The 71,701-nt window shown below is 44.9% G+C and overlaps 2 protein-coding genes, 1 long non-coding RNA gene and 1 other non-coding gene across 5 annotated transcripts in view; 3 read left to right on the forward strand and 1 right to left on the reverse strand.

Annotated features, from left to right (window-relative positions):
- Positions 1 to 1,900: 1,900 nt before the first annotated feature.
- On the reverse strand, positions 1,901 to 25,839 carry LOC118880776. Of its 2 annotated transcripts, XR_005016385.1 has the most exons (5): positions 25,683 to 25,839; positions 19,144 to 19,223; positions 18,091 to 18,986; positions 13,440 to 13,529; positions 1,901 to 2,775 (listed from the first exon to the last, which is right to left on the reverse strand). It is a non-coding gene; the product is annotated as an uncharacterized LOC118880776 (long non-coding RNA). The 2 variants fall into 2 exon arrangements; XR_005016386.1 differs by lacking the exon at positions 19,144 to 19,223.
- Positions 9,032 to 9,138, forward strand: LOC118882134. Its single transcript, XR_005016687.1, has one exon. It is a non-coding gene; the product is annotated as a U6 spliceosomal RNA (small nuclear RNA).
- An 8,699-nt stretch (positions 25,840 to 34,538) lies between the features above and the next one.
- Positions 34,539 to 39,921, forward strand: GJC3 (gap junction protein gamma 3). The gene is made up of 2 exons (XM_036824706.1): positions 34,539 to 34,564; positions 38,560 to 39,921. Exon 2 carries the CDS (start codon positions 38,561 to 38,563, stop codon positions 39,383 to 39,385), a length of 825 nt encoding a protein of 274 aa, XP_036680601.1. The 5' UTR covers positions 34,539 to 34,564; position 38,560; the 3' UTR covers positions 39,386 to 39,921.
- Positions 39,922 to 53,190: 13,269 nt separating this feature from the next.
- The window catches only part of TRIM4 (tripartite motif containing 4), a 19,078-nt gene continuing 567 nt past the window's right edge, over positions 53,191 to 71,701 (forward strand). Inside the window, exons 1-6 of the mRNA XM_036824696.1 lie at positions 53,191 to 53,583; positions 60,046 to 60,141; positions 60,838 to 61,068; positions 62,096 to 62,118; positions 62,384 to 62,481; positions 69,213 to 71,701. The exon at positions 69,213 to 71,701 is cut by the window's right edge and continues 567 nt beyond it. Coding sequence (XP_036680591.1) covers positions 53,191 to 53,583; positions 60,046 to 60,141; positions 60,838 to 61,068; positions 62,096 to 62,118; positions 62,384 to 62,481; positions 69,213 to 69,799 — 1,428 coding nt within the window. The 3' untranslated portion in view covers positions 69,800 to 71,701. The remainder of the gene's footprint in view (positions 53,584 to 60,045; positions 60,142 to 60,837; positions 61,069 to 62,095; positions 62,119 to 62,383; positions 62,482 to 69,212) is intronic.

The following is a 71,701-nucleotide window of genomic DNA, read 5'->3' on the forward strand; positions in this document are numbered from 1 at the left end:
CTTGGCTTTTTTTTTTTTAGATTCCACATATAAGTGAGATTGTATGGTATTTGTCTTTCTCTGTCTGACTTATTTCACTTAGCATGATGCCCTCCAGGTCCACCCATGTTATTGCAAATGGCAAGATTTCATTCTTTTTTATGGTTGAATAATATTCAAGTACACACACACACACACACTTTCTTTTTTTAATAAATTTATTATTTTTGTATTATTATTTTTTAAATCAGCAAGTATTTATAGCCTCTTACCATTTCTTTTTTTTTTAAATCATCACCTTTTTTGACCAGGATTCTTTCTTTCTTAATTTATTTATTTATGGCTGTGTTGGGTCTTCGTTTCTGTGTGAGGGCTTTCTCTAGCTGTGGCAAGTGGGGGCCACTCTTCATCGCGGTGCACGGGCCTCTCATTATCGTGGCCTCTCTTGTTGCGGAGCACAGGCTCCAGACGCGCAGGCTCGGTAATTGTGGCTCACGGGCCTAGCTGCTCCGCGGCATGTGGGATCTTCCCAGACCAGGGCTCGAACCCGTGTCCCCTGCATTGGCAGGCAGACTCTCAACCACTGTGCCACCAGGGAAGCCCAAGCCTCTTACAATTTCTATGTGGGTTAACTGGACCCAACAGTGCAATTCTATACCATGTGGCAGGGCTGCAGTCTTCTGAAGGCTCAACCCGGCTGGAATATCCACGATGGCTCGCTCCTGGGGCAGGCAGTTGGAGCTGCTTGTCGGCTGGGAACTCAGCTGGGGCTGTTGATTGAAGGCCTTGATTGTTCTCCACACAGCTTCTCCATGTGGCTTGGGTTCCAAGAAGGAATACTGTAAGTGTGCTTCTACGTGATAGAAGTCACCTTTCTTCTCTCGCAGTACTAGCAAGCAATTCAAAGTTCAAACCTCAGAGGATAAGGGCTGGAAAAAGTAATTTCCTCTCCTGTCTGCTTGAAGTCGATCTCCTGGTGGTCTCATTTCCTATATGAACCACCACTTGTAATCTTGGTGACTGAAATGGTAACCTACCACTTTCAGGGGACACACTGGCCTCTCAGAGACCTCACCTAGGCAAGCAATTCAGAGTTGAGCTGACAATGCCAATAGTCATTCTAGGGATAGACACTTATATAGATTGCAAAGGGGTGGGGTGGGGTGGTGGTACATTTCATTGCAGCCTCATGACAATCACTATCTTACTATTGTAAGAGAACTCTGCAAATGGGCTACATATTTACACACTACTTAAGAACGAAATAGACATGGGAAAACAAAAAAACACAAATCAACCAATCTAGTATATGTCCATGTCAACTACGTTAAATACTTCATTAATATTTTATGTCTTTTTTATAATTTTATTTTATTTTTTATACAGCAGGTTCTTATTAGTCATCAATTTTATAACATCAGTGTATACATGTCAATCCCAATCTCCCAATTCATCACACCACCACCACCACCCCCTGCCACTTTCCCCCCTTGGTGTCCATACATTTGTTCTCTACATCTGTCTCTCTATTTCTGCCCTGCAAACTGGTTCATCTGTACCATTCTTCTATTTATTTATTTATTTATTTAGGCCACGTTGGGTCTTCGTTGCTGCATGCAGGCTTTCTCTAGTTGCGGCGAGCAGGGGCTACTCTTGGTTGTGGTGCGCGGGCTTCTCATTGCGGTGGCTTCTCTTGTTGCAGAGCATGGGCTCTATGCGTGTGGGCTTCAGTAGTTGTGGCATGTGGGCTCAGTAGTTGTGGCTCACGGGCTTAGTTGCTCCGCGGCATGGGGGATCTTCCTGGACCAGGGCTTGATCCCGTGTCCCCTGCATTGGCAGGCGGATTCCTAACGACTGTGCCACCAGGGAAGTCTGATACCACATTTTCTTTATCCACTTATCCATTGATGGACACTTAGGTTGTTTCTATATCTTGGCTATTGTAAATAATGCTGCAATAGACATGGGGTGCATATATTTTTGAGTTAGTCTTCAGTTTTAAGTGCAGAAATGAGAAGGAACAGTGGCTGGACTGCAGTGAGGTGACCCAGAAGGAGGAGGAAGTCAAGTCCTGCTTGGTTCTGCCCAGCTGGGGCCACTGGTGGTCCTTTCACAGGTGAGCTGCCCCCTTGTGTGCAGGCCCGTTCATATCAGGGAAAGATGTGAGGGGACCCAGCTGACCCTTAGGTCTCAGCAGAAGGTCACTCTGGTTGCTCTTGGGCACCAGTTCTATGACCTGATTTTCTGTTTAGTTCCAAAGACCAGGTCTCCTTAGATCTGAGTTCCCGTGTCTGGAATCCTGAGTTGTCCCTGTGCCTGAAGTCCTGGTTTAGGATTTATCTAGAACTCTGGTCCATTTAGGGCTGGCACAGGGCTTTGCATGCCCCTCTATGAAATTCTAGGACTCAACTTTAGGACATGTTATTAGGACTTCTCTGATCGTCAGAGTTTCGATCACGGGCAAGCTGGGAGTCACCTCTCACAATGCCTCCCCTAAACTGCCTTCGGTATAATGCCAAACCTATAGGTAATAGAACACGGGACGTGTCTGAGTTGGGATAGAACCCAGAGAGCAGCTGAACTAACCCAGAGCTTCCTCTAAACATCTGTGTAGTTTATAAAGGAAAAGGACTTTCATGGCTGCAAGGAGCTGGCAGGGTAGAAGTAACGTGCGGATGTGCAAACACACCAAGGCAGCACGGGGTGGCTGGCCGTGCGGTGAACTGTCATTCATGGCCACCTGATCCTTAAAGCTGCCGGCTCCAGGAGTCACATTTGAACAATCGATGACAGGCTCTGAATGTTGAGAGAGAAGAAAGAGACAGGAGAGGGCTATTTAGAATTTTTGGAGGAAAGGAAGTGAGACCTTCACATTAGGAAGAATGCTTGAAAGTGTATAAGGAGCAATTTATCAGGAAGGTAGTGAAGATCTTAACGTAGGTCGATTAAAAGAATAATGGCAGGCAGAGCTCAGGTGCATTGAAGGCAAAGACAAAGAAAAACAACTCACAAACAACCAGTGTTAGAGGGACTTCCCTTGTGGTCCAGTGGTTAAGACTGCACACTCCCGATGCAGGGGGCCGGGGTTCGATCCCTGGTCAGGGAACTACATCCCACATGCCGCAACTAAGACCCGGCACAGCCAAATAAATAAACAAATAAATACACAAATAAATAAATATTTAAAAGAATAACAACCCAGTATTGGTAGTTTAGGCAGGGGATGAATAGAGATCCAGCAGGGAGGAGAAGCTAACTCCTAAATGTGAGTCGGTATGAATGTTTATCTATATGCACGTAGGCAAATGGACTTTGCAAGCTGTAAAACATGGTAGCACATTAGTTGTCACAGGAAAGTGGTCCCTGAAGGATGGATTGGTGAGAAAAGAGGGGAGATAGGATTTGACAGCGACGGGAAAGACCAGTAAGTGAGGCCGGCCAGGTGCTGAGTCAGGTGCTGGAGCTGGGCTAAGTGTGGGTGGGAGCAGAGCTGAGACGTTCCAGCTGACCTCACAGGTCAAAGCAATTTGGATGGAGCAGGGCAGCTGGACTTAAAGGACAGAGCTGGAGCTCAGGTAACGGCTTCAGGTAGACACGCACAGGTTTGAATGAAGGGGTACAAGCCCAAGAGGAGGCAGGGAGAAATGAACCTGGAGGAAAGCTTCAGTGGTCCTATAGCACGTTCCCCTGCCGCCATGATTCCGCTGGTGGTAGAAGAGTGTGTACGTTCCGTGTCGTTTCACCCGGCTGGTCCACATAAGGCTCTGTCTGGTGCCCGGGGAACGCCCCATTGGTGGCACCCATGGACAGACCCCGTGGTCCGGGCACAGTGCCCTGCAGCTCACACCGCCTTTGCTTTCCGCTAGGTCCCTGAGATGCAAGGCTCTCTCCCAGGAGCCACTGGAAGGACGTAACATGCTGGAACAAGGTCTCCGCATACCTTGCTTTACAGCCAAGTGGGAGGCAGGGGACGGAGTAGAAAAAGCTCATAACCTGCAGTCACTGGGCCTCTGCCTCTTGTTGGGTGTGTGGTTTCGTGGCAGTGACTTGACTCTCTAAGTGTCAGTTCCTCATTGGTAAAACAGGGATGATTTTGGCCGCAGCTACCCACCTCCTCGCTGTCTTGAGGGTCACGTGAAACGGTGGAAATGTCAATGCTTTGTCAACTGTACCTCGTGTGTGAAACATCACCATTCCTTGAGTGCTGAAAATGGCATTTCTCCCCACTTTGAAAGGTCCTAGATGATTTATTTGGCGTGGGTATGAATTAAAGGGGAAAATAATTAGCACTGTTTTGAGAATTTTTCCCAAATCCGCCAGATTCACTCTCAAAGAAGAGACGAGAGCGTCTCCAAAAGACTGTGGTCAGGGGCCTGCCTTCCCCGAGGCCCTGGAACACAGACGGGGCCTGACCTGCGAAGGTCCCCCGCCCGCTTCCCCGCTCAGCCAGAGAACGGCCAGATGGCACTGCCACCTCCCTCCCTGTGCAAACATCTCTCACCCAGCCGAGTAAACAGGCCTCCTGGGTAGCGGCGCCTCCGTGCTGCTTCTGAGTGATGTACCCCAGGAAACGAGGAGTCTTGGCTCTGGACTTGGGTTCTGTTTTCAATCCGGGCCCCCGGGCAACGGGGTCATCTGTCTTGGCTCCTTCTCTCTTTATGTAAACAGGGCTGGGGGCCCCTGTGGCTTGAGTACAGCCAGGCCCCTGCTCTCACTCCTCCCCGTGTAAACACATTACAAAGAATCTTTGTAACTGTCCAGAGGAAGGGAGCTTGAATCAGGAAGCGGGTGGTGGTGGAGATGGGGGTGGCTGCAGGGCGGGGGGAGAGGGGAGGTGGCGAAGAGGTGATGCCCATCAATACTCCCTGTACCGTGTGATGCAGAGAGGTCTGCTTTGCCCAGTGTCTGGCCATGGGAGGAGTGGGTCTGTCCCCTGCAGCAGAAACCAAGCGGGCTGTGAGAAAAGGGGGGGAACAGACCTGATATCCTTCAGCCCTGACACCTTCCCTACTGTAGAATTTCAGGTGTGGTAAGAAAAAGAAGTAAGACCTCCTCTTCCAGCAGTGCAGGGTAGAAGAAAGAATATCAGCTGGAGAGTCGAGAAAACAAACTCTATTCCTGCCTCCACCCTTAATGAGCCGTGTGCCTTTTGGATGGTGCCTTAACCTCTCTGAGTTTCCTTGTCCAGATAAATTAGAACTATACTCTCTGCCATTTGTTGAGCCCCTTTGATGTGATGGGGACTTTAGGGGGTATGTTATTTTATTAATCCACACAACTACCCAATGAGGTAGGGAATGATTATCCCCATTTTAGAGATAAAGAAATTGAGGCTTAGCAGGTAGACCTGACTTGCCCCCAGAATGCACATTAAGAATTGGAAGATTGGGATTGACATAAACACACTGCTATACATAAAATAGATAACTAATAAGGACCTACTGTAGAGCACAGGGAACCCTACTCAATACTCTGTAATGACCTACATGGGAAAAAGAATCTAAAAGAGAGTGGATATATGTGTATGTATAACTGATGCACTTTGCTGCACACCTGAAACTAACACAGCCTTGTAAATCAACTAGACTCCAATAAAAATTAACTAAAAAATAAAAAGAAGTGGCAGAAGCAGCTCTTCTCTCTGCCAAACCCCCATTTTGCCCCCGCAACTGAGGATTTCTTTCCTTGACAAGTTGGAAGCTGAGCTAAGAAGGTCCTGGCCTACGGAAAGCAATCTTTCTTGCCGGAGACAGGGGTTCTGACTCATAAGCTCCAGGCCTGGGAGTCAGGGCTCTGTCTCAGTGGCCCCACCCTCCCCAGACATCTCCTCTCCCTGCACTCCTGTATCACCTTGGGTAAAATCCAGGGAAAGAGAACAGTCAGCGACTTGTTCCACCCAGGGTAGAACTTGGCAGGAACTCTCGGAATCGCTGTCACCACCTTTTCCACTCCAAGGCAGTTCATAAATGTCTACGTTTCCATGGCACGTCTTGGAGGCTGCACGAGGGAGAGAGAACCGGTAACCCTTATACCTACAGATAAAAATCAGCGCTGGGAGCATTGCTAAGGGGAGGAGTAAGAGAGCTTCGGAGGCCTTTGACAATAAACCCTCGACCATGATGTTGTAGGACTGGGATGGGCAAACTTCCACCACTGGGCCAACTGCAGCTTGCTACATGTTTTGTAGAGCTAGCGACCTAAGAATTTTATGTTTTTATTTTTATTTTTTTAAATTTTATTGGAGCATAGTTGATTTGCAATGTTGTATTAGTTTCAGGTGTACAGCAAAGTGATTCAGTTATACATATACATATATTCATTTTTTTTCAGATTCTTTTCCTATATACGTCATTACAGAATATTGAGTAGGGTTCCCTGTGCTGTACAGTAGGTCCTTGTTGGTTATCTATTTTATATACAGAATTTTATGTTTTTAAATGTTTGGGAAAAAAATCAAAAGAATCATTGTTCATGACATGTGAAAATTATATTAAATTCAAATTTCAGCCCATAAATAAAGCGACTTTGGAAGGTAGCCATGCTTCTTCGTTTACACAGTTGCCTTTGCACTAGGATGGCAGAGTTGAAGAGTTGTAACATCGACCACGTGGCCTGCAAAGCCTGAAATACTTGCTGTCTGGTCCTTCACAGAAGAAGTTTGCCATCTCCTGTCCTAGGAAAAACTATATGCCTGGGACAGGGGCTTGGGGGGAGGGTCTCACCATTCAGGAGGTAGATATTTATTTCACCCCTTGTTTTTGGTACAGCACCCACACCTCAGCTGCGCCTGGTGGCCTCGATCCAGCTGGGTCTAGTTGGTAGCCTGAGGGGTGCAGGCTCCCAGACCCACAGTGGATGAGTGGCCTTGTCCTTCAGCCCCTACCCTTCAAGGGTCAGGTCCTTTCCTCCCTGGGCATCCGGAGTACTGGCAGCCAGGCTTGGACTCCTCAGGAGGGAGACTGGAGGGTTTTCCCCTGGAGAAACTGACCAAGAGACGAGATCTAGATGCTGACAGTTGGGAGTTGAGGGAAGCTCGTGGTGGACAAGGGCTGCCCACACCCAGGGCCTTCCAGAGCCCCACGATGACATGTGAGTGGACGGTCGAGACATGTGAGCAAAGCCCCCATCTTTAGGTCTGGTGAGGTGGAGAATTTCAGGGCTGACCAAGGAAGAGACAGGACCACGATGTGTCAGGATCACAGAACAGGCCTACTGGGTCGGGACTGCGTTGAAAAGGACCTTACAGACAGCTGCAGGAGACCTTACAGGGGCAGCTGCGGCACCCAGAGGGGGAACAGGGCAAGGGAACTCCCAGGAGAGAGTGGAATTGCACAAGGGACTTTTGTGTCTCTGTGGCATCACTCAGCAGTGCAGTGGGGAGTTTCCAGGTCAGAGAACCCTGAAGGGCAAGAGCGGATTTGGGGTCTTTAATGGCCCCAGGGTTTGTCTTATCTAAGGTAAGCTGATGCTGTGTGCAGTTTTGCAAAGCGGGCAGGCTCAGGTGGCTAAAAATACCCTTCTTTGGGCTATATTTAAAGCAATCCGATGTGTGAGGATTTGAATTTAGCACTGGTGGGCTTGGAGCCTGCTGTGAAGAAGTAAAAAACACTGAGGTCATCTCCAGCCCATGAAATAACAGCAGCCACAACAAGAGAAAGACCAGGAAGCCATGACAATGCAGGGAGCAGGAGAAAGTCGTGAACAAGAACCTCTGCTGTTAATGTCCTGAGATATGAGAAGAAATTGCAGGGTGCTCTATAAAAGGAACACTCAGAAAACAAAAGGAGTATCTCTGAAATGGAAATTAGTGGAGCAAAAATGGAAAATTCAACAGAAGGTGAAGGAAATAGGACAGCAAATAGAACAAAGAAGACAAAGAAATTTTAAAAAATGAGTGGAAAATGAAAATGAGAGAAGCAAGCCAGGAGGTCCCACATCTGAATTTTAGGAATTTTGGAAGGAGAGAACAGAGAAAATGAAGTGGGGGAAATTATAAGTAAAAGAATTTAAGATAATTTCTCAGAAATAGAGAACATGCACAGCCCACTGAATACTCAACAAAATGAATGGGAAAGAAACAAACCATAGATGTGAAATTTTTGAGCCTAAAGATTTCCAGAAATCAAAAAGAGTTCTCATATAAAGGATGAAGAATCAGAATGTTCCTGGGTGGCTTAATCGCAATGTTAGAAGTTAGGAGACAAAATTCCATGGGAAAATAATTTCTAAACTAGAATTTTATGCCCAAACTAAAAAAAAGAGTTTTTTTTAAAGGAGAGCAAAAAGACATTTTCAGATATGCAAGGTCTCAAAATACGAACTCCAACAGGCACTCTATCTCAGGATGCTTATAGAAGAGTATGCTTTACCAAAAGGAGGAATAATCAGGAGAGAAAGGGGATCCCGAAGCAGGAAATCCAACATATGGGGGGTGGGGATGGTCCCAAGGTGACACCAGCGCGGGACTGAGAAGCAGCCGGGCATTTCTGGGGCAGGAAGCGAGAGCTCCAGAATTTTTCTAAAGAGTAAAATACATGCCTGTATTCAGGTGATAAATTGAACTGTTCTCAAAACCGAAAGAAAACATTTTAGCCCCAGTGGAAAAGGACTCCTTTGCATTTCTTAAAAAAAAGAAAAACTTTTTTTTTGCTGTTGTTGTTTAGCAGTTTTCAAAAAAACAAATCAAGTCCTTCTGTTTTTCCATGTCGTTTGTCATTTGTGCATCTATATGATAATATGAAGAAGACAAAATTTGGGGTAAAGAATATTCCAGCATCTCTGGCTATCTCTGGAACGCAAGATCATACTGCCCTCTTGTCTTAAACACTTCAGTTTTCCTCTTGAATATTGTGCAGCAAAACTCCCCCTAATGCATAGAGCCCATGGGTTTTCCAGATGGCTTGGGGCCTGTTCTAAAATGTGAGCACAGTAAGAGCCTATATCTGGAGGATTTTAGTGAAAAGAGCCTAAGCTTTGAACCTGAACAGACTAGCCTCTGCCACTCTGCAGCTGATGCATTTTGGTAACTGTTCTGACTTTTAAAAATGATCCTGTGCTCGCTTCGGCAGCACATATACTAAAATTGGAACGATACAGAGAAGATTAGCATGGCCCCTGAGCAAGGACGACACGCAAATTCGTGAAGCATTCCATATTTTTTGTGTATCATGGGATAAAGTAAATGAATGATTATATTGATTTCTTTGAGAACTGAGATTTTCAGCATGAGCCAAAGAAGACATATATGTAAGATCGATGCAGTTAAATAAAAACTCTACAGTCTTCAAAAAAAAAAAGATCCTATCGTGGCTGCAAAGCATCTAGTACCATGGGTGGTTCCTAGAGATGCTTAATGCCTTGTGGCTGTGACATGTGTTAATGTTCTGTAGTTTCCACAGTGCTTTCATCTGTCCTTTCTCATCGACTCTTCATTGAGGTGGGAGGGCGAGTTTGATGTCTCCACTTAAAAACAGACAAAACCAAGGCTCAGCACAGTCTAGTCCTCTGGGATGGACCCTTTGGTGGCATAGCATTTCTCGTCACTGGGCAACGCTCTACCACAGATAGAGCCATTGAGAAAGGAACTTCCTTGAAAGAGCATTCATCCCTGCTGTGGTTTTACTTCCCGTCCTACCATCCCAGCAGCAGGACCATGTGGTTGAGAACAGACTGTGATTACAGACCTGCTCCCAGAAAGAGGGTGTTTTGACATTCCAAGTGGGACCAGGAGGGATAAGTGATGACAGGACAGAGTGGAACCAGGAAATAATGTTTTCCTATCCATTGCCCAAAGGAAATTGGAAAACAAGTGTGTATGAATCACTTCACTCCTGTAAATACGTTTACTACATAGATGGGATAAGAAATATCAGGGCAGTCTGCAGAAATAATAAGGACAAAGCCCCAAGCAAAGGATAGAGCTTTTATAGAGCTTAAGCAGGCTTAGAGTTCCTCTTTGAACATAGCTAAGTAAACATTTGTGTTAAACCATGTCTTTAAAATGGTGAATGGGAAGGATTGTGCCAAGAATGCCATTTGAAACAAATTCAGACTTCTCGAGTCATTTAGAAATAACTTAAAAAGCTTCAGAGACTATTATAATAACTGCCATAAGAGCAGGATTCATATTTAATTGTCTGAGCAAATTATCTGTGTATATGAGACTTCTGTTTACTTTTTCTTTTAAAAGAAACGTACAGGACTTCCTGGGTGGTGCAGTGGTTAAGAATCCGCCTGCCAAAGCAGGGGACACGGGTTTGAGCCCTGGTCCGGGAAGATCCCACATGTATTGTATTAGTTTCAGGTGTACAACATGATTGATAGTATATATATATTGTGAAATAACCACCACAATTACTTAACACCATCACCTCACATAGTTAACAATTTTTTTTCTTGTGATGCAGACTTTTAAGATCCACTCTCTTAGCAACTTTCAAATATATAACGCAGTATTAACTATAGTCATCATGCTGTACGTTACATTCCCAGAATGTCTTATAACTTAAAGTTTGTACCTTTGGACCACTTTCACTATTTTTAGCAGAAATCTCTAGAGCAGGGATTTGTGGCCACACATTTTTTAATCTCCACTACCCAGTGCAGAATAAACATTTACCAGAATGGTATTGAAATATTTACCGCTCTCTCTGCTGTGCTCCCCACCCTTTCACCTTTAGGCTTTTGCACCAGCTCTATCCGGAATATCCTTGGCTGGTAGGGCATTGCCACAGATCCAATTCTTACTCTCCTTCGAATACCACCCCCGCCCCAACCCCCCTTTGCAAAATCTTCAGGATTTGATCTCAGCCGCCGCAGCTCTTTATCGGTATCTCTCCATCTCTCGGTTGTATCTCACATTATATCGACAACACACGTCAGTTCCCTTGCTAGAGCGCCCAGCTCGGGAAATGCAAAAATCTAGCCTGATGTTTATTCCCCCTACACCCAGGCCAGTGCTCGGCTGATTAAGTGCATGTGGAAGAATAAAGAACATGCAAAGCCGAGGGATACAGCGTGTGTTCTGCGGTTCAACAACCTGGACTTCCCACAGGGTCGTTTCAAAAGGAGTTTCTGTGGACGTGGGAGGGGGCGGGGGCGGCCTGAACTCCGCTGCCAGGCTGGCTCCAAGGAGGCCAGAACGAGGGGTCAAACCTTGGACCCACCCCCGCTCCCGCCCCAAGTCTCCGTAAGTCCCCCCGGGCTGGCTGGGAGCACAAAAGGAGAGCAACACCAAAAATGCGAGGGTAGGAAGGGAGACGTGGTGCCTGCAACTGGCCGCCGGGCCTTCTTGAGCCCCACAGGCCGAGACCGGCACCGCGTAACCCGGTAACCCACGCCTTCATCCTGGGGGCCTCAGAGCCACGCCTCACCGCGCACCCCCGCAGACGCGAGCGCGGAGAACTGACCCCCCGGGCCGCCGTCGACTGCGGCACACAAAGGCCGGAAGTAAGTCGGCGTCAGCCTGGCGAGGCGTCCTCTCTAGGACCCAGGAGGCCCCACACCTCAGTGGTTCGCCAGACTCGCAGGTGGCGGGAGAGGACCAAGACCAGACCCGGCAAGACCTCGTCTCCCAGGGCGTGTGCCCCACTCCAGGGGCAGCAAAGTGAATCGAAAGAAACAACTTGGAAATCAAATCCAGAACTTTTATGTGCAAGAGAAACTCCCCTTAAATGTATTCAGGCCTGTTTCAGCTAAGGGTTTGGAGCACAGTGGGTTATCCTAGCTCCCCGCAGAGGAGGAGGAAACAACCTGGAGAAAGTTCTCCGTGGCTCAGGGCCTCTCACTGACAGAGTGGGTCAGAACCCGGACCTGTGCCACCACAGTCAGTGCACTTTCTGCTGCCCGGGGCTGCCTCTCATCAAAAAGACTCAGTAGGCACAGAAGAGTGTCTTCAGTAAATGGTGCTGGGAAACTGGATTACCACCTGCAGAAGAATGAAACTGGACCCCTATCTTTTACCAGTCACAAAAACTAACTTGAAATGGATTAAAGACTTAAATATAAGACCTGAAACCATAAAACTAATGAAGAAAACACAAGGAAAAAGCTCCTTGACATTGGTCTTGGCAACAATTTTTTTGAAGATGACAACAAAAGCACAAGCAACAAAAGCGAAGATAAATAAGTAGGATTGCATTAAAATAAAGAACTGCTCAGGGTAAAAAAATCCGAAAAATGAAAAGGCAACCTATGGAATGGGAGAAAATATTTGCAAACCATCTATCTGATAAAGAGTTACTATCCAAAATGTATAAGAAACTTATACAACTTAACAGCAAAAACCTAATAATCTGTTTATTGTATAATGGACAGAGGACCTGAATAGACGTTTTTCCAAGGAAGACATACCAATTGCCAACAGGTACTTGAAGAGATGCTCAGTATCACCAATCATTCAGAAAGTGCAAATCAAAACGACAATGAGGAGCTTCCCTGGTGGTGCAGTGGTTAAGAATCCGCCTGCCAATGCAGGGCACATGGGTTCAAGCCCTGGTCCGGGAAGATCCCACATGCTGCAGAGAAACTAAGCCTGTGTGCCACAACTACTGAGCCTGTGCCCTAGAGCTCGTGAGCCACAACTACTGAGCCCGCGTGCCACAGCTACTGAAGCCTGTGCGCCTAGAGCCCGTGCTCCGCAACAAGAGAAGCCACTGCAATGAGAAGCCCGCACACCACAACTAAGAGCAGCCCCTACTCGCCGCAATTAGAGAAAGCCCGCGCGCAGCAATGAAGACCCAATGCAGCCAAAAAAAAAAAAAAAGACAATGAGATATCACCTCACATTTGTTATAATGGCTGTTATCAAAAAGACAAGAGATAACAAAAGCTGGTGAGGATGTAGAGAAAAAACCTGGTGCATTATTGATGGGAATATAAATTGGTACAATGACTATGGAGAGCAGTATGGAGGTTTTTCAAAAAATTAAAAATAGAACTATGATATGACCCAGCAATCCCACTTCTGGGTAGATATCCAGAGGAAATGAAATCAAGATCTTAAAGAGATATCTGCATTCCTGTTCATTGCAGCATTATTTGCCATAGTAAAAATACTGAAACAACCTAAGTGTCCATCTAGGGATAAATGGATAAAGACAATGCGATATCTATCTTCTTCTGGTATAGGGGATTATTCAGCCATGAGAAAGAAGGACATCCTGCCAATTTTGACAACATAGAGGGATCTTGAGGGCATTATGTTAAGTGAAGTAAGTCAGACAAGAAGTCTCTGGGTCCAACAGCCAGTTCTGGATTAAGCCAAGCTCTCTGTTCCTTAGTAGAATGTCCTCAGGTTCATCCATGTTGCAGCATGAGTAAGGATTTCCTTCCTTTCTAAAGCTGAATAATGTTCCATTGTTTGGATAGATCACATTTTGTTTATCTGTTCACCCTTTGATGGACACTTGGGTTGTTTCCACCTCATCTTGACATTTAAGAGAGAAATGACGTGATCTTACCTGTGTTGTCAGAGCATCGAGCATGTTAGGAAAGGAGACAGACTTGTGAGGACTGAATAATTGACGGAGGTGCAGCAAGACAGGCGCAGTCTGCGGGAGAAAAGGGCCCGAGTCAGAGCATAATTCGGTGACATCTAGGCTGCCGGGGATGAAAGGGAGGGGACAGGAACCTTAGCTTGGGAGGTTGGGAGGAGAAACCCAGAGGAGAAGGAGCAGGAGGCGGAAGAAGAGGAGGATGGTGAAGGGGGAAAGTAGTTTTGGTTTTCTTTGGGGGTGGGGTGGAGTGGGGAAGATCATGCTGGAATTGGGACTCGTGATTCTGAGACGTCTTCAGGACATCCAGGTGGCAATGCTGGGGAACAGGTGTGAAAACGGAGTGAGATGATCCCATAATTATAAAAGGGATCAACAAATACAGTGGAAGAGAGATGCCCTCCTCTCTCCTCTCACCCAGGGCTCCTGGCCAAGCCCTGCAGGTTCTTAGATCTGCTGGGAGAACCTCTCCGAGCCCGTTAGCTGGACACACAGTGCCCTCTCCTGGCGATAACTTGCAGCTGCAACTGAGCCTGCACCCTAGGGCGGGAATGCCTTTGCCGCTGATCATCCTGAAAGCCGCAGCTGCGGTCCATTAGCCTAAGAAAGAACTGTGACTGACCCGCACGATGGGTTTTAAGATCCTGCACGTGAGGATTGCGTGCTCGAGGGTCCAGAGAAGCTAACCGCCCCCTCAGCAGGTGCCGTGAGCCTCGGAGGCACCTGCGGGACAGCAAAGTGGAAATGGGGACCAATGCGGAAGGTTCACGCCTAACTTAAAGGAGTCCGATGCTTTTGCTGTGAACCCCGTTGTTTATTTGAAAGCATTCACACACCGGGAACCTCACAAACAGAAGAAAGACCCAGGGCGGTGAGAGCTCCTTCATCCCTGTGGTCCCTTGAGGGCCGCAAGGGCAATGTTGTAATTCCATCATTTTTCTCTGCCCGGCCTCCGCCGCAGCCCCGGCTCTTTCTGAGAAGTAGACCCCGTCTCCTAATCCCACCTTCTTCCGAGGCCTGGGACTTCACACAGAGGGGCCTGGCCTCTTCTGTGTGTCGGGAATCTGAGCAGCTCCCAGGAGCTCCAAATCCCATCCTCTCCCCCATCAGGAAAAGTGCTGCGTCCACCCAGCCCCGGCCGGATCCCCGGCATCTGAGTTTTGAGGTGCCCAGAGCTGGCTTCATGCCTTGGGGGTTTGGAGGAGAGGAAGGAAGGGGGAGAAGGCAGCACAACAGAACCCAGGAAACAGTCTAGACTGAGCTTTTCTCGTCAATTCTGAGAACTCTCCCCTGTCCTGTTATCCACAACATACCACGATTTTTTCCTGATTGGGAGGCCTCCCGCGGCTTAGACTAAACACTCCCCTGGTTCTCAGAGCTCCGGGTCTCCCAGTGAATTCTCTGCACAGATGCAGCCCAAGCATTCGTTCCTCCTTCCCCTCTTCCCGGGAAAGCATCCTGCCCCGGTGCTCCCGGCCTCGAGGGCACACACCCACACTGTGAACCCAGCCTCCTCCCTCCCAGCCACGGACCCAGGGCTCTCCGTCACGTGTGAGCCTGAGACCACATAATCCACGGCCCACTGGGGACACGGAGTGTGCACAGGCCGGAAGGGTGACATCTTGCCAAGGAGCTGGACTTGTTGATAAAGCAAGATTTAGAGGCTCTGGCTTTGTTTACAGAGCAGAGAGAGGGACCCCCCCGCCCCTTAGCGTGGGGAAAGGCAAAATCAAGGTCAGCGATGGGGTGGCGTTGGGGGTACTCACAGCGGTGGCTCTGGGGATAGATTTTTAAAATACGTAAATGTTGAAAAACTGTCACATGGCTTCACTAAGGGCCTTTCACAAGCCTGGTGACCATGGGGAGAGAGGGTGAGAGATGTGAGAAGGAATGCCAGTGAGGGGTGGCTGCGTGGTGAACTGCCCCGTTCTGGGCATCCTCCCCTGGTTGCTCTCTGCCCGTGTCACTCACCTGGAGGCCCGAGCAAGGGCTTGTGCACAGGCAGAAGCGCACAGAGAAAAGAGCCTTCTGGCCGGAGCCCACCTGAACCCCAGCTCTCCCCCAGGCCCTGCTTCCAGCCACAGCTGTGTCTGCCTCTTCGCTTTCCATTCCCCCTCGGAGGAAAGAAGACCAGCAGCTGGAGGCAGTCCTCCTCCTGCCTGCGTTTGAGAAGCAGCAGAAACATGGTTTCCTGAGCAAGGGGTGGGGCCGGAGAATCACTCCGAAGCCAGTGTGGAGGCAAGGAGGTAATGCCTGGGAGGAGTGCCCTGGGTGAGACTCTGATCATGGCAATGGCAGGTCTTAGAGCCCAGGGCATGGAGGGGCCCCGGGCGGCAGGAAGGAATGCAGCCCCTGGTTACCTTCCTAACTTTCTTCTGTGTCACCTCTTTGTCCCTGCTGTCTACCACTGTTCAATTCTTAGACCTTCCAGAAAAAAGCCCTGTGAGCACTGACTATCTCCAGTTCTTGCCCCACCATCACTGCTCAAGCCACTGCAACCTGGCAGCGTTTGGTTCTCTTAACCAGCGGGGTGGAGAGGAAGATGGGAGATGCCTGACAGCTGGAGTCAGGAGAGCTGGGAGAGCCCTGACCCTGGTTCCTAAAGAGAAGTGGCACCGAAGAATGTTCCTGAATACAGCTCTGCAAGATTGCAGGTGCTGCAAAGGCAGGGGCTGTGCCTGTCACACTGACCATCGTGTCCTAAGCTGGGTGTCTCACATGCGGTACATTTGAAGTAACAAGAAAACACAGTAACTAGGAAACAGAAGATGAGATGAAAGCAATCAATTTCACTGTGTCAGAAATCACAACATATTTAAATAGGTTAATTTCCTATATTAAAATGCAGATGTTTAGGACTTAATTCTCCATTTCTTGGAATCCTTGTTTTTTGCTTTTTTTTTAATTTTTACTAATTTTTGGCCATGGTATTCTATTTATTTATTTATTTATTTATTTATTTATTTATGGCTGTGTTGGGTCTTCGTTTCTGTGGGAGGGCTTTCTCTAGTTGCGGCAAGTGGGGTCCACTCTTCATCGCGGTGCGCGGGCCTCTCATTATCGTGGCCTCTCTTGTTGCAGAGCACAGGCTCCAGTCGCGCAGGCTCAGTAGTTGTGGCTCACAGGCCCAGTTGCCCCGCGGCATGTGGGATCCTCCCAGACCAGGGCCCGAACCCGTGTCCCCTGCATTGGCAGGCAGACTCCCAACCACCGTGCCACCAGAGAAGCCCCATTTCTTGGAATCCTTAAGAAGACATACTGTTACCCAAAAGGCCTTTATAGTTTTGCAGTGTGTAAAATAAGCATCAGCCCAGAGAAGAGAAGCAGGAGTTTGCAATCCAAGGGCAATATGATGAGCTGAATTGTGTTCCCCCAAATTCATGTGCTGAAGCCCTAACTCCCAGGACCTCAGAATATGACTGTATTTAGAGATAGGGCCTTTAAAGAGGTAATTGAGTTAAAATGAGGCTATTAGGGTGGGCTCTAATCCAATTTGTCTGGTGCCCTTATAAGAAGAGGAAAGTTGGACACACAGGAGACACCAGGGTGTGCGTGCACAGGGGGACAACTGCGTGACAACACAGGGAGAAGGTGGCCGTCTGCAAGCCAAGGAGAGAGGCCTCAGGAGAAACCAACCCTGCCAACACCTGATCTCAGCTTTCTCGCCTCCAGAACTGGGAGAAATAAATTTCTGTTTTTTAAGCCACCCATTGTGTGGTGTTGTGTTACGGCGGCCCTAGGAAACTAATACAGTCATGTACAAGAACATCGGGTGCTGACAGGTTATGGGCAAGTTACCAAAGGCATTTGCTACAGGGGCCAACTCATTTCATCAGATTCTCAAGGGGGCGATGATCTCCCAATGTTAGAGTCACAGCGTAGAGATTTCATAACTCAGTGTGGAGATAAAGGTAGAAAGTGCCCCTCACCCCAGCTTCCGAGGCTGCTCACCCTGACTCATTTGCCCGGCAGGAAGAGAACCCACTAGAAGGTGGTGTGTGGGGCAGAGGTTCATCTCCTATAAACAGCCAAGGGGCTGCAATGTGAGGATGTGAGAAAATTTGCGAAGTAACTGCATAAAGGAAAACCCTAGGGGCCTTGAGTCATCGGGCTGATCCTGTGCTGTGTATTTCAGTTATGATGAACTTTAACCTCCATACGGGGAAGAGGAAAATAAAATAAAATGAGGCTACCTGGGAGGGGGGGGGTTGTCTTCTCTCCTTCTTCCCCTTCTGGGGCAGCCAGGGGCATGAGGAGACATCTGCCAAGGGGGCTTCAGGGAAAAGTTCAGTTGGGTCTCTTCAGTTTGGGCCACTTAGTTTAAGAATGATCGATAGCAGTTATTAACCTCCCCGGTAGAAAGTATTTCCACTTCCTGGAGCTCTCCTGCTGTAGGGGATATTAATCCAGCCACCTGAAGGCTGAAGATACAAATTTGCGAGCTTTCAGCAGATTGATGGTTTCAAATCCATGCAAATGGAGTGAAAATCCTAGGAGAGGGTGGGCACAGAAAATAGAGGAAGGTCCATGCATTAATCGTGAAAGGCAAACTGAGTTATCCAAAAAAAAACCCTTCTGCGTCTCAAAGGCTTAAAATAAAGGTGTGTTTCTCACTTACTTCACAGTTAGTGACCGAGACGTATGGCCCCGCCTAGATGTCAGGGGCCTGGGGACTGAGGCCATCCTGTGTATCCAGGAGGATGATGGATTGGCTTAGTGGACACACAGCATCGTCTCTGCCACAGTCCAGGCCTGGGCTTCCATCAAAGGAAGCTGAGGCAGGAAGCCCGTGTGCAATGTGACAGCCTGCAGAGGTGGGGCTGCAGGAAGTGGCTCAGAGCAAAAACCTGGGATGCAGACTTGAGTGGTCCCTTCCCCCCAACAGCTCATATCCAGCCCATCAGCAAACCCAGTGCTCGCAGATCCAGCAGCAAGTCCTGTAGGCTTGATCTCCAGGATACATCCTAATCTGGCTGCTTACTACCTTCTCCACTGCTGCCACTCTGGTCCAAGCCCTTCACTGGGGCCTGGATCTGGTCTCCTGATCTCCGTCCTTGCATCACTGTGGTCAGTTCACACAGCAGCCGAAGGGATGTTTTAAAAACTTAAATCATATTGCCACCTTGGCTAAAACCCACCAGCAGTTCCAATTGCAATAGAAACTCCTTTCCAAGGCCTACAAAGTCCTATGTGATCTGGTTTCAACATCTTCTCTTGGGGCTTTCCTCTTGTTCACAATGCTCCAGCCCCACTGGTCTTTATGCTGTCTTTCAAACACCTAGATGGTTCCTTCCCCAGGACTTGGCATTTGCTGTGCCCTCTGCCCCAAATGCTCTTCCCTCAGATAGTCCCAGCTTTGATTTCTTCACTTTTCTTTCTCTTTCTTTTCATTTGGGAAGGAAAAAAAAAAGAGACTTGGTGATGGGTGGTCTGGGATCTCTTGTGACATCCTCAGATGGTGTAGAGATTGGCTTCACTCAAACTTCTTCTTGAAATCTCCCCTGATATTTCTATCTGAAAGAAATCTCAGCATGAAAAGAGTGCATGTTGGAATTGGTTATCATGGAAATGGTCGTGGGAGGAGGTGAGATTGGAGCTGGACCTTAACAGTGAGGGTTGTTTCAATAAGCAGAATTGGGGTAACCTCCATGCAGGAAGGGGTTGTACCTACCTTGTTCTACTGGGTCTCCAGTCGTTATTAGAGTACCAAGCAGAAAATACTCAATATAGAATTCTTGAATGAATTCACCACTAAATGAACAAAGGAAAGAGAGTGAAAACACTAAATATGTGTGATGACGACGAACAGTAAGGTCTATTTGGCTGGAACAGCCAGTTCTAGCGAGAAACGAGGTTGAAAAAGCAGAATTCAGCTGAATTGAAGAGAGCATTAGCAGAGAATGTATTTAAGTCCTATACGCGGTTGGTGTCTCCTGCCTAATTCGGAGCATGCCATCCCTCCAATCCAGCTGGTGAACTATTCCCAGAGAAATCCTCCATAGAGAGCCGAGGTAGTACTTAGGGACTGAGGAACTGTTGAGAAGGAGATAATTTGTGGCAACGAGCCTCTCCTGGGGTGGGACATCCTCAGATTGCACCGGAAGTTGGACCTGCCCGCAGGGAATCTGTTGGTGGGTCTTTGCTGTGTGGGCAGGAGGTGACCACGGCAGGACCCACATTTGGCTCTCTGGACTCCTTCTTCCTCCCTGCTGTGCCCAGTTGATGCCCATGGCCCCGCCCCACCCTCAGGTTGCTTCCTTTCTCAGGACTTTGCCACCTTCACATCTCAGCTGTCTCACACCCGACTGGTCAGGAACAATCTTTTTAGCCTCTTCTTGGCAAGCTGTCTTAGGCTTCCCCTGAAATCTGAACCCCTCCAGGAAGTTTCTCTGGGTGTCCGAGTGGCTCTGTGCCCTCTCTTTGTCCCCACACCTGGCCAGGACTCAGGTCTTCTGAGGTTTTCTCCCCCTTGCCCATCTCTCCTGTTGTAAGTGGGGCAGATCTCACATTGCCTCAGCCCTGGCCTGTTCACATGGACTCTGCGTCTCCTTGGTGATCTGAAACTTTTCTCCTGTCACGTGTTATTCTTTATTTGTTCAAAGGTCAGAAGTTGCTTTGAAATATCACTGGCTGTGTTACTTCCTTCTGAGTTATTTGGTTCTTCTTCCATGACTAATTATTAAAGACAGCATTTCCGCATATTGTCCACCAAATACAGGGTAAGAAAAAAATACTACTATGAGTGAGAATTATAGAACCATGGGGCTTATCCAGGCCAGTGTCTCCCTGGGGAGCTCAGGACAAGGACAGAATCCAGACTTAGGCCCTTTTCTTGAGTCTCAGGAGTGGGCTGACAATGTCCTTCCCTGTCCGCAACCTTGTCCTGAACCTACAGCTTTTGAGAGTACTTTTAGTGGGTTAAGCAGGATTCTGAGGAACACTGTTCCACACCTCTAAGCCTTCCTCTTTCTCTTCCACTGAGTCGTGCACCCTCTTATGTCCGCTTTCCTCAAGGTTTCTTGGCCCTTCTTTTGCTCAATGCTGATGAGTAGAACATAAGAAGAAGTGAACACTTAGTCCAGGTAGTAGGTGATCCCTCTGAGCATCTCAGGGCACTCCTCCTCCAGGCAGCCCTCAGCCACTTCACTGAGCTGCTCTCCGATTCCCACTTCTGATGGGTGTCTGGGGCTGCAGGGTCCAAAGGGACTCAGGCTGGGATTTCTTTGTTGAACGTGATGAATCTGTCCATTGTAGGCATACCTCCAGAGTGCTACCCTGCTTTGTTTTTATATTTGTGTTTTTACTCCAGAGCTTTCAACCCAACATTCCCTGGAAGGTGTGAGACCCTGAACGTATGGCCTCCTGGACCCCGTACACAGTCAGGTGGTCTGGCTTCATTTCCTGCTTCGTTCACAACATCACTTCCATCTCTGTTTTTAAAAAAATTTAATGTTTCATTTTTATTATTTTATCCTATAAAGCTATAAAAGCAGTTGAGGCTTGAGCCACATTTTTTTAAAATTAATTTTTATTGGAGTATAGTTGTTTTACAATGTTCTGTTAGTTTCTGCTGTACAGCAAAGTGTGAGCCACATTTTTTGTTTTAAATAAATTTCCACACAGTTACTTCCAATTACATGACCTTTTCGCAATTCTTTCCTTTTTCTGTTAATTATGTTCCAGTAAAAATTCTTTGCTTAAGACCATAAGTATTTTTTTACAATGCTTGGTTTATGCAAAAAGTAATATGGTTTCCAAAATATTTTTTCTTTATATTCCACGTGATGATTTTTCATATCTTTTAGCTGGTTATTTTGTAGATACTTACCTCCATGTCTCTAAATAAAATGCTTTCTTGATTTTTCATTATAAAGTCAATATCCTGGAAGATGATGATTTACCTTCATCCTTTCCCAGCCTCCACCACACACGTCCATTTCCCGTCATCCATCCTCCCAACATAAATACCTTATATGAGAATTTAGGTTAGATCGTCATTATTTTCATTATTATGACTCTGTAATATATTCACAGCTCTGCTGTGTAGTAAACTATAATCATTTTACTTTCCCACACAACTTTTTATTTCCAATGGAGCTAATAGTTATTACTTTTCGATGTTCTTATTCAACTGCAAGCTTCTCACCAGTCATATTAATCTCATCACAAGACATTCAGAAATCTCGGGTTTAGACAGGTTGCTCTCCACACTTGGGACCTCCCTTCATCATCCTCATCTTGCGAATTCCATCTCTTACCTGTGTGGCACCTTCTATATCCTCTATACCATATATATATTCTTCTCTTAGTTTACTTTTTCATTTCGATGGAGCACATTATCAAGAAGCTTCTGGAGGTAAATTTTTAGAGTGCTTGTACATCTGAAAATGTCTGTATTATACCCTCACACTTGAGTGACAGTTTAGCTAGGTATAGAAGTTTAGGTTAGAAATTATTTTCTTCAGAAGTTGAGGCATCTCTCTGTTATCTTCTGGCTTTCATTGGTACACTTGAAATGTCTGGAGACATTCTGATTTCTGATTCTTTAGTATGTGACCTGGTTTTTTTTTTGTGCCCTCCGGAAGCTTGTAAAAAAATTAATTTTTTTCTCTAGCATTTTGGAATGCTAGATATGTGTCTATTCCTCCTCAATTCTTTCTTTAGGGAACTCCTATTGTGTAGCTGTTGAACCTGCCAGCCAGATTAATTTTTTAAATCTCTTTTCTCCTACTTTCTATTTCTTTTTCTTTTTACTATAGTTTCTGGGAAATTTCTTCAACCCCCCACCCCCATGAGGGGCTACAGAAACAGAATGACCCATTGCTCTGTTCCTGTGCCTTATGGACCACCTGGAGCTTTCCAGGGCCAGTGAGAGGGGCTGGAGGGGGATGTCCAATGACGGGAGGACCCTCCCTCCCCTTGGTGGAGGGGGATCCCCAAGAGACAGGGGACCCTGAGCCACACTTCACCAACCATATGGCTGAGGAGGAGGAGGGGGAGGGCCAAGGGGGCAGCAAGAAGAGCAGTCAATCCTCATGGCTATGCCTGGCCAGGAGAGCACTGAGTCACCACACTGATCACCGCAAGTGAGGATGTTCCTCTGCCTAATTCATCTGGAAAGCCCAGCTACAAAGATAGGTGCTCTCCCCACTTCCCAGCCTGATCTGAGAAACAGAGGGGGGCGTCCAGGTTGCTGGACACCAGCTGCCACCCTCACTGCCCTGGGGTGCTGCGGATTGGAGGGGGCACCTCACAGGTTCTCCCCGCGACCTCCAAACTCACACAGAAGGGTAGGGCTGTGGGCTGCTATAGCCCAGAATCCTGAACCCATCCTGCGTCCCATGCCCATGAGAGCAACCAAAGATCAGTGTGTTAGCATCATTCTGATGCAGTCCTGCCTCACCAGCAGGAGCAATCAGCTCGTGTGGACAGTGGGCCAATCTGGTGTAGGGGTGGGGGTTGGGGGCAAAGGAGCTGGGGAGGGTGCTGTTGGGAGGGGCAATCTGCCATGGGTTTTGAATTCCCTGCATGTTCTGGGCGTCTCAACAATGAAAGTCCTGTGTCACCTTTACCCAGGCTGTTTCTCAGGGTACTGCGTGGAGCCATCTCCAGGGATGAGGTATTGATCCCCTCTGGAAAAAGATCAGGCTTGTGCCAGCTCGCTGTCATTCCCCAAGTTCCGTGTTCCCTCCAAGCCTACCACCTGGGTCCTGTGGAGTCATTGTCTGGGATTTAGGGGCCATGCTGCTTGCTGTGCCATAATCATCAGTTCTTTGTCTCTGTTCCAGAGCTGTCCTGTCTCTGTCACATCCATGAACCATAACAGGCTAATTTATTGGCTTGCAAGTAGGGTTCAATTCCAGAGTCTGACAAGAACCTGCCCCAGGGGATGGTCTCACGCCCCTCCCCTGCCTGCATCTGATTCTCTGCTGGCAGTGTGTGTTGGGGGTACTTTGTGTGCTAAGCTGATCAACCCACCTGTGTGTACCCCAGCCATGGATATGTCAGTGCACTTTTAGGAAACCAGGTCCACCGCTGCAGGGAAAACAGTCAGGATGATCCAGCCCTCGCTGCCGGCCTCCTGGAACTCTTGTGGGGGACACCACACACCTTCACTTTAGAAAGGTCCGAACCTGACATTGACACTTGGGCTGGTGTTTCTTAGACTCTTAGAGGTAATGTCCTGTTTAGCCACAAGAGGAGCCTGTCAGTGGGCTGGGAGAGGAAAATCAGCTCGGTGGGCACTCCTGAGTTGGCTGAATAGAATCTCTTTCTTTCTTTCTTTTTTCATTGAAATATAGTTAATGTACAATATTATGTTAGTTTCAGCTGTACTATATCATGATTGTACATTTGCATACATTGTGCAGTGATCAGCATAAGGCTAGTAACCTTCAGTCCCCATACAAAGTTACTACTATATTACTCACCGTATTATTCTTTATGCTGTGCATTATTATACATCCCTGTGACTTATTTATTATGTAACTGGAGGTTTGTACCTCTTAATCCCCTGCACCTATTTTGCCTACACTTACTCACTCCCTTCTGGCAACATTCATTTATTCTCTGTATCTGTGAGTCTGTTTTTGTTTCGACTGTTTGTTTTTTTAGATTCTACATATAAATGAGATCGTGTGCTATTTGTCCTTCTCTGACTTATGTCACTTGGCATAATGCCTTCTAGGTCATCCATGTTGTCGCAAATGGCAAGATTTCTTTCTTTTTAAATAGTTGAGGAATATTCCATTGTGTGTGTGTATATATATATATATATATATATATATATATATATATATATATATGTATACTGTACATACTGTATATATATATCACATTTTCTTTCCTTTCTTTCTTTTCTTTTTTTTTGGCTGACCAGGGATTGAACCCGGGCCCTCGGCAGGGAAAGCGTGGAGTCCTAACCACTGGACCGCCAGGAAATTCCCTATACCACACCGTCTTTATCCATTCATCTATCGACGAACACTTAGTTTGCTTCCATATCTTGGCTATTGCAAATAAAGCTGCAATGCACATTGGAGTGCAAATATATTTTCGAATTAGATTTTATTTTCTTCAGGTAAATGCCCAGAAGTGAAAACTCTTCAGGTAGATACCCAGAAGTCATATGGTAGTTCTATTTTTAAATTTTTGAGGAAACTCCATACTGTTTTCCACAGCGGCGGCACCGATTTACATTCCCACCAACACGGCACGAACATTCCCTTCTCTCCACATCCTCATCAACGCTTGTTATTTGTTGTCTTTTTGATGACAGCCATTCTGACATGTGTGAGGTGGTATCACACTGTGGGTTTTTTTTTTTTAATTTTTAAAATTTATTTTTATTGGAGTAAAATTGCTTTACAAGATTGTGTTAGTTTCTGCTGTACAATGAAGTGAATCAGCTGTATGTATACCTATGTCCCCTCCCTCTTGGCCCTCCCTCCCTCCCTTTCTCCCCCCCATCTAGGTCATCACAGAGCACCGAGCTGAGCTCCCTGTGCTATACAGCAGGTTCCCACTAGCCATCTATCTTACACATGGTTAATCTGCATCGCCCTCATGACTAGCACATGTGTGTAAGGGTGGGGAAAGGCAGAAATGTCTGGTATCTCTTCCTCTCCCTGAACACCTGGGATCAGTATAATCCTACCCAGGGCTTCCTCCTCCTTCCTCCTTCTGTCTACTCAGAACAGTAATTCTAACTAGGATTTAACCCAATATGAGTGTTTTGGTTAACTATCCAGGTTTTACAGACAGCATGTCCATTTGATGTTGAATCCCAGTTCCATCACCACTGGCTAAATTTGTGACCTTGAGAAAATTACTTAATTCCTCTGTGCTTCAACTTCTTCCTCAATAAAATGGATATTTTGATAACAGTTTTATCATAGAGTTTCTTGGGGTGAGAATTAAGTGAGATAATATGTACCTAGTACAAAGTACTTGCTCAATAAATGCTATAAATAAATGCAATAAATACTATAATTACCTAGTGTCCTGTTCTTTCTGTCTATCTGTCACCCCTGCTACTCATGACTCTGACCACAATCCTTCTGTTCCAGCCCACGTCTCTCCCAGTCCTCTGTGCCTTAATTACTCCTACTTAGGAGACACGATCCAGGCTGTTTTCCTGATCTCTCCTCCTGGAGATTCCAGATTCTCTGCAGCTTTCTGGGCATTCTTTTCTCTAACGCCGCTCTTTACCTCTTATTCCGTGTCTTGTAGCAGCGGACGGATCTGAGGAACTGGTTCTTGCCCTGGTCTGGATCTTGGAGTCTGTATCACCCATAGAAATTATTTATTCTGAGTCTGTTTCTTCATGCATAAAATGGCCTGGAGGATTCGTGGGATTCCATGTAGCTATGACAGTCTATGGAAAGGAAAACATTTATTGAGCACCTGCCATGAACCGTGAACTATGCACCGTATGTACTGAGCAAGTTCTAAATGCCGAGCAATGCCCTTGGCAATGAGGGTCAGGGCAGATCAAGAGACACACCCTCCCTGTCCTCATGATGCTGACACAGGCTAGTTTTTAAAAATTGAATTCTCATAACAACCATGAGGGGACTCATGGGGGCAATGCTATCCAGATGATTAAGTTACTTGATTAAGTCACCAAGAAACAGCCAGTGACCGGTGGAGCCATCATGTGAACCCAGGTCCGACTGACCTCAAGACTGGCTCACTTTCCACCCAATAGCCCTGGACAGGGGTGAGTCTGACACCTTCTGAAGTGGGAACAGCCTCAGGCAGATGCAGGGTGTGGAGCTGAGAGGCCAGATGTGCCTGGATCAGAGCTGACTCTGACATCACTTCCTGTGTGAGCTGAGGCCTGGGAGTGGGGATGGGGGAGAGGTGGGGGAAGGAGGAAAGCAGATGAGTGTGGGGTTGGGGAAAGACAGAAATGTCTGTGTATCTTTGGGGGCTCTGATATTTCCTTCCTGCTATCTCCCCTTCTCATGTCTACCTGGGACTGGCCCTTACTTGTGAAAATGGCCTAGCCCTACCTCCCATCCACAGCCCTCACTCCACCAGCCTTCTGCCCTTGGAATGGTCCATGATGTCTTTCAAGGTCGCCATGAAGACGTCCTCTCTGGTCTTCTGAACTTGGCTCTCCTCCTGTCCTCCATCTGTACCACCTGGCTCTAGGGGCCCAGGGGCTTACTGACTTCACAGTCGTAGAGAAAGAAGGCCTGAACATTGGGCTGGGCAGTGGCCTAAAACATGGGGAACACTTCATGGGGCCTGGAAAATCTACTGTAAAGAAAGTCACAGAGTAAGGACCTACAAAACTGGAGAGGCCTTTGAGGTGTGGGTCTACTGTGAGTCCCACTGAGGGGCAGCAGAGGGCCAAGAAGGTCGTTCTTGGTCGTTGGGATCAACAGTTGTCCACAGCCTCTGGTCTCTAGCCTTTTCTTCCCGTCAGCCTCTCAGCAATGCATGCTCACAGGGGCGAGGACTTGCCTTCATGTGGTAGAAAGTGCAGGATGGAGAAATTTCTAGAAATCTAGGTAATAAACCCAATGGGACAAAACCAGGATGCTGCTCCCATTAAACTTCACCAGTCCTTTGAGTTAAACTCATTGCTAAGTCGAATCCTTGCCATACTGGTGGGAAATGCACTTGCTGACTCTTTGTAAATGTTACAGGTTTTAAACCTGCATAATATTAAAAAATTACTAGCTTATATTTTTGTGAGCTTCAGACTGTCATGCAATGATGGGCCCAGGACTAGCTTATCTCCCTTCTCTCCAGGTCACGTAGTATCCCCGGCCCAGTGCTGTCCAATCCGATTCTCTGGGGAGATGCTTTTCTTTCTGTTCTGACACTTTCCTTCTACTGACTGTAACTGAGCAAGGCCCTATGAGGCCTTTCCAAAATAACCGCCCCCCCACCCCATGTCCTCCTCCTGCCTTTTGTCTGTAGAAAAACTTTAGTCAACGAATAAATTCAATCAGAGAAGTGAGAAAACGCAGAAAGAAAGGAAAACAGTCAAGCAAGACAAACTAATAATACTTTAGCCATTAAACAAAGTCAAGGACCTTCAGTTCTTCCTCAAGGGCTATAGATAATATTCTGAGCCATGTCCTTTGAGCTGTTTTGCAGATACTGAAACCCCCTCCAGGTGGAAGAAGTTAACCGTGAGCTGACCACACAGGTAGACCCTAGACCAGTTGGAACCAGAAGGTTGATGATGCTGACTCCCCATGACCTCACCACCGACCAATCAGCAGAATGTCCACGAGTTCACCACGCCCTGCTCCTAGAACACTGTGAGACTCCTCACTACCCCCTCCGGGGAGGGACACACAGTTTTGAGGGCAATAGCCCGCTCTGGCCCCCTGTGCCTGGCAAAGCAATAGAGCTATTCTTTTCTACTTCACCCAAAACTCTGTCTCTGAGATTTAACCTGGCACTGGTGTACAGATGCCCAATTTCGGCAACACGACTCCTCCTCAATCCTCGTTCCTGGTGGTCTCTCACTCTCCCCCAAAGCAGATAGACACATCCAGCTGTGGAAAGAGGGAGGGAGGGAGGGAAGAAAGATTTCTCCCCCCATCACCGTGAGGGTACAGAGATGCTCCCCAGCCTTGGGTGACCCCTGCACCCCGGGCACCCTGCTGCTCCAGGTCCTGGCACGTTTCGTCGACATATGGCTGTGGGAGGAGTCTGGTCTCATCTGCTGGGAGGAGGGGAGACAAAGAGGGCCTTGTTTGGTGGAATAAAGAAGTGGGAGGTGAGTTCTCTTGACCCTTGGGGGCTTCTTTCCTGGCACCAATCCTCAGAAACTTACTGTGAAAGAGAAGTTTGTCTTGGTGCTTTAGGGTCCTGTCAGAAGCTTAGAAATAATTAGGCAGAAGCCCCCTCCCCCAGCCTCCAGCACCAACCTTAACCTCCTGCCCTGATACCCACACTGACCCAGGCACTGGGGACATTTATAAATGGAGCCATTGAGGAATCAGGAGAAATCCAGGCAACTGTGAAAAATGTGCCTATTCCCTGAGTCCTGTGTATCTTCCCACTTCCCACCCCCATTACAGACAGTTAGTCAAGGACTTTGGCCACTGTGGCTGGACCGTCTGCATAGCCCCGAATGGCGGGCTCACAGTTCTCTGTTTCCAAGGAGGTGATCACATGCCGTCAGCAAAGAGGTGCTGTAGGCACCTGAGTCAGTGGCTCCTCCTTGCGAGGGGGAAAGAGTTGGACCCTAGATTCACCCTTGGTTGCCATCCTGCCTCTTCTACTTACTGCCTGAGTGGCCTTCACAAGTGATTCAACCTTTCTGAAACTTTGTTTCGTTGCTAGTCACCTAACTCTGTTATTAGGTGTATAAATGCTTAGGATTTGATGAATTGACCCCTTTATAATACTGGAATGACCTCTTTATCCCTGGTAATAATTTTGCTATGAAACCTAATTTGATATTAATATAGTCCCTCAAGCTTTCTTTTTTTAAAAATTTATTTTACTTTGTTTATTTTTGGCTGTGTTGGGTCTTTGTTGCTGCGCGCGGGCTTTCTCTAGTTGTGGCGAGTGGGGGCTACTCTTCGTTGCGGTGCACGGGCTTCTCATTGTGGTGGCTTCTCTTGTTGTGGAGCACGGGCTCTAGGTGCGTGGGCTTCAGTAGTTGTGGCACATGGTCTCAGTAGTTGTGGCTCGCGGGCTCTAGAGCGCAGGATCAGTAGTTGTGGCACACGGGTTTAGTTGCTCCATGGCACGTGGGATCTTCCTGGACCAGGGCTCAAACCTGTGTTCCCTGCATTGGCAGGCAGACTCTCAACCACTGTGCCACCAGGGAAGCCCTCAAGCTGTCTTTTGATTAGTGTTAGCAAAGTATATTTTCCCATCCTTTTACTTTTAAACTATGTGTGAATTTATATTTAAAGTGAGTTATTGGCGGGACTTCCCTGGTGGCGCAGTGGTTAAGAATCCGCCTGCCAATGCAGGGGACACGGGTTCGAACCCTGGTCCAGGAAGATCCCACATGCCATGGAGCAACAAAACCCATGCGCCACAACTACTGATCCTGCGCTCTAGAGCCTGCGAGCCACAACTACTGAGACCATGTGCCACAACTACTGAAGCCCACGCACCTAGAGCCCATGCTCCACAAGAGAAGCCACCACAATGAGAAGCCCGTGCACTGCAACAAAGAGTAGCCCCTGCTCGCCGCAACTAGAGAAATCCTGCGTGCAGCAATGAAGACCCAACACAACCAAAAAATAAATAAATAAATAAATTTATTTAAAAAAAAAAAAATTAAGTGAGTTATTGGGACTTCCCTGGTGGCACAGTGGATAAGACTCTGCACTCCCAATTCAGGGGGCCCGGGTTTGATCCCTGGTCAGGGAACTAGATCTCACACGTATGCCACAACTAAGAGTTTGCATGCCACAACTAAGGAGCCTGAGTGCCGCAACTAAGGAGCTGGTGAGCCGCAACTAAAGAGCCCTTGAGCTGCAACTAAGGAGCCCACATGCCACAACTAAGACCCAGTACAACCAAATAAACAAATAAATATTAAAAAAAAATAAAGTGAGTTATTTGTATGTAGCATATAGTTAGGTTTTGCTTTTCTACTCAGTCTGTCTCTCTGCCTATAAATTGGAGTGGGTTGACCATTTACACTTAGTGTGGTTATTTATATGGTTAGATTTAAACCGCCCATTTTGCTATTTGTTTGCTATTTGTCTCATCTGCTTTATTCCCTTTTCCTCCTTTTCTGCCTTGTTTTGGATGAATTGATCATATGTTTATATTTCTATTTTGTCTCCTTTGTTGCCTATTAGCTACAATCCTTTTTTGACTCTTTTATACTGTACATCTTCATCTTATCACGGCTTACCTTCAAGTGATATCAGACCATTTCACAACACAGTATAAGAATCTTGTAAAACATACCCCTCTTTCTCTCCTCCTGGCCTGTATGTAATATGGGGTCACAGCACACTCCACCATGCTCTCACCGCAGGTGCAGGTCTTATCTTACTGAAGTCAGTCTATAAAGTCTGGAAAAGTAGAGGACACGTCCCCATTGTATTCCTTGCCTCATGGCCCCTTCCACACATCACTCCAGACTCCTGCCTCTGACATCACATCTCCCACTGTACTCTCTGACCTCCCGCCACCTTCTTATAAAGAACCCTGTGATCTCATTGGGCACACCCAGACAAGCCATGGAAATGTCCGCATCTTGAGATCCTTAACTTTTTACTTTTTAACTTTTTACTTTTTATATATGTGGTGGAATTATACAGTTCTGTGACATCACAGTTCCGTGATTTCCTTTTTGCCTCTGTATTATATATTTTTATACTCATACATGTTAATATGAGTATGAATATAAGTAATGCTCATACATGCAGTTGAAGTCCATTAATTTTCACTGCTGTGTAGTTCTTCATTGTTTAAATAAACCACAAGGATTTATATGTTCTAATATTGATGATATTTGGGTTGTTTCTCGGTTTTGCTATTTCATCAATATTGTTATGCACATTTCTCATACATTTCTATATCTGCACCCATGCAAGATTTTCTTTAGAGTTTTCATCTTTGAGGAATTACCAGAATGTAGGCTAACGTTAGATAGAATATACCCAATCCTATAAGGCAATGCCTAACAGTTTTCTGTGATCATGCCCTTTTGATTATAAGTTGCATTCTTCTGAATATTAATGATGTTGATCTGCTTTTCATATGTTTGGGGGCCATTTGTGCCTCCTTTTCTTGCCTAGAGTAGACTGGGTAATGCCCCCCAAGATATGCACATCCCAATCCCCAGAACCTGTGAATGTTGCCTTATATGAAAAAGGGACTTTGCAAATGTGGTTAAGGATATCGTGGGACTTCCCTGGCCATCCAGTGGTTAGGACTGCTTATATGGAAGCAACCTAAGTGTCCATTAACAGATGAATGGAGAAAGAAAATGTGACACACACACACACACACATATACACATTATGGAATACTACTCAGCCATAAAAAAGAATAAGATTTTGCCATCTGTAACAACATGGATGGACCCGGAGGGTATTATTCTAAGTGAACTAAGTCAGACAGAGAAAGACAAATACGGTATGATATCACTTACATGTGGAATCTAAAAAATACAACAAACTAGTGAATCTAACAAAAAAGAAACAGATTCACAGATATAGAGAAAAAACTAGTGGTTACCAGTGGGGAGAGGGAAGGGGCGGAGGGGCAAGAGAGGGGTAGGGGATTGAGAGGCAAAAACTACTACATATAAAATAAATAATCTACAAGAATATATCTTACAACACAGGGAATATAGTCAATATTTTATAGTAACTATAAATGGAATATAACCTTTAAAAATTGTGAATCACTATGTTGTATAATATTGTACATCAACTATACCTCAATAAAAAAAAAAGAAAGAAAAAAAGAGAGTTTACCCCTAGACAGTTCTCTAGTAGAAAAAATATTAAAGGTTGTGCCTCAAGAAGAAAATTTAGTGCACCTATGTTCATAGCCCATTATTCACAATAGCCAAGAGGTGGAAACACCCCAACTGTCCATCAATGGATGAATGGATAAACAAAATGTGGCACATACATACACACAATGGAATATCATCCAACCTTAAAAAGGAATGAAGTTCTGATAGATGTTACAACATGAATGAACCTTGAAGAGATCACGCTAAGTAAAATAAGCCAGTCACAAATGTTCTATGATTCCACTGATATGAGGGGTTTAAAGTAGTCAAATTCATAGAAACAGAAAATAGAATGATGGTTGCCAGGGGCTGAGGGCAGGTAGAAATGGGTACAAAGTTTCAGTTTTGCAAGATGAAAGAGTTCTGGAAATCCACTGAACAACAACAATGTGAATATATTTAACACTACTAAAATGAACACAAAAATGGTTAAGACCACGGTCACCAAGGGAAAAAAAAAAGAGAGAGAGAAGGAGAAAAAGATTTAATCCGGAGGAAGGCAGAAAATTGAAGAAGCAACACTGAGCAAAGAAACTGGTAAACATGTTGGTAAATCTAAATAAGAATTGAATTAAGTATTGTCTGCAATGCAAGGAATGCATTAGAGGTGGACAAGTCTAGAAACAGCGGCACTAGGGTGACATTTCGGTAATTCAGTCTTTTTTTTTTTTTTTTTGTAAATTTCTTTCTTTCTTTATTTTTGGCTGCATTGGGTCTTCATTGCTGCGAGCAGGGGCTACTCTTCATTGCATTGTGCGGGCTTCTTATTGCGGTGGCTTCTCCTGTTGTGGAGCACGGGCTCTAGAGCGCAGGCTCAGTTGTTGTGGCACACGGGCTTAGTTGCTCCTCGGCATGTGGGATCTTCCCAGACCAGGGCTCAAACCCATGTCCCCTGCATTGGCAGGCGGATTCTTAACCACTGCGCCACCAGGGAAGTCCCGGTAACTCAGTCTTGAACTAAGGCACCTTCTTAATTCATGGGACAGAAATCTGTACAACTAGTAGAATGATAAGATGTGCTCAATGAAGGAGAAGTTGTCAGTGATGACACCTAAGTTTTTGCTTGGAATCCAGGGTTGGTGGCATAGCTAGTCATTAAGATGGAGAAAATGCCAGCAGAGGATTTTTATTTTCTTGAGGGTATGAAATTATAGTGGATTTACCATCAAAAGGTGTTTAAAGGCTGGTAATTTGAAATATGGTGAGGCTAGAAGTATAGTAGCGTTTAGGGGTTTGCTATCTGCAGCCAGATTGCTTTTTCAGATCCCATCTCCTCTACTCACTAGCTGGTCAACCTTTTACAAGTTACTTAACTTCTCTATTCTTCATTTCTCTCCTCTGTAAGAGGGCAGTAACAGTATTTACTTCATAAAGTTGTTATGAAGTGTGAATTAATAACCATTTAGCACTTAGAATATCCATCATTTATTAAGCAACTAAATAAATGTTGGTGTAACAAGATATTGGAAATTTGGACTGGGATTTCAAGATGCAATATTTTAGAAAATACAACACATATGACATTCTAAAGTGATTTGTTAGTCTAAAATGCAATATTTCAAAGGAAAACCAAATACATAAGTTACGTCACTCGAACTCTACACCCACGTCTAAGTTGTATAAAATGGCAGAGTTGTTGGAAATTAGAGGGAGAGAGGATTAACTCTGGAGAGAAGCTGCCTTGGAAAGAGATGTGTTGTTAGTTCTCCCCAAGGGAAAGGCGTGAGGGTGCTGCCTCCTGTATCTCATGCCTGGTGAGAGGGGCTCCAGTGTGTTGACTCCCGACTGCTAAATCAAAAAGGCAGGAGATAGGATATCCAGCAGATGAACGGAAGGAGATGTGGCTGCGTTGGAAATGGCCTGTATGCCCAGAGTTTCTTGGCCCTAAGGATGCATCCATATTTCCTGTGTACCAGATGTGAACAGGAAAGAGCCAGTGAGAGGTTTCTATGTCTAGCTGAATAGTATCCCCTGGAGGAGTGAACAGGCTTCAAAGGTAAAAAATCATCCATTTGGCAAACTGTCAAAAAGATCAAATCACTTAAAAGATGAAGACTATTGAGCTGGACTTGAACTTCTCTATAACAATGTTACATGCTAGAAAATAGTGGAATGATGTTTCAGATCTCCACAGGGGCAGTATCTGGGACTCAGGTGTTGCAATTCTCCCTGGGTCTGGTGGAGAGGGGCTGCGCTCCCTGAGTTGCAGAGAGCCCGTTTCTCCCAGCCAAGGAAAGAGGATGTCCAGGGATAAATGTATGGAATTCTATCTGTTGACTGCAAGCCGCTATATTGAAAACATGCCGAAGCCTTTGCCCCCCTTTCAGATGATCTGAAAATCCCCACTTCAGTTCACTTAGAAGACAGAGCCCTCACGCTCGACAACAGAGGGTTATTCTCCAGAGCCCATTCTTTAGCAGCTGGGCTGCCTGCCCCTCTGGCTGCGATTCTTTGACCCTGCGCTAAGGCTGCCAGGAAAGACAAGGGCGGGGGAAGGAGTGGGTGGAGGCGTGGAGGCAGGGCCTGGGGGAGAGCTGGGACCCTGCGGGCTCCAGCCTGAGGGCTCTTACCTCTGCCTCTTTCCCCGGCTGTTGGTGTTTCTGCTCGAAGCTGCCAGGTGAGTGCCAGGGCAGAGCAAAGCTGGGCTGGCACAGGGCCTGGGGTAGTGGTGGTGGGGACCGCCTGGGGCTCTGGGCTGTGCATCTGCAACTCTAATGCACACGCCCACGGCCTGGGGATTATTATTAAAATTCAGACTTGACTTGCTAAGCCTGGGATGTGTGGCCTGAGGTTCTGCACCCCTGGTGATGACAGGGCTGCTGCACCGTGGACCGCACTTTTAGTAAAAGATCTAGAATGTTTTCTAGGCCAGGTGGGGTGAGCTGGAAGCAGGGAGCTGCTCTACTGCTGGCCTCAGCGGACATCCTTCCTTCATGCCTTAACTCTCTGAGGTGGATTCTGCCGCCCGTAGTATCCTGAAATTTTTCTCCCAAAGAACAAGAGATGCTTAGAAAAATTCTTAACAAAATTGCTATGGAATTTTTAAAAATCTGTTTACGTATTTGAAAATCCCCTCAAACTCTGGGTTTTCCTCCTTCTCTCAACTCTTGAGCTCATAGGAACTGCTTCTAAAATCTTGACAGGGCTCAGATCCTGCCAGCCCCCTCCCGAATACATTGATTTGCAAACTATTTCTCCCCTCGGAGAAACAGAGTGGTCCCTTGAGCTTTCTCAACAATGCCGAGCCCTCAGCTCCCTAGGTTTCGAAGTTTGGCCTGGGGTCTCTGGCCCCCTGTGGGCAAAGCTGCAGACGTGTTTGTGGGAGGAGGATGTGGGTCTCAGAGAACGAGAGGGGTGGGCTGGGGACGGCTGGAACAGATGGGGAGACCACAGGGTCCCAGGAAAGCAGGGGAGGAGGGAGGACGGACGGCTGTGTTTGAGCTTCGGTTTATAGGAAACTCCCTTTGGTCTGCAGACCTGGGGAGATGGAGGAGGATATTTATTGTCTGCACCCTCCAGGAGGCCCTGGAATGTGTGTGGAATAAGCATTGTTTTGGTTATAACAGCCGCGGGGCAAAGGGCAGGAAGGGTGCTCCAAACCAAGGGATCTCAAGCAAGCCCTCTTGTCCTGCTTTTTCTGTTCTCTCCCTTCCAAACCCCTGAAGCTCTGTGGTGAGCCCTGGAGACCTCAGCTCGGTTCTGAGAGCCTCTCAGAGGACATCTGGGTGTCTGGCTACAGGTCTGGGGTGGGCACGGGAAAGAAGAACCAGAGAGAGGGCTTCAAGAAGCTACTCAAACTCCCGACACTTGGAATATGCCAGGGCTGCTCTGTGTTAAATTCCAGGTCTGCTGGGGATGTGCTGGCAACATGTGTAGACAGTGCTGGGCCTGCACTTGGAAATGAGATGAGGCGGAGAGCTTGACTTGAGAATTTACCAAGTTAGCATTTAGTCTGGTGACTCGCCAGGAGGGCCAGGTCAGAAACCCCCAGAGCCCAGGGCTCTCCCCCAATCCCAAGTGCTGGGACCCTTTGAACTTATGAGGTGGGAGAGGCTGCAGGCATCCTCACAGAATGACGTACAACCAGCCTGGAAATGGGCTGATTATCATGACCTACAAAAGCCCTCCGAGATGGTCTGGTGCAGACATCTTGCTTTACAGAGCTGGCAACTGAAGCCAAGAGTGGAGAGGTGATGGACCAGTGCTACCCTAAAGCAGTGGTTCTCAACCAGGGGTGATTTTGACCCCAGGGGACACTTAGCAATATCTGGAGACAGTTGTGGGTGGGAGGGGAGAAGTGTGCTACTGGCATCTAGTGGATAGAGGCCAGGAATGCTGCTAAACATCTTACAAAGCATGGGACAGCACCCCTTCTACCCCTAAACAAAAATTGTCAGTCCCCAAGCATCAACAGTGCCAAGGTTGAGAAACCCAGGACCAGCCTTGAAACTTGCTGTGGAGCTCAGTTTTCACCAAACAAAACTGAAACATTTATGGAGAAACCACTTCTTTCCTAGACACTTCACTAAGTGCTTTCCCACCAATACATAAGCTAGTGACTTTTACTGTTGTCTTGATTTCCAAATTAGAAACAGATTTTGTTCCTTATCTATTTACCTTTTATTATTTTCAATTATTCATCTTCTTCCTTTGAATTCTGGAAGAATTATCCAATGTGCTTTCTAGCACCCTGATCTAATTTCCCCCAGAATCTGTCTCATTGCCTTCAAAGATCAAGCTGGTGATCTTCCTCCTACTCTATTTATAGTGGGTGTACACATGTAAAGGTCCATTTACTCTCATTTTTGAGGAGTCTTAGGGATGAGAAGGGATAGATCTTTATCTTCAATATGGCATCTTTAATCATGGGACCAATTTTGCATCTTTCTAGAGACTGGAAATAAATTTCTTCTAAAAATTTTAACCCAATTTTATAGAAAAGAATTTTCAGCGGCCTGATATACTTCTAAGATTTCACAGCCTATGAAGGAAGAAGAAAGACAGGGACTGAGGGGCAGGCAGAGGTTCAGACTCTGAATCTTAGCGGCTCAAATATGGTTTCTCACAGTTGGTGGATGGTGACATAATTCTCTGGTCAACTGAGGCCCTTAGAACTGTCCCTTGGAAGCATCTCAATCCGTCTCTTTTGATTGCACAAAAGTGACCGTCCTGCCTAAGTTTTGGCATGTGGTCCATTCTTATCTATAGTTTATAACACTAATACTCATTTAAGATTGTTTTGTGCATCTCTCTGGGTATTATAATTGGGAAGCCGACGTGAGATAAATTAGGCATGTCTCACTTGCTGCCATGTTAACGTAGAAATTCAGGTTATTATTATTAGACTTAACAGGAAGAAACCTAAGCAAGTTCAAGGTCAGAGCAGAAACAAGGATGGTCTGAATTACAGGAAAGATAATTAGGGGGTCAAATTCTTGAAGAAGCTGGAAGGAGTGACCCAGGGACACAGACTTGAAAGGGAGGGCAGCCTTGGACAAGTGGAAAGACACTTTGTCTAAGATGCTACAGCAGGTTGTGACTGTGAAGGTACGAGAAGAAGGAGCTTCACGGTTTCACACTAATGAGTCTATTTTCTCTGGAATCAGAGTTTGCATGGTCTTCTGAGAGTGAGGGGAACCAGGTAAGTAAGAGTTTGGGCTGAAGGGGCAGAGTTAGGAAGAGCAGCTTGGCGTTGAGGAGGGCTGCTGGGGAGGACAGAGAAGAAGACGGCAAACTGGGCTTGTAGCACGACGGCATTTTGTCCAGAGAACGGAAGAATTTCTGAAGCCTGTCCTCGACCATGGTCACCTCTCACCACGAGGGAGATATAAACCCAAGGAGCAATGACAAAGCAGAGTTGAATTTTGAATTTTTATCCCGTCACCTCTGGCTTTGGCCCAAACACCATTATGTTTAACCAGTAGATTCTGCTGGGTTTTCTTCAAAGTATTCTCCTTTCCTAAGCTGGTGAGGTCTAAAGAACATCAGACTAGAGCAAGCCTTGACATTCACTCTGTTCACTGGATCCCCATCGAGCCCCTTAACCTAACCTCACCTCAGTCTCACCACTGTGATGGGGGCCAGACTGACACACCTGCGAGCACCTGGGGGCCTGAAGCCAGAGAAAAGCAGACGGGCAAGGCAATGCCCACCCCTCCCACGGGCAGCACTGATTTCATTCAGGTGACACTGACAGTAGCACCAGACCTAGCAGCCATCACCTAGGGAAGCAATGGTTTTCAGAGGACTCGGGTCTCTGATTATTTAGCCTTTGGGAAGCAGGAGCGGGAGGGAGGGACAGAGAGAGACAAAGACAGACCCTGGTCTCCCCGCAGGCCGAGAGTTCCTCTCCCCTCCAGCAGTACAGGAGGGGGGACAGAAGAGAAAGCCACAACCACACTCACTGACTATTAATATTTTACATAGATGATTCCGTTAACTATACAGAGGTGCCCTCGGGTCACGGTATTTGATCAGCCAGGCCCTAGGAGAGGAGCAAGGAAGCCTGCCTTAGTCATCGTCGGACTGGGAGTGAAGAGCTGGCCTGGCACTTCTCCCACAGGGCAGTGGGCAGCACACCCACACTCACCACTGTCCTCTGCTCCCTAACAGGATGTGCGGCCGGTTCCTGAGGCGGCTGGCGGTGGAGGAGAGCCGGCACTCCACCCCCGTGGGGCGCCTCCTGCTCCCCGTGCTCCTGGGGTTCCGCCTCGTGCTGCTGGCCGCCAGTGGGACGGGGGTCTACGGCGACGAGCAGAGCGAGTTCGTGTGTCACACGCAGCAGCTGGGCTGCAAGGTTGCCTGCTACGATGCCTTCCACCCTCTCTCCCCGCTGCGCTTCTGGGCCTTCCAGGTCACCCTGGTGGCTGTACCCGGTGCCCTCTACATGGGTTTCACTCTGTATCATGTGATCTGGCACTGGGAGGAATCTGAAAAGGTGAAGAAGGAAGAGGAGACCCTGATCCGCCAAGGGGAGAAAAGCAGAGATGCCTTGGGGGCTGGAAGCCCCAGGGTGCTCTGGGCCTATGTGGCACAGCTGGGGGTACGCCTGGCCCTTGAAGGGGCAGCCTTGGGGGGGCAGTACCATCTGTACGGGTTCAAGATGCCCAGCTCCTTTGCGTGTCGTCGAGAGCCTTGCCTTGGTAGTATAAGCTGTAATCTGTCTCGCCCCTCTGAGAAGACCATCTTCCTGAAGACCATGTTTGGGGTCACTGGGCTCTGTCTCTTGTTCACGCTTTTGGAGCTTGTGCTCCTGGGCCTGGGGAGATGGTGGAAGATCTGGAAGCACAAATCTCCCTCTTCTAACTACTTCCCAACTTCAGAGAGCGCCCAAAGACACAAGGAACCGACTGATAACTTCCCAGTGGTGGAAACAAGAGAATGGTTTGGAGAAGCAGGTGAGAGGGGCACTGATGTTCCTCTTTCTACCTGTCCCTGATGTATGGGTCCTGAGGATCCCCCACGGCAGGTCCCTCACCCTCTGGGAAGCACAACTCCCACACGTTACGAAGCAGAAAACCAGGTTCTACGCAGATGTGTCCGAACCACTCATCCCACCCCATCGCCCAACTGCATCCCCATCAACTGGATGGTTCCTTCCAATGAACCAGGACCCAAGTGCTCAGTTGATTGCACCTCCTGCCCTTCCATTTAGGTCTCTTCCCACTTAGGAAAAGTCTAAGCTTCTGCTTGATCCTCTACTTTGCAGAGTTATGAAGACACCTGGCTCACCTCTGAAGGAAACCCTATGACTGGATCTTCGTCGGAACATCCAGTGAGTGGGGTGTTTATCTCCATGGCAAATTAAAGGCTGTTGGAACATATCCAAGAGCCTTGGGGGGCCACGGTGTCTGAAGCTTTTCCTTGGAGATCTCCTGCTTGTGCCTTCTCACCAGAATTCCCTGGTGTCAGGATCACAATTTTCATGGGCTTGGTTCCAGAGTCAGCCAGCAGAAACCTCCATAAAGCCGTGCCTCTCTGTCCTGCGCAATAAATATTGACCACTGTTGCTGAGGACAATCCTCTTTCCTGTCTCGATGAGTCTCCTCTTTCCTGCTGTCCACATTCTCTGCTCCCCCCACCTTTAAAATCTTGTAACCTATAAAGGCACCCAGCCCTGCAACATATGTCATATTCAGAAACTCTGGCTTGCCAAGCATATGGAACCCAGCGTCCTTTAATACATAGATTCAATGTATTCAAACACTCAGCCACACTCTTCTGGAAGATTCCTGTGAATTCAGAGGCTTATATACCCTGGACCACTGACAGCTCTGATTTCTGCTCAATCCTCATTCTCTGCTTTGTACTTTGCAGCTGCTCCATTGTTGCATGGGGGGGGGGAGGGGCCAAGTCGCTACTTTTTAAACTCATACTCCTCAATATCACACAGAAAAGACAGCAGAGTTTTATTGCTGATTCAGGGCTAACAGTAAGGGACATTTATATCACAGTGTGGTTCAGCAGATGATCTAATGCTGAATAGCAGGCTTCTCTTTTCTTGAGTCTCTCAGGCATTTCTGTCCAAAAGCATCTCAGCCTCCCACCTTTTTTGCAGAAACACTTCCCTTCTCAGTTCTTCCTTGCCCTCAAATTCTCAACAAAGAGCAGTTTCCAGGTTTGGTTGTCTCCTCTGAATCTCAAATGATCCCCAAGTAAGTTAGGAAGTGTGGTGGCCCCCAAGCTGTAAGCTTATTCAGCTTTCTGCTTTCCGGAGAACTGCTTGTCTCTTTCTTGGTATGCACTCCTGACGCTGCGGTATTGAGCGTAAAAAAGGAAAATGGCTTGCGGCCAGTTTCGTTCCAGGTGCCTGCTCTGGATCTAAGAGCCCCTGGTTGTTCCCCAGAAGAAGGACGTGCTGCCCTGAGGGGGAAGTCTGTATCTCCAGAGAATGGCCCATAAGGCATGCTGACGCATAGATAGTGGCGACAGAATTATGTGGAAAACAAGGTTTACTGATTTATTGTCTGCTATTCGTTCCGTACTAAACCTATATATACATTCATGCTCTTTGAATAAACTTGCCTTGCAACCATCAGTTGTCTTGGCCCTTCTGACCCCATACTGGTGCTTTTCAGTTCCTTACCCCTCACCGCCAGGAACTTCTAGCTTTCTGCAGCCGGTCTGCGGCAAGTGGCGCCTGAACAGGGACCTGAGTGCGTGAGGCATTTCGGAAGATTTCAGGTAAGTAGAACTCTCGAGTGAGATAGTGTGGCCACAAGAAATAATTTTGTTTTTAGGACGGTAACTCGAGAAAGAGTCAGAAGTAAAATAATATGGGACAAAAGGGCTCTAAGGAGCGTGATTTAGTTGCTCAGGTTTTGCTTTCAATGTTAAAAGCCCGTGGAATTAAGGTAACTACCTCACAACTTCTGGAATTTTTGCAATTAGTGTATGATGCTTGTCCTCGGTTCCCTGAAGGAGGATCAGTGGACTTAGCAATTTGGACTCGTGTAGGAGATGAGTTATCTAAATATCATAAAGCACATGGACCATCTTCTGTTTCAGTTTCCACTTTTAGCTTGTGTAATTTAATAAGAGATTGTTTTAATCCAATTTATGATTCAATTCCAAAATTAACAGCTAAATCTGTAGAACATATTGCTACAGTAGCTACTGCACCTCCTTTGCCACCGAGGATAAAGAGTGTTAATTCACTTGATGATGATGACTTTTCTTTTGATCTAGCGGATGAAGAAGCCAAATATGAGGCTGAAAAATATCCTGATGAAAATATTCTTCCACGGTTACAGCAATTACATGTCTCTGTCCCTATCCCTCTTAAGCTTAGTCCTTTACAACAAGCAGTACGGGGAGCTCTTAATAGAGGGGAGGATCCTTTATTCTGCTGCCCGGTGGTGGAACGACCCAATCCTCAAAATCCACAACAAAATTATCGGGAATATCAGCCTCTCTCCTTTAAGGTTTTGAAAGATTTAAAAGCAGCCTGTGCACAATATGGGCCTATAGCCCCTTTCACTATTACTATGTTGGATACTATTGCAACAGAAGCATTGCTTCCAGCAGACTGGAAATCTATTGCTCGTGCTTGTCTCACTGGTGGCGACTATTTACTTTGGAAATCAGAATATTATGAAAAGGCTGCTGAACAAGCTGAAAGAAATACTGCACATAATGTGCTAGTAAATTATGAGATGTTGATTGGGGAAGGACAACATCAGTTATTACAGGATCAATTAGCTTTCCCTTTTGTGGCTTATGCTCAGATCAATCATATAGCTCTACATGCATGGAAACATTTACCTGCCTCCACTAGGACTGAAGACCTTGCTAAAATAAGGCAAGGGGCAGATGAACCTTATGCTGATTTTGTGGATAGATTATTACAGGCTGTTAATAGAATTATTTCTGATGGTCCTTCTGGAGCAATTATCGTCAAACAATTGGCTTTCGAAAATGCTAATAATATTTGTCAAGCAGCTATACGTCCATGGAAAAGGAAAGGAAATTTAGAGGATTATATTCGAGTTTGTTCTGATATTGGATCATCTTACTTACAGGGAGCAGCTATAGCTGCAGCCCTAACTAAGGCAGGATTTGGGCCAAATGCTAAAAGTAAAAACTGTTTTAAATGTGGGAAGCCAGGTCATTTTGCAAAAAATTGTACTGTTGATACTCCTAATATGCCTATCGTAAATTCTGTGCCTCAAGGTAAATCTCCTCCTCCCACAATTTGTCCCCGATGCCAAAGAGGACGGCATTGGGCTAAAGAATGTCGATCAGTGACTCATAAAGACGGAACTCCCTTGTCGGGAAACTTCCGGAGGGGCCTGCTCCGGCCCCATCAAACAATTGGAGCAATGTCAATAATCCCCCCACAACCTGCTCCACCGTCTCCAGCTCAGACCTTTGTTCCTCAGGGAATGGAATCTCCTCCCTTCAAAGGGCCACGCCAAATAGTGCAGGACTGGACCTCTGTGCCTCCACCCAATTCTTATTAACCTCGGATATGGGACCCCAAGCCCTTCCTACGGGAACTTTTGGGCCTTTACCCCAGGGAACGGTCGGTATAATCCTTGGAAGAAGTAGTATGTCTATGAAAGGCTTAACTATTATTCCTGGGGTGATTGATGCTGATTATGAAGGGGAATTAAAGGTTATGGTTCAAACATCAAAAGGATCTTTTCTTATCACGCCTGGTATGCGAATAGCTCAGCTTCTATTAATTCCATATATACCAGAAGGAAAAATTTTACAACATAACAAAAGAGGAACTGGGGCTTTCGGTTCCTCTGATGCAGTTTATTGGATTCAACAAATTGGTAGGGAAAGACCACAACTGGTATTAAAAATAAATGGAAGGCCTTTTTCTGGGTTATTAGATACTGGTGCTGATGTTTCTGTTATTTTGTTTATACATTGGCCAAAAAATTGGCCCGTGCACCAAACCATTACACAGTTGCAAGGTATTGGCCAATCTAATTCTCCACAACAAAGTTCGCAATACCTACATTGGCAGGATGCTGAAGGTAATCAAGGAATATTCAAACCCTACGTATTGCCCGGATTGCCAGTTAACCTTTGGGGAAGAGATATATTACAACAAATGGGAATCCTATTGCTTAGTCCCAACCCTACTGTAACTAATATGTTGTTAAATCAAGGGTATGATCCTAGGAATGGTTTGGGAAAAAATCAACAGGGAAATAAATTACCCTTACAGACTGATAATAAACGGGATAAAACAGGCTTGGGTTTTTTCTAGGGGCCTTGGATTCTCCTCCACCACATGCTGACCTTATAACTTGGATTTCTGATAATCCTGTCTGGGTGGACCAATGGCCCCTTTCTAAGGAGAAATTAATGGCGGCCCATAATATAATAAATGAACAGCTTGCTTTGGGCAGACTAGAAAAGTCTAATAGCCTTTGGAATACTCCTATATTTGTTATAAAGAAAAAATCGGGAAAATATCGTTTATTGCAAGATTTACGTGCTGTTAATCAAACTATGGTAATTATGGGAGCTCTGCAACCAGGTTTGCCTTCTCCTGCAGCCATACCTAAAAATTATATGATTATTATTATTGATCTTAAGGATTGCTTGTTTACTATTCCTCTATTTCCGGCTGATAAGTTGCGATTTGCTTTTAGCTTACCCTCTTTAAATTTTATAGAACCTATGCAACGTTATCAATGGAAAATGCTGCCTCAGCGTATGGCTAATAGTCCTACTTTATGTCAACAGTTTGTAGCTCAAGTTACTGCCCCTGTTCGTAAACAGTTCCCTCAGATATATTTTATTCATTATATGGATGACTTATTACTTGCTTATTCTGATAAACATATTTTACTTAAGGCTTATAATTCCCTTCAAAGTCATTTGTCACGATCAGGACTAGTCATTGCTGCTGACAAAGTACAGATGAACCCACCTTTCTCATATCTTGGTAAGTATATCACAAATTATAATATTACACCTCAGAAGATAGAGATACGGACTGACGTTCTTAAAACTTTAAATGATTTTCAAAAGTTATTAGGAGATATTAATTGGCTGCAACCTTCTTTAAAATTAACTACGGGTCAATTACAGCCTCTTTTTAATATCCTAAAGGGAAGTCCTGATCCTTCTTCCCCTCGTATTTTAACTTCTGAAGCTCAACAAGCACTCAAGCTTGTAAACAAAGCAATACAATCTGCTCAGCTAACTAGAATTGAGCCTTCTTTACCTATACTATTAATAATCTGTGCTACGTCACATACCCCTACCGCCTTATTATGGCAAGAAACAGGAATTCTTGAATGGATTCATATGAAAAATATGCCTAATAAAGTCATTACACCTTATTATGAGTTAATAGCAACCCTTGTTCAATTGGGTCGTAGAAGAAATATTCAGTTGGTAGGATATGAACCAAATTCTATTATTATACCTTATACTACTTATCAATATTCTTGGCTATTATTTGTCTCTGATTTTTGGGCTCTTGCTTTTGCTGGGTATTCAGGAATTATTGATAATCATTATCCTTCTAATAAACTCCTTCATTTTGCTACTCAACATCTATTTATTTTTCCTAAAACTATCTGTTCAACTCCTATTCTCAATGCCCCAAATGTTTTTACTGATGGTTCTGCCAATGGCATCGCTGTGGTTATTTCTGATGACTTACTTCATAAAGAACAAACAGATCATACCTCTGCCCAACGAGTTGAATTACATGCGATTTCCTTGGCTTTTCAAATCTTTTCACATTGTTCTTTTAATCTCTATACGGATAGCCATTATTTGGTTACTATTTTGCGTAACATAGAAACCGCTATAATTGGCAATACTGTTAATTCTCAATTGTTTCAGACTTTCTTTCAACTACAGAAGATTATTCGTCAGCATGACTTTCCTGTAGCCATATTACATATTCGAGCCCATTCAGGTCTCCCTGGCCCATTGTCTTTGGGAAATCAATTGGCTGACGAAAATACAAAGATTATAGCCTTAAGTTTATCTCAACCTCAGGATCTTGCTACACAATCACATAATTTACATCATCAATCTGCTGCTATGCTTCAAAAACAATTCTCTATTTCTAGAGAAACAGCCCGATACATTGTTAAGTCCTGCTCTAAATGTTTACCCCACCTTCCTGTTCCACAATTTGGAGTCAATCCTCGGGGTTTACTCCCTCATCATCTTTGGCAAATGGATGTTACTCATATTCCCTCTTTTGGTAAATTACAATTTGTTCATGTAACTGTTGATACTTACTCTAATTTTATATGTGCTACGCCTTTGGCTGGGGAATCTACTAAATATGTAATTACTCATTTATTTCATTGTTTTGCATCTATGGGAATTCCTAAAGCTTTAAAAACAGATAATGCTCCAGGATATACGAGTAAAGCTTTTGCCAATTTTTGTGCAACTTTCCATATTTCACATAAAACAGGCATTCCCTACAATCCTCAGGGTCAAGGTATTGTAGAACGTGCCAACCAACAATTAAAAATTACATTACAAAAAACAAAAAAGGGGGACTATGATAGATCTCCTCAGATTATGCTTAATCATGCTTCATTTATTTAAAATTTTTTAACTTTAGATGCTTTTAGTCACACGCCTTATGAACGATTGTTTACAGGTCTTTCTGGAACCCCTCCTGAAAAAGCGCTTGTTAAATGGAAAGATCCCATGACTAACCTTTGGCATGGACCAGACCCTGTTTTAGTATGGGCCCGAGGCCATGTTTGTGTTTTCCCTAGGGAGGCAGACTCTCCTCGGTGGCTCCCGGAGCGCTTGGTTCGACATTATCATGCCATCACCAATAAACACCCTGACTCGAAGAATGCGTCGCCTGAGGCTCTCGCAATCGACCACAGCACACCCCAACCGGTTCCCCCCCGGCAGACGAGAAGAATGCGGCGACGGAGTAGGAGACAACTTGTCAGGGAGGCGAGGGGAGATCGAAATCAAATTACTTGGTATCAATTGCAACGTTTAGTATTTCAAGCACGAAGGATTATGGAGGAGAGTGCTCATCCTCGCTCTCCTCTTACCTTTTTTTTAGCCATGATAGCTGTATTGGCAGCCCCACCTATAGAGGCTAAATCTTATTGGGCTTATGTACCCGATCCTCCTTTATTACAACCTGTTACATGGTCTGAAGCTGACCTTCCAATTTTCTATAATGATTCTACTTTTGGAAGAGTGCTAGGAAATTTGCCTATTACTAAAACTTCTGTTAATTACTCTAATTGGTTTAATACTCCCCCTGTTTGTTTAAGTCCTATGAGTACCAATTCGGGTTGTGTTAAGGCTGTTGCTTTAGAACATGCTATTTCTTACCAAACCACTGTAAATTCTCAATTTTTTACTCATTTACGTAAAAATTATAAAGCTGTGGGATCTAATATTTGTCTTCCTTGCAAACAGACTGTTTCTAGACGAGGAGATTTATCCACCTTTGTATTTTGGTATAAGGATAACGTTCCCATTCACATGAATGCTAGAGTAACTAAGCTTGCTTCTAATACTTCGTTGGATCATTCTCTATGCATATATCGCTTGAGGATTAAAGATACTGGACATTATTTGTGTATTGAAACTACCATGGGTAATCAAGGGACGTTATTAGCTGGACATCAAATTACGGTCATAAAGACTGTCACAGGACTACAATTTCCTGCTTTTGTGGCTTCTGAATTCCTGCAGTCTGATTTTCCTGTTTGTAATGATACATGGACTAAAGCCTCTGTCTGGTGTACTTTAGATTATGATAATGGCACCATACTAGTTTCTTCTGTCCCCGTTAATAATAACAGCCTTGTTTTTTACAAGCAATGGGAATTCTGGAAACTTGCCTTATCCTTTTCTTATAGACCGGTGATTACTTGCGTCGCTCCTCCTTATGCTTTATTGATTGGAGACTTAATTGTAGAAAACACTATGAATCCTATAGGTTATAATATTACTTGTGTTAATTGTATCTTTAGTAGTTGTGTTTTGCCCGTTAAAGGATCTGCATCTGTTATGATTATGAAGCAACCTTCTTATATAATGTTACCTGTTAATTTGTCTGAACCATGGTATCATAACACTGGCATGCAAGCCTGGCTGGAATTGACTGAAGCATTAAAACGACCAAAGAGATTTATTGGTGTTCTAATATGTGCAATCCTAGCCTTAGCAGCTTTAACTGCTACTGCGGCCACTGCTGGGATTGCTCTTTCACAAACTATTCACCAGGCTCATTATGTTAATCAGTTATCTAAAAATACTAGTGTAGCATTAGCCCTACAAAGTCATATTGATACCCAACTAAAAACGGAAGTAGATGAATTAAAAAATGTTCTAATAGGAATAGGGGATCAAGTTATGGCTTTAAAATTAAAAATGCGTTGGATTTGTCATGCCAAATATACCTGGATTTGTGTAACTCAACATTTATATAATGATTCACAATGGGATTGGGAAAAAGTTAAAATGCATATATTAAGTGTATGGACTGATGGACACATTAGCCTTGATATTCAAAAGTTAAATGCCGAAATACAAGCTATTCAAGAGGCCCACCTGGACGAAGATGTACCCCAGAATTTGATTCAAGGATTACTAGATCAACTACAATGGCTAAATCCTATACAATGGATTCATGGAGGGCTCTCGGGCCTGATATCAATTGGTGTACTACTTTTATTGGTGATCGGTTTATTACCTTGTGTTGTCAGATTTGTAATGGGGCGCCTCGCTGTCTTGTGTCAGGATGTTCATGGCTTAAAACTACACTATCAAGCTTTAAAAAATAATAAAAAAGGGGGAAATGTGGTGGCCCCCAAGCTGTAAGCTTATTCAGCTTTCTGCTTTCCGGAGAACTGCTTGTCTCTTTCTTGGTATGCACTCCTGACACTGCGGTATTGAGCGTAAAAAAGGAAAATGGCTTGCGGCGTTTCGTTCCAGGTGCCTGCTCTGGATCTAAGAGCCCCTGGTTGTTCCCCAGAAGAAGGACGTGCTGCCCTGAGGGGGAAGTCTGTATCTCCAGAGAATGGCCCATAGAGCATGCTGACGCATAGATAGTGGCGACAGAATTATGTGGAAAACAAGGTTTACTGATTTATTGTCTGCTATTCGTTCCGTACTAAACCTATATATACATTCATGCTCTTTGAATAAACTTGCCTTGCAACCATCAGTTGTCTTGGCCCTTCTGACCCCATACTGGTGCTTTTCAGTTCCTTACCCCTCACCGCCAGGAACTTCTAGCTTTCTGCAGCCGGTCTGCGGCAAGGAAGGCTCATTCCTAATGAAAGATACTTGATTCCCCAAAGCCACTTTGGCAACAACTAGCAAAGTAACAGTTTTCTTTCTGCTACACAGTGTTTCATAAAGAATCCTGTATCTAGCATAGCCAGAGCCCAGACAAGTGACCAAGGACAGAAAAAAAGCAAATGTCATCATTCTGAATTCCTCCTTGATGGTGTCCCTTTTAAAATAGCTTTATTTTTTAATTAATTGATTTATTTTAAATAAATTTATTTATTTATAGCTGCGTTGGGTCTTCGTTGCTGTGCGCGGGCTTTCTTTAGTTGCGACGAGCGGGGTCTACTCTTTGCTGTGGTGCGCGGGCTTCTCATTGCGGTGGCTTCTCTTGTTGCGGAGCACGGGCTCTAGGCACGCGGGCTTCAGTAGTTGTGGCGCACAGGCTCTAGAGCACAGGCTCAGTAGTTGTGGCGCACGGGCTTAGTTGCTCCGTGGCATGTGAGATCTTCCCGGACCAGGGCTCGAACCCGTGTCCCCTGCATTGGCAGGCGGATTCTTAACCACTGCGCCACCAGGGAAGTCCCTAAAATAGCTTTATTGACATATGGTTCACACACCCTATAATTCACCCAGTAAAAGTATATAATTCAATGGCTTTTAATAAATTTATTTATTTATGGCTGCGCTGGGTCTTTGTTGCTGCGCGCAGACTTTCTCTAGTTGTGGCGAGCAGGGGGTACTCTTCGTTGTGTGCGGACTTCTCATTGCAGTGTCTCTTGTTGCGGAGCACAGGCTCTAGGCGCACGGGCTTCAGTAGTTGTGGCACGCGGGCTTAGTTGCTCCATGGCATGTGGGATCTTCCCGGGCCAGGGCTCGAACTCGTGTCCCCTGCACTGGCAGGCAGATTCTTAACCACTGCGCCACCAGGGAAGCCCTCAATGGCTTTTAGTATAGTCAGAGTTGTGTATCCATTAACACAATTTTAGAAAATTTTCAGCAATTCAAAAAGAAACCCTATAGTACTTAGCTGTTATTCGCAAATCCCCATGCCCCCAAACATAAGCAACCACTAATCTACCTTCTGTCTCTACAGATTTTCCTAGGTTGGGCTTTTCATACAAATGGAATCATACAGTATGTGGTCTTTTGTGACGGGCTTCTTTCACTTAGCATCCTGTTAATCAAGGTTCATCCATGTTGTAGCATGTGTCAGTACCTCATTCCTTTTATGATTATTATTTCATTGTATGGCTATACCACATTTTATTTACTCATTTTTCAGCTGGACATTTGGATTGTTTCCACTTTGGGGCTATTATGAATCATGGTGCTACGAACATTCATGTATTAGTTTTTGTTTATGTTTTCAGTTCTCTTGGGTAAATACCTAGGAGTGAAATTGCTGGGGCATATGGTAACACTTTGTTTAAATTTTCGAGGAACTGCCAAACTTTTTCCCACAGCAGCTGTACTATTTACTATTTCACATTCCCAGCAGCAATGTACAAATGGATTCCAATTTAATCTGCATCCTTGCCAACACTTGGTATTTTGTTTTTATTTTTCTCTGTTTGAGTTTTAAATTCTAGCCATCCTAGTGGGTGAAGTGATATTTCACTGTGGTTTTGATTTGCATTTCCCTAATGACTGATGATGTTGAGCATCTTTTCATGTGCTTATTGGCCATTTGTATAGCTTCTTTGGGGAAATGTCTACTCAAATCTTTGTCCATTTTAAAATTGGGTTGTTTGTATTTTTACTGTTGAGTTCTTCATATATTCTGGATACTAGATCCTTATCAGATTTAAGGATCTGATATTCCAAATATTTTCTCCCATTCAGTGGGTGGTCTTTCACTTTATTGAGTGTCCTTTGATGCACAAAAGGTTTTAATTTTGATGAAATCCAGTTTATCAATTTTTTCTTTTGTTGCTTATGATTTTGGTGTTATAGTTAAGAAACCATTGCCTAATCCATGACTGTGAAGATTAGACCTATGTTTCCTTCTAAAAATTTTATAGTTTTAGCTTTACATTTAGGTCTTTGGTTTTGAATTAATTTTTGTATATGGTATGAGATAAGGGTCCAACTTCATTCTTTTGCATGGAGATATCCAGTTGTCCCAGCACCATTTGTTGAAAAGCCTATTTTCCCTGCATATAATGGTTTTGGCACCATTGTTGAAAATCAATTGCTTGTAGATGTATGGCATTGTTTTTGTACTCTCAATTCGATTCCATTGATCTACATGTCTGTCCTTATAGCAGTACCATGTTTTGATTACTGCAGCTTTGTAATAACGTTTGAAATTAGGAAGTGTGAGTACTCCTAGTTTGTTCTTCTTTTTCAAGATTGTTTGGCCAACTGAGATCCCCTGAAATTCCATATGAATAAAACTGTAAATTAGGGAGCCTCAATATTTTCAGTAAAGACGGATGTTCATTTCAGGAGTATGGCAGGATTGAAGACACAAAGACATTAAGGAGATATAGTTCAATACAAAGGCAGACATACAGATACATAGACACTCACACCACCGATACTCATGGCAAACATCAGTAACTGATAAGAGCACCTCATTCTGCTTGGTCCATATTTAAGACTCAGATTCCTTCTCTCTCTCTTTTTTTTTTTTCTCTTTTGGCCGTGCCGTGTGGCTTGCAGGACGTGGGATCTTAGTTCCCCCAACCAGGGACCAGGGATCGAACCCGGGTCCCCTGCAGTGGTAGCATGGAGTCTTAACCACTGGACTGCCAGGGAATGCCCTCAGATTCCTTCTCAAGATAATATTTCAATTTGTAAGGAAAACGCAGCTATCTGTTGTAAACATTTAAAGACATTCTGTGGAACTTTCACCAAAACCCCAAAATAGTGATCGCAGGAACCCCCTTTCCAAATCGTTTAATCATACATTCAGTGACCACTTACGGAGCATATTACAGGAAAGGTGGTATCTGATTTTGGGACACAGGAAGAATTAAAAATTTCTTTCATAAGAAAAGGAATAGAGGGAAGAATAAAAAAGCCAAGCACCTCAGAAACACAAGATCAAAAATCCATTGAAGAGAAACAGATAATTCCCTGAAACAGGCAAGCACACTGCTTGTTGAAAACCTCAATGGATGTGCCTTGGGTTAGCAAAACGGTTGCCGTCTTCAAGTTGGGTACCAAAAGGCAATGCATCTGTGCTTCTGAATCTTAACTTAAAATACCTGATTTCCTTCCCACCGCTCTCCCGGTCCTATCAGGTTTTTCACAATGTCCTCAGAACAGCTACAGCTTCAGCTCCACTCTCCAGGTACTGCTCTCACACCCTGGTGTTGACCTTCTCAGGTAGGATGGTCAGGAACTGCTCCAGCACCAGCAGCTACAGGATCTGCTCCTTCCCAGCATATAGGATGACAGCCGCTCATAGCAGACCACCCAGAGCTGGCTTAGAGCATCCTTTAGCCCACAGACCTCCTCCGCATTGAGCCACCTAAAATACTGGTGGGAAATCTCAAACCAAGGGAAGACCATCTAACCCTAGATTCTTTCTCCTAACTTAATTATTAGACCCTCTATCTGCACTGGGTGAGGGAGGCCCCTGCCCTAAGAATGGGCTTCCTCTACCTGGTGTGTCTCTTGTGCTGGGGAAGAAAGAGAGTGAAATCAGTGCAGAGTGATCAGACAGCTCCCCACTAGGTCGTGGGGCTGAACACTCCCTTCCCTACCCGCCTCTTAGAAAACTGGCTCTCCAGTTCGCCTGAATCCTCGAACTCCAGGAGAGTTTGTGGGCTTCGAGTTGATGGGCTTCGTGTGGGGAGCCAGAAATCCTCCCTTTCTAGAAACTCAACTAGACCTTGGGGTTGGAGGACAAGAACGGCTTCCTCTCCTAGAGAATGAGGCTGAAAGAAAAAGGAGAGACTTCAAGAAGAGCTGGCCTACGGGGCACGGCGCCTCCTTAACCCCACTCCAGGCCCGGCTGCGCAGATGCCCCTCGTCCTTCTGGCCCTTCTGCCGCTAGGCTGCTGCCCGCCTGGAACGCCCTTCTGGGCAGCAGCTCGCCTAGGACTCCAGACCCTAAATCTTCCGGAGCGGACGGCGAACATTGACCTCACCCCACAAACCTGAAGGCCAGGCCAAGTTAATTAGCGCCTCCCCGTTTTGCTCCACCAGCGGCTGCTGCAGCTGCGCGGTCGTCACACTCCGCCGCGTCCCCGAAACTACGGGCTCCTCGAGGCCTCTCTAGGCTTCTCGGGGAACTTCCGCATCTCTACTGTTCGTCCAGTTGCAGCTCGCAGTCCCGTCACGCCTAGCGCGCCGTCCTCGCGAGGAAACCCGGAGGTTCGCACGGTCGGCGCCCTCAGCACGCGTGGGAAAGGGCCGCCGCCCGGCTGTCGCGCGGCCCCGCTGGGTGGCGAACCCCGGAAGAGGCTGCACTTTTCCCTCCCTCCGGAGGCGGCGGCCGCGGGTCCGAAGGCCACCTCCCGCAGCCTGCAGACCTCTCATCCAGCCACGACTCCGGCTCTGGGGCCGAGGAGCAGCATGGAGGCCGAGGACTTCCAGGAGGAGCTGACCTGCTCCATCTGCCTGGACTATTTCGAGGACCCGGTGTCCATCGAGTGCGGCCACAACTTCTGCCGCGGCTGCCTGCGCCGCAGCTGGGCGCCGAGCGGCAGCCCGGTCCCCTGCCCCGAGTGCCGGCAGCCGTCGGCGCCCGCTGCGATGCGGCCCAACTGGGCCCTGGCCCGGCTGACGGAGAGGATGCGGCGCCGCCGCCTGGGCCCCGCGCCCCACGGCCTGTGCGGCCGCCATTGGGAGCCGCTGCGGCTCTTCTGCGAGGACGATCAGCGGCTCGTGTGCTTGGTGTGCAGGGAGTCCCAGGAGCACCAGGCCCACACCATGGCCCCCGTCGACGAGGCCTTCGCGAGCTACCGGGTGAGCCGGCCCTTACGGGGCTGCCGCTATTGCCTGGGAACGTTTACTGTTCACGTTGGAAGCATGAACCCCCATCCTACCCCTACCAGGCTCAGAAAAGTTAAGCGACTCACGGATCTCAGAGCTGGAGTTAAAACTGGGATTGGGAGGGCCGGTGCAAGGCTCAGTCATCACTGCAGAATTTTAAAGGGACTGGCCTCCGGGAGCTCCTAGTTTAAGATGGTTATCCTGAGAGGTTATACACCAGTGCTGTCCAATGGAAACAAAAATACGAGCCACATATGTTATTAAAATTTTTTCTAGTGGTAAAAAGAAACAGGTGATGTTAATTTTAATAATTTATTTAACCCAATTATCAAAAATATCATTCACCATAGATTTTTTTTTCTTAAAGCTCATTCTGTTTCCTCTTTATTGTGAAAATGAAACAAAATATAATCAGGAAATGGAGAACTCAAGTTCTTTTTACAGCTGTTCTCTGACTTGGATGGGCACAGATAGTGTGATTTCACATATATATACATTTCGGAGTATAGTTGCTTTACAATGTTGTGTTAAGTTCTGCTGTACAGCAAAGTGAATCAGCTATACGGATACATCTGTCCCCTCTTTTTTGGATTTCTTTCCCATTTAGGTCACCACAGAGCACCGAGTAGAGTCCCCTGTGCTATGCAGTAGGTTCTCATTAGTTATCTATTTTATACATAGTAGTGTATATATGTCAGTTCCAATCTCCCAGTTCATCCCACCCCCCCTTCCCCCCTTGGTATCCACACGTTTGTCCTCTACGTTTGTGCCTCTATTTCTGCTTTGAAAATAAACTCATCTATACTATTTTTCTAGATTCCACATATATGCAATAATATACGATATTTATTTTTTTCTTTCTGACTTACTTCACTCTGTATGTCAGTCTCTAGGTCCATCCATGCCTCTGCAAATGGCACAATTTCGTTCCTTTTTATGGCTGAGTAATAGTCCATTGTACATATGTACCACATCTTCTTTATCCATTCCTCTGTTGATGGACATTTAGGTTGCTTCCATGCTCTGGCTGTTGTAAATAGTGCTGCAATGAACATTCATTCAACATTGATTGATATAAAAAATTATCAATGAGACATTTTACCTTTTTTTTCATGATAGGTCTTTGAAATCTGTGTACTTTACATTTACACACATCAGTTCAGACTATCCACATTTCAGGAGCTCACATGGCTAATGGGTGCTGTATTGGACAGTACGGGTTTATACCTACAGATGTCGTAGACAACGAATGATTTGGGAAAAACCTGGCTTGTAGGGATGAGTCTGGATTTTACTAGCTTCCTTCATCAATTGGGAAAATCACTTAATGTTTGAATTTGGAGATTATCTGTTCTGCCTTATCTTATGGGTTAAGAAGCTTCAGTCAAATAAATCGGTTTATCGTACTCTGGTCCAGCCACACTGGCCTTCTTGCTTTTGTTTCAAGCCTGTTCACTCTCTCTCTACTCATACCTTCCATCCTTTAGATCCTTTTAGACTTTAGCTTGAAGACCTTCCTTGATCATCCTTTCCAGAGTAGCCCCACCCCCTTCCATTACTGACGGTGTCACTCCGGTGGTCTCCATCTGAATTGGTATCTAGTAAGTACTTGTTGAAAACACGAATTTAATGATACAAGTTAAAGTGTATTGTAAACTGTGAAATGCTGTACAGTTTTATCAGCTGACTACAAACAGGAAACAGATGCAAAGTTAGACTAGAAAGTGTACATTCATTTTTTTATTCAGTAACCTTTATCGGTGCTTCCTGTATGCTAGTCATTGTTCTAGAATCTGGACGTAAATGGATGAGAAAGACATGGGCCTTGTCTTGTATGGGGCATAAGCATGTAGTCCTGTAATTTCAGTGTGTGTGAGAGTTATTGACGTTTGTACCAACACACAGAAGGTCTGAGGTTAGAGTGATCAGACAGGAGTGAGGACCGCCTTCACAGAGGAGTGGAACACGAGTCCACTCTTGACGGATGAGTACAGCAAGGTAGGGGAGAAGATATTCAGGCCAAGGGAACAGCATATTCAGTAGTGTGGCAACGTGGAATAGCATGTGATAAATAAGAAGACCAGAGGTCGCTCTGTGCTTCAGGAGGGTAGCGCATGGGAGGAAGGATGGTGGGAGTTGAGGCTGAAGACAGAGGCAGGGTCCATGGTGTGGAGGATCTTGTTGACCATACTGAGAAGACCAAGCTTTCTGTTCCAGGGAATGGGGATCATTGAAGGATTTTAAGGCAGGAGATGACACGATCAGTTCTTTTGTTTTAGAGAGTTCATTGTGGCATCCACGGGGATGAATGGAGAAGACCAATTGGGCTGCTGTTGCACTACTTCAAGCAGGAGGTAGTAAGGGCCTGAATTAGTGCAGGGCAGGGGTGATGGAGAAGGGGAAGGCATGGTGTTATGATGAGCTGGAGCTGAATGACATTGTGACTAATTGGAACTGATGGGTCGGGGAGAGAGAGGAGTCTAGGATGGCAGTGTGGATATCTGGTGCTCATTTGGGACATGTTGAGAGTAAAGTAACTGTGACAGGAAGTCCAAGGAAGAGGGACAGGAGGCAGGGGGCATAGGAAGCTAGAAACACAGTATTTTAGATTAGAATCATCAGCCTACCCTTGAAGTCATGGAAGAGGTAAGCTGATTAGATTTTCCTGGAGGGACCACATTAAGGGTAAAAAAAAAGAGGGGCATGAAGAGAAGCTTGGGAAACACCAATGCTTAGTAGCCAGCAAAAGAGATTGAAAGGACCCATCAGAGAAATGGAAGAGAAGATACATGGGACTTCCCTGGCGGTCCAGTGGTTAAGACTGCACGCTTCCACTGAAGGGGGTGCGGGTTCGATCTCTGATCTGGGAACTACGATCCCTCATGCTACACTGCACGGCCGAAAAAAACCCAACCCCCCCCCCCCCAAAAAAAATTTATGGGGGAGGGCTGAGGCAAGTGTAAGTGGTTAGGTATGAAAGGAGAAAATAACCGTTAAAGCTTCAACCTTTGGCAATAATTATAATATTAATGATAGCTGTCAGGTGTTGATTACTTAGGCATCACTGACAGTTCTAAGCATTTTTCGTATAGTAATTTTTAAATTTCCATAGCAGCCCTGTTGGATGGATTCTGTTATCCCCATTTTGTAGATGAGGCAGCTGAGGCCCAGAGATGTGAGACCACTTGCCCAAGGTCACAGAAGCTAGGAAGTGGCTAAGCTTGGACTGAGGTCCTCTAATTCCTAGTCCATATCACTTTGCACTCTGCTACAGCTAATCTAGCTGAGAAGACTAATCGGAAGAGGTGGGATTTCAGGATTAAACAAAAACGGGCCAACAGGTAGGGAGTGGGTGAGGGTAACGCTGGGGAGGGTTGAATGTCATGAGGTTGACTGGTCAGGTGTTCCGGTCATTAGGCACAATTGCCCATTTTCTGTCCTTTTCTGCACGCTCCTCTGCTTCGTCGCTGCTCAGTTTATCCATCTCCACCCCACCCCAAGTTAGCTAGGAAAACATTAAGTTGCTCTTGGGTGGAGCAATTCTGTTTCCACCATCCCATTCCAAGCACATACTCAGGTGGGTACACTGTGACTTAAAAGTTTGGAGTTCCCTAAATCCATGGAAAATATCCCCCATCCTGTGCCCACACCTGAGCCCTGCAGACAGTGCTCGATGCTTTCTCTGAGGACCTGAGCCCCTGAGCACTGCATCCAGGAAACCTGCTTTGATGAATTCCTAGCCCGCTCTGCTCACCCTCTTGGGCCACACCAGTGGCTCAGGATACACCTGGAAGCAATTTTAAGCAATACTACCCCCCAACCCCCGCGAGTGTTTGGTTCAGTTGGTGGGGCCCTTGGCATCAGCATTGTTTAACAATTCACTAGGTGATTCTAGTGTACAGATAGGATAGAGGACCATGGACCTACATCTTAGTATCTTCACAGAGGGAAATCTCAAAAAAATCTTTCAGAGCAGAAGTTGTCTTTAATGGAATCATTGGTGGCTGGGGAGAAAAAGAGAACAGAGAAAGAGAACAGCGTCCTAAGCTTCAGGGAGCAAACTGTTTGCCTGGAAAAGGCTTCCAGGCACAGCTCTTCTTTCCCTCAAGCCAATATTTAGTCTGTGACTCTGGGAGCTAATCCCTTCATTGCTATTAACTCATTTAACAGATATTCAGTATTTCTTGAACCACCCATTTTGTGTCACTTGCTGTACTATAGTACCAGACTCAGCACTGGGCAAACAGTGGTGAAAAGACCATGGGGCTTACAGTCTGGCTGGGGTGGGGGTGAGAGGCACACCATGGACAAGTAAATGACCACAGATGGTGATATGTGCTGTGAAAGAAAGATAGTGCCGTGCCAGAGAAGTGACAACGGGCTTTAATAAGGGAACACGGTAGCCTTCTCTGAGGAGATGACATTTCAGTTGAGACTTGATGGATGAGGAATCAGCCATCTGAGGAACTGTGGGAAGAACATCCCAGGCAGCGGATAGCAAATTCAAAGACCCTGAGGCTGGGAAGAGCAGAACATATCTATGGAACCGAAAGATCTATGCACGTGGAGCATCACGAGCAAGGGGGAAAGCAGCACGAGATGAGTTGGGAGATGCAGACAAGAGTGGGGTTATGTCGGACCGCAAGGTGTTTGAATTTTCTTAGTGACGCGGGAAGCCAATGGAGAATCTTAAGCAGGGGACTGACATGATCTGACTGGTCTTTAGAAGATTATGCTGGCTTCTCTGTGGACATTGGATAAGAGAAGGACAAGATTGGAAGTAGGGAGCCCAGACGTGAGGTTATTGTAGTTGTCCAGACAAGAGGTGGCTTGAACTAGGGGGTGGCTGGGGACGGCAGATGGGCAGATTTGATATGTATTTTAGAGGTAGACCTCCCTGCTTGGATTGGATACAGAGGTTACAGTGACTGAAATTCACAGAACCTAAGTGCTGGGATGGTGTTTAAGAAAAGACCATCTAGTCTAGTTGTCTTCATCTTCTAGGTAAGGGAGCTGTGGCCCGGGAAATGTGTGAGGCTGACTTGACCACAGATCCATAGCTAGTTTGTGAAAGTCTAGACTGAAACTCAGACCTGATTTGAAGTTTCATGTCGTTTGAACTACATGATCACAAGTCAGCAAATGTCTTCATTCTATAAATGTCTGCTCTTTTATTATAGTTTTATATACACACGATTGTCTGATGTTAAATGAAGAGAGTGATTTTTAAACTTTGGTACGTCTACCCAGCTTTGAAATGCTTGTGTTGCCGTCCTGCCACCTCGTGGCAGTTTCTGTTATTGCAGGGAAGAAGTTTTCTAATCCCAGAACGTTACCAAGTTTACTCAGGGGACCACTTTAAGAGCCCAACTGTGGCAGGATACAAAAAAGCTTAGGTAATGAAAACAGGAAAATTCATACATACTGAAAATTGTTAAGGGCTTCTAAAAACTGAAAAGTTCTATTTCAAATATATTTATGTTTATTAGCAAACAAAAGTGAAAGCTTAAAAAAAAAATCTTGGTCACATTCAAAGGAGCTATTTATCTCATGACAGCCTTCACATGTACATCAGATTTGACAGTGATTTGTGCGTGTCTCTAACCTGTCTGCCTCTGTCTCTGAGGTCATCCCTGAGATTCTGCTGTTAGGTGCTTCCCCTCTTCAGTCTACTTTGTTCCTTCTGATAGACTCAATTTTTTTAATAGCTTATTTGTTTTTTTCTAATTATAAAAAGAATATGTGCCTCTTGTAGAAATTCAAACAAAACAGAGATTTATAGAATTTCTAGTCCTCCCCCTCCAACTTTCAAGCCATTCCTGTTCCCCAGAGATAAGCAGTGTTAATAATACTTAGGTATATACCCTTCCAGATTTTCCCTCTGTTCAGATACAAACGCACACACTTGCACAGACACATGTATATTTGTTCTTTTCAAAACAGAATTATATAGAGAGCTACCTGAAATTGATGTAGAGTATCAATATACCATAATTTAATGATTCCACATTGATAGGTAGTGAATAATGCTGCAGTTAACATTCCTATACATATTGATTATTTTTGCTAATGTTTTGTTGGATATTATTAGAAATAGGGTTATGCATATTTTAAATTTTGTTAAATCCTGCCAATTGCTCTTCAAAAAGAAGGGACCTTTACTCTCCTACTATTATGGTGCCAGAGGCCTTTTCCCTTGCCAGGACTAGGCATTTATTAATTTTCTAACAATTTAAAATTTTTGTCTATTTAGTAGTCATACTCTATATTGTGTTATGACGATTTTAGACCAGAATAATTCTTATGCATTAGCCTGTAGTCATCTTCAGCATTTTCTCAATCTCATCCCCTGTTTGAATTAGGTGACTTTTAGCTCTTGAACAAGGAAGATGCTGGGAGAGATGATTTGTTACTTATGCGTGTTTCTGCTGACAGGAAAAACTTCTGAAGACTCAACGTGGTCTGACAGCCAAGATGAAGAAAGCCATGCATTTACAGGACATGGAAGTGAAGAATGCTGCAGAGTGGAAGGTAAGAGCAGAAGTTGGTTGGGTATTTCTTGCCCTTGAGTCCTTTCAGTCTGAGGCTGCTCAAGGGCTTTCACTGGGAAGAGCTTGTGGATCTCATCAGTTGTTAGGCCCCTTTCAGATAAGGTGATAGAACAGGAAGACTCTATCTCTACTGACCTGTGTCTTTGGGCAACATGAGTTCCACACACTTCATCCTCATATCTCAAGGGTAGTGTCCCTTTCCTTTCTGCTTTCTCCCTAGGTTGGCTTCCTACATTGGAGTTGATTTGGGTCTGTGGCACTGTGGAAAGCAAATGGACTTTGCTTCCAGAGATGCTAGTCTAGATGGGAGGCATGATGTGGGCGCACATATGCACGTCTAAGATTTAACATAACTAAACGGTAGGTGATCTGAGGGCTAAATTAAATAATAGATGTGCAAGTGCATTTTAGTTTAAAAAGTATACAAACAAGGCATTGCTATCATAGCAGAGACTCAGATGTTACAAAGAATGAATTAATACTATATAGATTAGTACAAAGATATCAAGTAGGTGTAAAGAAAGGAGTAGGGGAAATTTGTAGGGGCTGGGCAGGAACTTTTCTGGAGGAGGTGATTTGGATGGAAGGATCATGAATTGTTAGGGAGTCGTGTGCAAGGAATTTAGGAGAAAGGACCAGGCAAAACAAGGACTGAGCCAGTCTCCTGTGGCTATAGGAGAAGATGAAGAATCAGCGAACGAGAGTCAGTGCGGAGTTTGCAAAGCTGCATGTCTTCCTGGCTGAAGAAGAGCAATTGTTTCTTAAGAGACTGAGCCAAGAAGAAGAAGAGACAAAGAAGAAACAGAATGAGAACACATTAAGGCTCAATCAAATGATCACTTCCATGAAGAAGCTCATCTTCGAGGTGGGGGAGAAGAGCCAGAGCTCCACCCTGGAGCTGCTCCAGGTGAGACCGGCAGGGAAGGGCGTAGTCTCTGTCTTTACAGAGTTGTTAGTTAACATCCCTAACTGAACGCCCTCTTGCCTTTAGAACTGAATGTCCTTCCTGGTGAGTGGGTTTAGTAGAAGACATGTTTTCTCTGTGTTGCTATTGTGTTGTTATTTTTATTATACAATTAAAGAGTCAAAGATTCACCTTTCAAAGGAAATTAATGTGAAATTTAGGTCTGATGAGCTCAGGTAATATGAGATACTTAGATTCCAAGAACTGTCTAGAACTTTTACAACTTGCCTGAGCAGTGAAGTACCAGTTACATATCCAAACATATACTATAGCAGAATCTTTGAAATAACACATTTCTTTTGTATATGGATTCTTTCATTTAGTGTAATGTTTTTGAGGTTCATTCGTGTTGTAGCATATATTAGTATTGTATTTGCATCCCTTTTTTTAATTCCAGAATAGTATTCCATTGTAGAATATACCACATTTTGTATATCTGTTCACCAGTTGATGGACATTTGGGTTGTTTCCACCTTTTGGTTATTAGGAAGGATGCTGCTTTAACATTTGTCTGTCACTCTTTGTGTGGACATATGTTTTCATTTCTCTTGGGTAAGTAGTCGGCGCAGAATTGCTAGGCTGTATTCTGTATTTATATTTAACTTTTAAAGAAACTGCCTTTTTCCAAACTACCTTTTTCCATTTTATATTGCCACCACATCCTCACTAACATTTGTCTGTGATTGAAAGAGTGTAGACGGAGAAGTAGGCAAAAAGCCAGGAGAGAGCTAATGTCATAGTGCCAAAGGAGGAAGAGGAGGGCTTCAAGGAAAGGATTGGTCAACACTGTTAAATAGTTCAGAGGGGCCACATGGAACAAAGACTACGTTGTGTTAATGCATTGGGTTTGGCAGCGTGAGAGCATATGTGACGTTAATAAAAGCACCTGACAGAAAAATACCTGCTCACAAAGTTGAGTAACAGATCTCTAGGGGAAGGTACATAACTTGTTTCTTTCTTCTCTTCACAGAATCCAAAAGATGTGTTGACCAGGTACAAACTCTTGCTTTCCTATGGGGGCTTGAGTAGAATGGTAAAGATACAGGCCAAGCAGAGGGGAAACGAGGCCTGGGCTCCATAGGTCAGTGTGGACATTGACGTGAGGGGCTGTCGGGGAGGAGTTCCACTGTTCACTTTTGCCAGGAGGAATGGGAGAGAAGTAGTCTGAGCTCTGGGATTTGAACCTTCAGTTGGGAGTTGGGGGTCTTGGGTGCCCTAGTTGTCTCCTGAGCAGAGCAGCCCTCTGCACTTCTCGTAGGTGTGAGAACCAGGATGTGAACTACTCCTTTGAAGTTCTAAAGGTGAAGACTGTGTGCCGGCTCCCAATGATGAAGGAAATGCTGAAGCGATTCCAAGGTGAGCAGAATTTCTGGGAGTTGGAGCTCAGAGAATGAATGAGAGAAGTCTGGAAAGGAAAGAGAAAACAGAGCATGCAGCTGACAGGAGGGTCAGGAAAATGGTAATAACTACTTAGGAATAAATGGATATATGCTTCATTCAAGAAACATCCATTTAACACATACTGTGTGTTATAAGGTACTAGTGATACAAAAAGAAAAAGACCTATTTGCTTACAAATTGGAGAGACAGACACATATCACTTTACTGTAATACAGTGGGATCCAGTGTTTATCAGTGGTATGAATAAAATACTGCAAAACTACAGAGGAAGACCTCTGTTGGGGGTGAAGTGGGAAAGTTTTCACAGCAGAGGTGATGACAGTTGTTTGGGAATTTGAAGGATGAGTAGCAGTTTGCCAGGTGGAAAATGAGGGAATCCTCTTCCAGGCAGAGGCGGCAGCATGAGCTAAGGTGTGGAGAAAATGGAGGAGAGGGTATCTGATGTGACTCAACCATAAGGTGCATATGGGGAAAGGCAGGAACTGAGTTTGAGAAGATGAGTGTAGGGAAGACTGAAGATAAACTTATTAGATCTCCAGGGAAGTACCAAGGCATGTATGTGATGTAAAGCTATGCACTCAATTCTCATGTGCATGTGCCTGATTAAGAATCATGTTGTGGATGTCTACTTCCAGCTAAAATGCAGTAACAGGGACTGGATTTACTCCTGAAACTTAGTTGACCAAAAAAAAACACCCCAAAACAGACAATACATAAAACAACAGTTTTTAAAACACTGGACCTCAGGCAGTGAAGGACAGCGATCCATGGGAAATGTGAAACCAATGAGGTGCGTCTATGATGGCCCCAGCCTACAGCCTTGAGAGAGTTTCCAGGCCACCTCAGGGAGGGTAACAGAGGTGGAGCCAGGTGGACTCCCTGAGTTGAGGAGTGGAGCTGAGAGTCCAGGGAGAACAAAGCTGTGAGAGTTTACAGAGCACTGGACAGAGTACTGGAGAGGAGAGAGCTGGACAGAGAGAGAACCCACATGATCTACAGAGACACGCCGTGAACATTCAGCAGAATGCTGATCAGTACATGCTCGTGAAGAACTAACCGAGTTTGAGGAAGGAAATTTCCAAAATGAGTAGAAGGAATAGTTCCTGATGCTCACACAGGGCCAGGAACAATGCCTGTTCCTACCAGCCTCTGGAAAACTCTTAATTCGTGGGGCACTGGGTAGAGTACTCAGGAAAATCTTGCCTCATTAGTGGGGAATAATTAACCCTACACTGAGCGCTGCTTTGGACCCACTTTACAAATCATGAAATAAGACCCAAAAGGATGAAATTATTTCCAAGTAACTGCATCCCAGGACAAAGGTCAACAAGATGGATAGGAATTTAAAAAAATGAGTACCCAACAATGTAAAACCACAATGCCTGGCACCCAATCAAAGATTACTAGGCAGGCAAAAAGATAGGAAAACATGACCCATGATGAAGAGAGTAATCAATTGAAACTGATCCAGGATTTACCTGGATGCTAGAATAAGCATAGAAGAACATTAATACAATTACTGTAACTATTTTGTAAAGAGGCATATGGGGACATGGAAGATATAAAAAAATCCCAGGCAGACTTCTAGAGATGAAAACTGCAATAACTGAGATGAAGAACAAGCTGGTTGGGGTTAATGGGTCATTGCAGAAGAAAAGCTTAGTGAGCTTGAAAAGATAGAGCAGTGGAAACTATGCAAACGGAAACACACAGAGAAAAAAACTTAAAAAATGAAAATAGCATCAGTGAGCTGTGGGTCATTTTCATGCAGCCTTATGTCTGGTCATTGGTACCCCTCAGGGAGAGGAGTGGGATGGGGATGAGACAGAAAAAACATTTGAAGAAATAATGACCGACAACTTTCCAAAGTTGATGAAAACTGTAAGTACACAGATCCAAGAAACTCAGCAAATCCTAAGCATGATGAAAAGTACACCAAAACCAGTGATAAAGAAAAAATTTTAAATGCAACAAGTTAAAAAGGACATGTTACAGTGGAACAAAGATAAAGATGGCATCACATTACTCATTGAAAACAATGCAAGTGAACAAAATCTTTAAAGGACTGAAAGAAAATAACTGTTAACCCAGACTTTCATTCCTGGCAAAAATACCCTTCAAAAACAAGGTGAAACAAAGATGTTTGCTGATATCCAAAAACAGAAAGAGTTTATCAGACCAACACTGCAAGAAATGTTAGAGGAGGGCTTCCCTGGTGGCGCAGTGGTTGAGAATCTGCCTGCCAATGCAGGGGACACGGGTTCGAGCCCTGGTCTGGGAAGATCCCACATGCCGCGGAGCAACTAGGCCCGTGAGCCACAATTACTGAGCCTGCGCGTCTGGAGCCTGTGCTCCACAACAAGAGAGGCTGCGATAATGAGAGGCCCGCGCACCGCGATGAAGAGTGGCCCCCACTTGCCACAACTAGAGAAAGCCCTCGCACAGAAACGAAGACCCAACACAGCCATAAATAAATAAAATAAATAAACCCAAAGTTAAAAAAAAAAAAAAAAAAAAAAAAAGAAATGTTAGAGGAAGTCCTTCAAGCAGAAGGAAAATGATACCAGATGGAAGTCAGATCTACACAAAGGAGTAAAACATCTTCTGAAATGGTAACGACATAAAGAAATATGTACTTCTGTCATTACTTAAATCTCATTAAAAGGTAATAGGGATGGTTAATTTATGTGTTAATTTGACTGGGGCACAAGGTGCCCAGATACTTGGTCAAACATTATTTCGGGTGTTGCTGTGACAGAGTGTTTTGGGATGAGATTAATATTTAAATCCGGAAACTTGAGTAAAGCGGATTGCTCTCCATAATGCTGGTGGGCCTAATCTAATCAGTTGCAGGCCTGAATAGAACAAAAGGCTGACTTTTCACCCTGAACAAGAGGGAATTCTACAGCAGACTGCCTTAGGACTCCATCTGCGGCTTTGGTTCTTCCTGCCTTGTGGCCTTTGAACTGGAACATCAGTTTTCCCTGGGTCGTAAGCCTTCTGTCACACACAGTGGATTTGGATTTGCCAGTTACCATAATCACATGAAACAATTCCTTATAATCTCTTTCTCTATACACGTACATCTTATTGGTTCTATTTCTCTGGAGAACCCTGACAAATACAGTAATTGACTGTGTAAACAGACAGAAAATAACATATTGTGGAGTTTATAACATATTTACAAGTAAAATGCACAACAACAATAGCATGAATGTTAGGAGGGGAGAAATAGAAGTATACCATTATACAGTTCTTTTTTTTTTTTAAGTATTTATTTATTTGGCTGTGTCGGGTCTTAGTTGCAGCACACGGGATCTTCATTGCGGCATGCAGGATCTTTCATTGCGGCGTGCAGGCTCTTCATTGAGGCAAGCGGGCTTCTCTCTAGAGTGTGGGCTCTAGAGCATGTGGGCTCAGTAGTTGCGGCGTGCAGGCTTAGTTGCCCTGCGGCATGTGGGATCTTAGTTCCCCGACCAGGGATCAAACCTACGTTCCCTGCATTGGAAGGTGGATTCTTAACCACTGAACCACCAGGGAAGTCCCTATTATACAATTCTTATATGTGAAGTGGTATAATATCTCTTGAAGGTAGGCTGTTAAGTTAAAGGTGTATATTATAAACCTTACGGCAATCACTAAAATAAAAGAGTTGTAACTAATAAGTCAACAAAGGAGATGAAATGGAATCATAAGAATACTTGGTTAATCAGAAAGAAGGCAAAAAAGAGGAAAAAAGAATAGGACAAATAGAAACATAACGTAATAGACACAAACCTAATCATATTAATAATATTAAGTATAAATGGTCCTAATCAAAAGGGAGAGACTGGTTGGATTGGCTAAAAAAAGCAAGACCCAACTATATGCTGCAAGAAACGCACATTAAATATAAAGACCCGTATATGTTGAAAGTAAAACAATTGGAAAAGCTATACCATGCTAACATTAGCCAAAAGAAATCTGGAATGGTTATATTAATATCAAGAAGATTTCAGAGCAAGGAGTATTACCAGAGATAAAGTCAAGTCCTAATGATTAAGGAGTCAGTTTATCAGGAGGACATAACAGTTCTAAACATTTATACACCTAATAACAGAGCTTCAAAATATATTAAGCAAGAATTAATAGAGCTGCAAGGAGAAACAGACAAATCCACAATTATAGCTGGAATTTTCAGTACCTTTTAAAAATAATTTTTAGAACAAGTAGGCAGAAAATCAGTAAGGATATAGTAGACTGAATAACACTATCAATTTGAATAGCAGTGTCAACCAACTTGACCACCCTGTTATTTATAGAATACTGCCCCAAACAAAAACAGAATACATATTCTTTTTGAGTGTACATACATGGAACATTTTCTAAGGTAGAACAGGGTGGGCCATAAGACATATCTCAGTATTCAAAAGGATTCAAGCCATACAAAGTATGTTCTCTGACCCCAATGCATTTGAGTTAGCAATCAGTTTAAAAAAAAAATCCTTGGAAGTTCCCCAAATGTTAGGAAACTGAATGACACACTTCTCAATAACCCATGAATTAAAGGTGAAATCAAAAGGGAAGTAGAAAGTGTTGATACTTTGAAGTGAATGAAAAGGAAAACACAACATTTCAGAATTTGTGGGATATAGCTAAAGCGACACAGGGAAATGTATAGCACTAATCACCTATATTATAAAAGAAGAAAGTTCTTAAATCAGTGACATCAGTATCTACCTTAAGACACTACAAAAAGAAGAGCAAATAAAGCCCCCCAAAACAGAAGAATGGAAATAATAAAAATCAGAGCATAAATCATTGCAATAGAATACAGAAAACAAAAGAAATATTAGTGGAACCAAAAGCTCTTTCTTTGAGAATATCAATTTTATTGATATACTCTTAGCAGAATGACCAGATACATCACTAGTATTAAGAATGAGAGAGAGGCATCATCACTACAAATCTATAGATATTAAAAGGATAATAAGGGAATATTACAAGCAACTTTATGCTGATATATCAGACAACATAGGTGAAATGGACAAAGTCCTTAAAAGACTCAAATGACCAAAGCTGACTCAAGAGAAAATAGATAACTGGAATAACCTTATTTCTATTAAAGAAATTTGTGTTAGAAACCTTTCCAAATGGCTTCACCGGTGATTTCACCAAACATTTAAAATATATTTATTCTACATAAACTCTTAACAAAAAGTTGAAGAGACTATTCCCAATTTGTTCTATGAGGCCTGCATTACCATGATACTAAAATCAGACAAAGACATTACAAGAGAAGAGAACTATAGATCAGTGTCCCTCATGAACATAGAAAAATTCTAAAGAAAATTTTAGCAAATTGAATTCAACAATGTATAATACATCACAACCAAATGGGGTTTATTGTAGAAAAGCAGGTTTGGTTTAACATTTGAAAGTCAATATAATTCACGACATTAGCAAATTAAAAAAAGGAAAACTATTTGATCACCTAGTAGATGCAGAAAAAGCCCTTGTCAAAATCTAACATTCAGGACTTGAGGACACAGGGAGGGGGAAGGGTAAGCTGGGACGAAGTGAGGGAGTGGCATTGACACATATACTCTACCAAACGTAAAATATATAGCTAGTGGGAAGCAGCTGCATAGCACAGGGAGATCAGCTCAGTGATTTGTGACCACCTAGAGGGGTGGGAGGGAGACGCAAGAGGGAGGGGATATGGGGATATATGTATACGTATAGCTGATTCACTTTGTTATACAGCAGCAACTAACACAACATTGTAAAGCAATTATACTCCAATGACGATGCTAAATAAAAAAAATCTTAACATTCATTTCTGATTAAAAAAACAAAACAAAACAAAACACAACTTTTCAGCAAACTAAAGAGACATGGAGAGTCTGGGAGGGAAGAGAAGTTGGAGGCAGGCCAGGGAGGAAGTTATAGACACAGTTACAGTGAAAGATGCTGAAGGTCCGAGTGAAGACAATGGCGATGGGAAAGGAGAGGAAGAAAAGAACCTGAGTGATATTTCAGAGGTAGAATTGATAGGACTTGGTGATTAATTAGCCACCGAGGGTCAGAGGGAAAGAAGAATCAAATAACCTTAAGATTTCCAAGTGTGAGTGTTTGGGTGGAGCTAATATTCTTAGACCTTAGAGAGCATAGAAAACAAGAAGTCTGCATGTGAGGGAGGATTAGTCTCGAGAGTGGAAGGGGACTTGGGATGCTCTGAATTCGGTTTTGACTTACCTGCTGGGGGCTTGCGGAGATGCCCAGTGAACAGCTGGAATCAGTAAAGAGATACCTTGTTAATGATAACATCTGTGTGTTCCTGTACAAAGAACCAGCCAGTCGACAGCTTTGGTTCTGGTCCTGATTCAACAAGTCAGTATTTGTTACTGTTTCTCCAAATTCTATGCTGATGGTGAAGACTTGGGGCCATGAAATAATGGGCTCCCCATTTTCTGGATCATAGTCTTTTAAAGCAGAAGGGGAATGAAGATTTCAGGTTACTAGCACATACTATGGCCTGTTAGGCCCAGCTGAGGATCCGTTGAAGGACGGTGAGGAGTCTTATCCCTAACAGTAAGTGATGGGAGAAGAAGGACGGCACTGAAGCTGGAACAGACGGGCATTTCTGGAGGAGGGTTGGTGGTAAGCTCTTGCATTATTGATCTCAGCTCTCATTTTCTCTGCAGTGGCTGTAAATCTAGCTGAGGACACTGCTTATCCCAAACTTGTCTTCTCCCAGGAAGGGAGATACGTGAAAAATGGAGCATCAGCCAGTTCTTGGCCACTATTTTCTACAGCGTGGAGCTACTTTACTGGATGGAGGAATCCTCAGAGGACCACAGACTTTGTGGAGAGATTTCAGCACTTACCCTGCGTTTTGGGAAAAAATGTTTTCACTTCAGGGAAGCATTACTGGGAAGTTGAGCACCAAGGTAGCCTGGAGGTTGCTGTGGGGTTGTGTCGGGAGGACATCATGGGGATTACTGGTGGTTCAACAATGTCCCCCCGCATGGGAATCTGGGCTCTTTGTTGGAGTTCTGCTGGCTATTGGCCCCTGACAGGCATCTCTGTGAGGCCTACCAAGCTAGAGCCAGCTCTTCACCGGGTGGGAGTTTTCCTAGATCACAGGGCTGGGGAAATCTCATTCTACAGTGCTGTGGATGGAGAGCACCTCTACACTTTTTCCTGTCCTTCCATCTCACGTCTCCGGCCATTTTTTTGGTTGAGTCCATTAGCATCTTTAGTCATCCCACCAGCGACTGGTGGGAAATGAGGCTGTTCTTCTCCTGCCCAAGAATCTTTGCCTTGTACCCCAGCCCAGGGACATACATCCCTTGGCCCTCATCTTTGACTTCATATATAAATCCATCCTGGGTGGTCCCTCAATTCTGTCCATTCAGATTCCAACTTCACATTTTGTTCAGCCCCCCTGGACATCATGTGCGTAGATGTGGAAGACCCTGCTGGGTATCTTTCCAGTAGCCACTTGGCCCACTTTTTCTCCTTCTCTTCTGGTTCTTCCTAATTGAACTGTTCAGGATGTGCCCTCCACATGCTTCAGGGAGAGACAGGCCCATAGGAGGGAATTCTGGCCAGTGAGGTGGGGTGAGAAATTCTCCAAGGTGCCTCCGAGGAAGGTTTTTTAGCTTTTAGAAAGAGATGTCTGGGAAGACACAGCCCCTCTTCTGATGTTAGTAGGTATACCGGAACTGAGAGGAGCGCAGTAACCGTGGAAAAAGGAGGAGAAATGTGGTCTTTGTTGGCATCACGAAATGGTTGGAATTTCCCTAATCCCGAATTTCTTGTTATATGAGATTATTGCTTCTTTATTGTATAAGGCAGTTCTAGTTGCCTTCTGGTCACTTGCAGGCTGAAGCATCCTGACCGGTGCTATAGGCACGTAGCTTGGACATCTCACGGTATAGACCTATCTCACTTTTTTCCTGAAATTTGACAGCTTTATAGAATCCCGTTCTGTTTAGTCATGTAATTCCTCTTCTTTCCAGTAAGTACTGATATTCCTCACTTTCTTGTATTGGAAGATTGAGGCAGTCTTCCCCTACTCTGCCCGTGTTGTTACTCTTCACCTGACCGTGTCTCTGCCCTCAAGGGTTCATTATGCTCTCCACTCGTCAGATTCGTATACTGTGCGCACAAGGTTGTTAACGTCATCCTGAAGATGTTGGGAAACCCTTGTTAAGTATTTACACTGTGCTAGCCTCTTCACATAATGCTCCCACGTGACTCTTGCAACAGAGATGGAAATGAGATGGAAATTAAAATCCTGTCTTTACAAAAGAAAAAACAAACCTTGAGATTAACTCGTTCAGTCCTGCCCAGCTGTCAAATGGGCATGTTGGGATTGAATCTAGATCTGAGAGGAAGGTCCTGATCTTTTCTACTCTACGGTCACCTGTGAGCACATATTGAATGCTGATTGTGATCTCCAACACCTTTGTTTCAGGTTTTTATTTTGTTACATGTTTTTACCCTGTATGAGTGTTCTCCTCTCTTTACCTTCCTGCTCTAGATTGTATGCACTCAGAGGATTGTGACTATTACTGGATAGTTATTTGAAAAATAATGAATGTTTCTCTCTGGTTATAAAATCATGTACTTATTATAGAAACTTTGGAACATATAAAAAGTGTGAAGAAAATTAAAGTTATTGATAATTCCACCACTACCAACATTTTAATGTGTCTCCTCCCAGACTTTCAATAGGCTTTCTGGCAGCTTCTTAGAAAATTTCCAGCACCCTCCCTAATCCCTCCTCCCCTTCCTGTGCCCCAGCCCATCCTGGCTTGTCTTCCTTTGCAGCTGGAGCAATCCCCCTCATTCAGTGATTTCTGCTGAGTTCTCCTTAACTCTCCAAGATACTTGCCGTTAGGAGTTGAATTCTGTCCTCTAGAGAAAAAGATATGTTGAAGTCCTAGCTGTGAATGTGACCTTATCTGGAAATTAAGATGAGGCCATTAGGGTGGGCCCTAATCCAATATCACTAGTATCCTTAGAGGAAATTTTGTACACACACACATACACTTACGCATGGAAATGCCATGTGAGGACACCGAGGGAAGATGGCTATGGGAGAGGCTGGAGTTATGCTGTCACAAACCAATGAATGCCTGGGGCTGCTAGATGCTGGAAAAGGCAAAGAAGAATCCTCCCCTAG

The sequence above is a fragment of the Balaenoptera musculus genome, chromosome 15 (genome assembly GCF_009873245.2).
Source record: "Balaenoptera musculus isolate JJ_BM4_2016_0621 chromosome 15, mBalMus1.pri.v3, whole genome shotgun sequence".
Taxonomy (NCBI): domain Eukaryota; kingdom Metazoa; phylum Chordata; class Mammalia; order Artiodactyla; family Balaenopteridae; genus Balaenoptera; species Balaenoptera musculus.

Coding starts and splice junctions, on each gene's coding strand:
- GJC3 (XM_036824706.1), top strand. CDS start 38,561: ATGTGCGGCCGGTTCCTGAGGCGGCTGGCGGTGGAGGAGAGCCGGCAC.